The sequence below is a fragment of the Oryzias latipes genome, chromosome 1 (assembly GCF_053564925.1).
Source record: "Oryzias latipes strain Hd-rR chromosome 1, Olatipes_Hd-rR_3.1".
Taxonomy (NCBI): Eukaryota; Metazoa; Chordata; class Actinopteri; order Beloniformes; family Adrianichthyidae; genus Oryzias; species Oryzias latipes.
In genome coordinates, this window is record NC_136237.1 from 27,766,181 (window position 1) to 27,834,434 (window position 68,254).

General features: G+C 39.3%; 4 protein-coding genes across 6 annotated transcripts; all 4 read left to right on the forward strand.

The window, feature by feature from the left end:
- Positions 1–521: 521 nt before the first annotated feature.
- Positions 522–13,537, forward strand: LOC101169768 (uncharacterized). Of its 3 annotated transcripts, XM_020703439.3 has the most exons (7): positions 522–617; positions 781–955; positions 3,112–3,156; positions 5,563–5,601; positions 6,442–6,589; positions 6,953–7,114; positions 8,432–13,537. In XM_020703439.3, exons 2-7 carry the CDS (start codon positions 905–907, stop codon positions 9,517–9,519), a joined length of 1,533 nt encoding a protein of 510 aa, XP_020559098.1. In that variant the 5' UTR covers positions 522–617; positions 781–904; the 3' UTR covers positions 9,520–13,537. The 3 variants fall into 3 exon arrangements, with proteins under 3 accessions (XP_020559098.1, XP_078808552.1, XP_004065957.2); XM_078952426.1 differs by lacking the exon at positions 3,112–3,156; XM_004065909.4 differs by lacking the exon at positions 522–617 and having other exon boundaries at positions 769–955.
- A 2,019-nt stretch (positions 13,538–15,556) lies between these two features.
- Positions 15,557–30,168, forward strand: pdcd4a (programmed cell death 4a). Its single transcript, XM_023957232.2, has 11 exons — positions 15,557–15,924; positions 22,568–22,852; positions 23,065–23,162; positions 24,531–24,644; positions 24,726–24,947; positions 25,795–25,892; positions 26,001–26,115; positions 27,562–27,669; positions 28,549–28,659; positions 28,753–28,892; positions 29,131–30,168. Exons 1-11 carry the CDS (start codon positions 15,879–15,881, stop codon positions 29,180–29,182), a joined length of 1,389 nt encoding a protein of 462 aa, XP_023813000.1. The 5' UTR covers positions 15,557–15,878; the 3' UTR covers positions 29,183–30,168.
- An 862-nt stretch (positions 30,169–31,030) lies between these two features.
- Positions 31,031–37,202, forward strand: LOC101164458 (mannosyl-oligosaccharide glucosidase). The gene is made up of 5 exons (XM_004065889.5): positions 31,031–31,168; positions 32,705–33,062; positions 33,651–33,874; positions 34,103–34,296; positions 34,929–37,202. The coding sequence occupies exons 2-5, from the start codon at positions 32,714–32,716 to the stop codon at positions 36,697–36,699; spliced, it is 2,538 nt and encodes an 845-aa protein (XP_004065937.1). The 5' UTR covers positions 31,031–31,168; positions 32,705–32,713; the 3' UTR covers positions 36,700–37,202.
- Positions 37,203–48,289: 11,087 nt separating this feature from the next.
- Positions 48,290–51,624, forward strand: LOC144994498 (uncharacterized). The gene is made up of 2 exons (XM_078952466.1): positions 48,290–48,657; positions 48,894–51,624. Exons 1-2 carry the CDS (start codon positions 48,504–48,506, stop codon positions 50,219–50,221), a joined length of 1,482 nt encoding a protein of 493 aa, XP_078808592.1. The 5' UTR covers positions 48,290–48,503; the 3' UTR covers positions 50,222–51,624.
- Positions 51,625–68,254: the final 16,630 nt, after the last annotated feature.

Here is a 68,254-nt window from a genome sequence, read left to right on the forward strand (position 1 = left end):
TTTAAAGACTGTAAATCAGTCACCATACTATTTTATGGTCTGTGTATACAGTATATATATTTACACATAAAGAATTTAGATCTATTATAACTACAAAAGTTTGTAGTTAGTAAATTTTTTGTTATGGTCTATTTTTAAACTGCAAGGTTTTCTTTGTAAAGGGTAAAATAAAGTTTAAAATGATCACTTTTAACATTATGTTTACACTTTATGTTATAATTATGAACTGTGCCCTATAGACTACCTTTAATATCAATCCTGTCTTTTTAGGGACTTTTACCAGGTTTCCCACAAAGGCTGTTAGTGCCCCTGAACCCAAGGAAAAAACAAAAAACAGAAACAAAAATAGATTGACAATTTTTTCAGAGATCAAGCCAAGTTTTACAAGTATATTAAACATGAAATGTTGTTTTTTTTCACAGACAAGTACTTTTCTAAGAAGAATAAAAAATTGTTGATAATTTCTGTGGATTTTAAACATACGTTTGCATGCTTGTGTTTGCATAGATATTTTACTAATAGAGCGGATGCGTCCTCCGTGTGGCTGTTGCTGGGAGCTGCAGCCAATCAAAGCAGCAGCCCTCCAATCCAATGCATGCACTTTGGTGGCTGAAGAGGTATGACATCATGCTCAACTGCAACATCTTCTACAATTAATTTATACTAAATGAACGCTATTTTTTTAAATAAAATAAATAAATGAAAGAATTAAACCGAGCGCACTGCATTGTTGTTCCGCCGCGCGCGCATCTACCTCTCTGTCTCTGTTATTATGGGCAGAGCTGCGCGTCTCCGTCCAGAGGAGGGGGAAGAGATACTCAGTCTGTGTGAAAAACAGCTGTGACTGGGCTCCGACCATGTAATATCCCGCCTGTGCGTTCTAGTATTGTGCTCATCCGCCGCCATGGATCCAGAGAAAACCCTGACTTTCTGCCTCGGGCTGCAGGCAGAGGAGGTAATGTAATGCAGTCTTTCTTTGACACACTGCTGTCAACAGCGTTGCTTTGGTGACTCTGCAGAGCAGCATGCTTCCCTTGGCCCACTGATCTATTGACAAACATGTCCATCAACCTTTATTCCTCCATCATAGGAAATCTTTCAAAATTATTTGAACTTCTTCACCAATATTAAGGAAAGAACTGTGCATTGTCCAACAAAGGATACTGCTTTTGTTTTTATTTGGATGAGATTCAATAAAATGTGTTTATAGTACAGGGGACATGTGATTGAACTCTTTATGGATGAGATCATTGGGGTCTCCAACCAACCACAACCAGCATTTCAGGTGAAGGACTGTAAGAGCTTGAACTCAGTACTGTTTATTGGTTAAATGATCATAAGTTATAATTCCTTATTCTATTTGATTCCATTTCTGTGTTGTTGACATGACAATTCAATTTAAATATTAGGATTCTCTCTGAAACGTGAGGTCCCATTTCCAAGACATGTGAAGGCAACATAGAACATCAGAAGAAGGGAAGTATGAATAACATAAATCCACAATATTTTTTAAACATATTTTTAACTAATTTCTAAATTCCTTTATCGAGCATTTGTTGAGCTCCAGTCAAATATTTTCCTTTATAGACCCACTCCAATGAAAATCGTTTTTTTTTTTGATGACGATGGACAAAATATAAAGCAAAATTAAGATCAAAATTGCCTTTCTAAGTATTTCTTTATTTAAATTGTTGTGAATTAGGGGCAGACAAAAAATGCGTATGTAACAAAAAAACTTGTAGATGTGACAGAAGCTACTTCAGCAGGCAACAAGTTCCCTGATGGATGATGGGAAGTGGGGGTAGGCTTACTTCGTACCTACAGTCCCTACCACAACTTCTAATGAACTACTGCTGCTCTGCAGAAATAATGTCACAGAACACGACAGGTTTTCTAGGACAAAAGGCATATGCATAATTCAAAGAGCACTGGTTTTACAATAGATCAAAAGATGTTTGGAGTGGGACTTCAATAATTGTGTCCTGAGCACATAAGACAAGTTTCTACATTATTAGTGTAGTCATATATAAATGCATTGCCAACACTAGTACCTGTAATCTTGACATAGATTGGAAAAAGTGTGGGTTCTTAGACTAAGGCCTTGTGGCATACCTGAACTCATGTTTAGAACAGTAAACAAGGCATTTTATTGCTTACAATATGAAACCTAACTTTAAAAAGACAATAGTTTGATTTCAAGAGACAGAGTTGTCAAATATTTGAGTTGATACAAGATTTGTTCATCCCGTATGTCACAGTATCATATTTAGCTAAACTGGAATGAGATTTAATGTATTACAAGTACAGCTATTGTTGGCCGTGGGGTTTCCAAATAAGGTTTTAGTTAAAATGTAATGTTTTCCTTTTGATGCGACAATTTGTGTTGTCAAACTATAGTTACTTGCACTTTCGGTACAGTTTGTAATCTGAATTTTCTAGTCGGGGTACTAATACCTAAATTTGACTTTTGTCTCTTGAGTTTTGTCTGTAACTTGGTAGACTGTGGGGGAAGCTTGGGTGGAAATCATTAGTGGTTAATCTGTGGTCTCTGTGGGAGGATAAGTAAATCCACTCGACACTCACTTGCTCCTTTGGTGTTTTTTGGTAGAGCTGCTGCAGGAACTCACCGTGACAGTATTTATGACAGCTGATTTCCCCTCTTGGCTCTGGCTTTTATAGCAGCTCGCACTTCAACTTCCTGAATTTATGCTTCATGGCAACATGCAGCAGCAAATTCTAAATTAGCGTGTCTTCTAATAGAATATATTCTTTTGAAAAAATAAAATCTTTACATAAAGCATTGAAAGTCTGTCTTTTTTATTTTTCCATTTCTTGTTTGATACTATTCTTTTACCAGCTTTCTGTGTCTATTTTTGTTTTTTATTATAAGTATTTTATAGTTTTAGAGATTTAGAGAACAGCCTAAACATTTTGAGTTCTTAAACAGAGATTGTGTTTATGTCATCTGTTAATCCATGTTTTAAAAGGGAAAACTTATAAACATTTCTGAAAGAAGCCTCTCATAAAAATGTTATCTGTGTTTGACAATTTTGGTTCTGGTTTTTAACAAGATACATAACGGCACTGTTGCACTCCTCTGCTTCTTATCAGATGACAATGTCCTTGCAGGGGCTGGTTGCACCTGAAGATGCTACAGTAAGAAAACCAACCTTTTACACAGCAAAACTTCCTAAACAATAAATACAAATTTTGCTGGGTGTACCGTTAAAGAAATACATTACATTATGTACGTAAGTAAGCATTTAAGTACAAGCGTGCCAACTTTAATGTGCAAAGTATTTTTTTTCTGAAGTGAATGTTAATCAATTTCATTAGAATTTACTGAGGATAATATTCATAAAAAATGTTTGTCATTAAGTTAACTCAAAACAGCTCCGCTGCTGAACACTGGTGCCAACCTTCCACCAGAGGCAAGGCGGGGTTCAGTGGCTTGCCCAAGGACACTTTGACAAATGGGTGGGCAAGGCGGGAATCGAACCTGCAATTTTTCGATCAGAGGTCGACTGCACCACGGCCGCCCGTCATGTTTCAATAATCACCTAGGAGATGTTTTCAAATTTCACCCAAATACAAACTGAAAGCATTTTTCTGAAAGGAACACATATATACATAATAATAATGATAATAAATGTTATGTAAAAGGCGCCTTTCTGAGCCCTCAAGGTCACCGTACAACATATATACATTATATTAAACCAATAAACAGTTAAAACAACAATTTTAATACATAGACATTTAAATAAAATATATATAAAAGAGGTAAGAGAGATACGGAGGTGCAAGGTTGTGAAAGACTTTGAATATGTAGAGCAAGACTTTGTATTGAATGTGGTATGGGATGGGGAGCCAGGGAAGCTGTTGACAGATAGATGTGATGTGGTTGATGGAGGGAGTACATGTGATGATACGAGCAGCTGAATTTGGAACCGGCTGAAGTTTATGGAGAGTTTTCTATGGAAGACTAAACAGAAGAGAGTTACAGTAGTCCAGGAGGGAAGTAACTAAGCTGTGTACGAGGACAGCAGTGGACTGAGGAGTGAGGGAGGGCCGGAGAGGTTGTATGTTGTGTAGATGGGACTTTGGCTGAGCGGGTGATGTTAATGTGGAAAGTGAAAGAGAGACTACTGTCAAGGATGACACCCAAACTCTTTACCTGAGGGGAGAGTCAGATGGTGGATCCATCGATGGTAAGAGAGAGGTGATTGATCTTGCTCAAGGTGGATTTGGTGCCTGTCAGAAGAAGTTCAATTTTATTGCTATTGAGTTTTAAAAGATTTGAGGTGGACCAAGATTTGACTTCATTGATGCATTCAACCTGTGTTAATGGAGGTCGTGTGGGGTTGGGTTGGCTAGAGAGGTAGAGCTGGGTGTCATCCGCATAGCAATAGAAATGGATGTAATATTTCTGGAAAATATGACCTAGCGTGAGAAAGTAGATGATGAAGAGGAGGGGACCGAGGACAGAACCCAGAGGAACACCAGTTGTGATAGGTATATAATGAGAAGTGCAAGATTTCAGTTGAATAAACTAAGTACGGTCAGACAGGTAGGAATGAAACCAGGAGAGGTCAGTGCCAGAGATGCCACTGGAAGAGAGTCTGTTCAGGAGGATGGAAGGAGAAATGGTTTCAAAAGCTGAACTAAGATCAAGCAAAAGGAGGATGGATAATAAACCACAGTCAGCATAGAGGAGAAGGCCATTAGTGCTTTTTAGAAGAGTGGTTTCAGTACTAGGAAGTGGACGGAAACCAGTTCGGAAAAGTTCATATGAGATTATTATCTGAACCCGTTTTTTTTAAGGATGGGAGTGACAGCAGCAGTTTTCAGAGCAGAGGGAACAATTCCAGAGGTGAGGGAAGCATGGATTATGTTGGTGATGAGAGGACAAAGAGAGGGAGCTGTGGCTTTAACAAGGATAGTGGGCAGTGGGTCAAGATGGCAGGTGGAAGGTTTGGATTTTTTAATTAATGTGAAGATTTAACTAACTATCTATGATCTACACAAATAAATTTTAATCTTGCTGTATGTAGACAAATGTCTACACAGTAATGCACCAGAAGACAATGCAGCGAGTAGACCCATACTCTCTGGTTAAATCAAAATTCGCTTGAGCAATTTTAATTAAAAACTGCAGATATATTGGGAAATTTTGTGTTATCACTTTTTTAAAAACTTTTGCTATTTGGAAATATTGAAAGACCTTCAGGTTAATAAACCTTATGTCAATTTTGTTGCATTTTTAAAATCAGCACATTCAGGATTTAATACCAGCCCATATCGGCAGAAAAACTATCCTGAATTTAAATCCATTAAAGCAAAGCCTTCCTATGAGAACTGTGCTGTTAAATGTGTGTAAAAATAGGCCATACTTCTATCTTATCATCAGTAACAATGTTACAGCATAAACAAGGTTAACAGCAGATTTGCACATAGATTTTGCTTCCAAAAAATCTTTTTTTGACTTCTACCAAACTTTCCGAACAAAAAAATGTTTACATTTGTGTTAAAAAAAAACCTTAACTTGTTTTTCTCTTATTGAAGGTGCCAGCAAAGGAAATGGAAACGAGCACAATTAAGAAGGTATGTTTGTTTGTGTTGTATTTATCAATGAAAAACTTTGTTATGAGCATTTTATAATAGCAAAAACAAAGCACTGATTGCATTTTTTTTGTATGATTGTGGAGAAAGCTCCTTATCCTTATTTCAGACGATTTAAAGGATTATACATTAAAAAGATTTTTTTAAACTCAATGATCACTGCGAGCAAAATTAAATCTAATGGCTAAAATCTAATGGCTAAAACTTAATTAAAATAATTACAAGTAAAGATGGTCCAAACCATAGAGTACAGGTCAGCTGTTCTGTCAACTTTAATTTCAAGGTTTTTCAATCGGTAAAAAAAAATAAAACTGAATATAATCTACTGCAGTATTAGTTTTTCAGTTATAATTTTAGCAATCAGTTGGGTTATCAGGTGATAAAATAAAATAAAATAAACACAGTCACTGATTAAGAACATATTAAAAATCTGTTTTTTAATTCAGTTAAAAAACAATAAGCTAAAGTGTGAAAACCAAATGACCTCACAGGATTTTTTGTCATTAACCAGTTACCCTTGCTTTAAGTTTTATTACTGTAGCTGTTGACCTTTTATTTCTTCACTTTTGCCCGAGTTATTTAGCAATGTCTTACCAGTAATACTGTAAAATCCACTTATTAGGATGGGAACCACTTTTTTCCCCATGTGCAGCCATCTGAAGATTTTCCATTTACTCATTAGGGTCTGTAACAGAGGTTATCTTTTACAGAAATTTTCACTTAAATAAGTGATTCCAAAATGAGTTAATTTCCAAGATTGGGTGTAAAGTTTATATCGTTCCCTTCGACTTTGTGATTGTGGTGTTCTGTTTTGTCCACTAGGTGGTGAAGCATCATGGGAATGTAGACAGCAAGCCTGCAGTCAGTCCCAAATACTGTCCTGGGGTAAACAACAAGCCCGGTTACCTGTGTGAAACAGGACACTGCTGTGGAGAGACGGGCTGCTGTACCTACTATTACGAAGTCTGGTGTGAGTTGGCTAATGACCTTTCTGCCACCGACCTTCAAAAATTCAATATGTTGAGTTTTTCTAACCCAGGAGAGCTTAAAAAAATTTTCTTTCAAAAAGATATTCAATAGAAGCAATGTTTTAACCTCTTTTAGTACATGAAAATGTCATATTGCTATATTTATACTGAATTACCTTCATATTTGATGAAATTCTGGATTGATCACATTCTATATACGCAGAACTTTTGACTAAAAACAATCAATGGTAATCTGGGATTACAGCCATAGAAATTCAGTGAAAAAAATACTTATCTACTCCTCTTAATGTGTTAATCTGTTGTTGTTTGTTTTGTATTTTCATAAAGATTTCTGATTTCTCCAGGGTTCTGGCTGTTGTGGACAGTACTGATCCTCTTCAGTTGTTTCTGTGCTTACCGCCACCGCCGGGCCAAACTGAGAATACAGCAGCAGCAGAGACAGAGAGAGATAAATCTAATTGCATATAATGGGGCATCCAACTACCCTTCCTCAATGCTGGACCTCAGTATGTCTGTTTTACCTTATTTTAGTTTTTAAATAATTCACAACTCGACCTTTTCTTAAACAGACACCTGGCATGATTTTGGTGTAACCTCCAAAGCCAGGCTGATTATTGGAGGTTTTTGAGACTTAGTGCCTTAGTTTTCAGGCTATTTCTGTCTTACTCACTGTTGATAATACGGGCAAAGTGTGTTAGGTCATCATGGACTGTATTTGGGAACTGGACTGAGTGACCCCCCTCCCTTCTTGCGTTCCAATTAGGGAGCACCTGCTGGCTCTCAAAAGTCAAAATCTCACAGGCTTCTACAGATAAGTAAACAGCCATTATTCAGACACTATACTTGTCAGAATAACCATTCTTGCTCTGATACCTTTTTGTTAACATGTTTCTACTAAGCCAATCAGATGTCTCAATAAAGGAATGTGGTCTCTTGTCGAAGGTTTGTAATTTTTAATTGACATATTCTCCCGACCCCAGCTTCAAGCGGTAGGGGTGTAGACTCGCATCATGCTCACTCCTGATTGGAGACAGTGGTTGCCAAATAAATGATGACTCAGACCGACTGCTCGTTGCTTACTGACGTTGTCTTGATCCAACGTGGCGGCGTCTGTATCGTAAAAAAGTGATGACTGAATTGACTTAATTTCGTCAGAACTGGAATTTTTCTACAAGTACTCACTCATACTCACTCTGTCCAGTTCTCTTATACAGTCAATGTGAGTCATTCAAAATGTGGAAGACACCATTTTAGACAAGGGCAGATCAGACCAGATAAAGTGAGTTGGTATGTTCCATCTTTTGGCTGACAGAACACACTTGATTCCGGTTTATACAAGTAAGTAATGCTTGAAACAGTGTAGACAATGCTGAAAAATAAGCAGGGCAGCAGCTTGAGCATCCCTGACCTTAAGAGCATGTTGCTGTGTGTTTTTACATGCTTACTAGCAACTCAGATCTGTACATTTGCTCTTATTATGCAAGGTTGCTATACAGTTATTACCAGAATTCAAAGCTACTTCCACCTAATCCCATCTGGCACCATGTTAAAATACAAAAGTCCACTTGCTGATAGTTTAAATATACAAACAATTGCAGTTTTCTATCATTGGCTTTAAACTCTTGGTTTATATGCAGGCAAAATTACTGCAGACCCTGTTTCCCCACAATTTGACATGAAAAAATGAAATGCCAGTGAGTGTAATATTTCTGTTTCATTTCATAACGTCAGTGGGATCATCTGTCTGCTTGCTTTTTCCCCTCATACATGACACTCTCATTGGTGATCTGCACTGCGCGTTTCAGTTGACACCTCTGTTGCAGGTTTTCTGACCTCCCTCAAGCTGCCCACCTATGAGGAGGTGGCTGCACAGCCCAGCACCCCTCCTCCACCTTACAGCTCCGTCTTTGCTCTCCAGGGTGATGTAATGGGGGGTCCCAGCTTTTCTTACCCTCACTCTCATCATCACCACCCCTGCAACCCCTGCCCCCCCTACTTGGGCCCCGGCCCGAGCGTCTTGACCTCCTCGCAGAGCTCTGACAACTACACCAGCTGCTCCTGTGAGTCTTGCTCCGTCACCTCCCCCTCCAGCACTTCCTTTTCGGTCCAAGTGACTGATGAGACATACGACAGCAGCCACATCTCAACGCCCAGTGAGGCAGGGGGTAACCTTCCCGACATGGCAAGAGCCAGATCTTCTTGCCCGTCCACACCCTCGCCACCTCCTCAGTCGCAGCCTCCTCCTGATCTTATTCCTTCAACTACTCCTGATGTCATTCCAGTTTGGAGACGTTCCTCTAATGGCTGTGAAGAGTTATCCTTCAGCGCACCTCTGTCACTCCCCTTGCACTCGCATCCAACCCATCCTTCCCATTTCCCGCTCTCCCCCCTCGTTTTGATATCATCTGCTCCTCCCGGTCAGGTCTACCCGCCTTTACCTCAAGACCCGCCATCGGTTCCAAAATCAGGAGATGAGACCTCGCCTTACGATCTGCCCTTAAGCCTCACCCCCTCTCCTCTCACACACCCCCTCCACCTGACAAAGGTGGCTGTCTCTATGCACGGCAAAAACAAGGATGTTCAAAACCAAGAAAAGGAAGAAGAGGAGGAGGAGGAAGACGAAGAGGAGGAGGAGGACCATTTCCAACATAGGCGCCTCACTGGAGACTCGGGCATCGAGGTGTGTCGCTGTCATGTGAAGAGAGAGGAGCAGAAACTGCAGGATGAGTGCTTGGAAGACGGCAACAAAGACATCTTAAGAGAAAGGGAAAGAGCAGACAGGAAGAGGGCAGAGGACAGTTCCCAAAAGATGAGGCCTGCTTTACAGTCACCTCTGGACGGCCAGCTACCCTCACCCTCCTGCAACCCCCACAGTCACGGCGAGGTCCCCCTCTCCGCCCAGACCTCATAAATTGATGGCTAAGGGGGTGTAGGCTGGAAAGGTGAGAGGCTTTAATAGCACTCTATAGATCAAGACAAGTAAGTGAAAACGTTGTATCACTGAAGAAAAGTCTTGTAGGTTCTGGAGCCGCTGTGAAAGAAGAGCCAGAGGGACATGATAGTTTCCGCGGTTCAAGGTCGGAAAAGACCCACAGGATTTTCTAATAGATATGAGACTTGGACTTGGGCTCGAGTCCCACTTAAGACTTATGAACATTTTTCATCAGTTTAATCTTTTTATTATTTTTTATTTTTTAGCTCTAAGACATCACTATCATGTCTAAAATCAAAGCTTCTCTTTACAAAGTTTTTGCAATGCAGAAACACCAACTTTCCGTTATTGTGTCCCTACTTGTTAAAGTAGTTCATTTGCTACAATAAAATGTTCTTTTTGATTATTTTTTAAGACTGGCGACAACTTAAAATGACATTTAAAGATTTGAGACTAGACTTGAACTTAAATGCAAAAGTTTCAGAGTTGATTCATAAAAAAGTTTATCTTTTCCTAATTGTTCAAATAATTCATGATGTTCGAGGGTGAGAGAACTGTCGTTTTTAAACAAAATAGTAAAAATTCCCAATAAATATTTCCCCCTTTTAATGTCCCTTTCTGCCTAAGCCTCCACATCAATAGTACGAGTCTTGCAGGTTCTTGGCACATATCGCATGGAACCCAAACCCAGTGGAAGAAATGCTCGACTTTCTATCCCTATTCTCTATATGATTCAGCATTATAATAATAAAACACTCACTTTAGCTTTATTGGAACAGATCTATTATTTCAGTATCAGGTTTTTACCTGTTATGACTGAATTACACGAGAAAAAAGTCTTTTAGGTGCAAACAAATTAATAAAACTACGTTTCCTCTTGTTTTAGTGCAAAACAGCAATGAAACAAATCTGTTTTTATTTAAAACAGTTACATGAAATTAATGAGAGGATTCTGTATTTTCTGCATTTCCACAGAATGATCCAGATCATGTCACATCCTCTCTATTTAGGTAATTCTTCAAAAATATTGAGTCTTGTTATCCTAAAAATCAGTGTTTTCTTGGACTTCTCTGCCTTTTGCTCATGACTACAAAAGTGGGAAACTACTACTTTTACTGATTTGTTGTTTGAGAGAATCATTTATTCCTTTTTCTGTTTGTTTTCTATTGAAATGTGTGTAAACAGGTGGTTTACAGAGTTTTGGAGTGGTATTAGAGCAGCTCTGATGTCCTTGTTTTATACTCCTACATACCCGGTTATCACATTACCGCTTAACCAAGGACTGAATGTGTTTTAACAGGCGCCTGGCTGTTTGTTTTAGTCACGAAGAAGAAGGCGGGTCGTTTTCCTCCATAGATGAGCTATGGTTTCTGCCAGGTAGTCACTTTAAGCTCGTTATAAAAGATGAGTACCAGTATATAATGAATGTTATGTGTAGCAAAAAACAATTATAGACTTGTACTGTTTATTGAGATTTTTCTCCTCTGCTTGACGTTGGGCCAAAGAAACCTCCTCAGCTTAAAGACCCACTCCGATAAAAAAATTGTGTTTTTGCCTTTCTGAGTATTTCTTTATTCAAATCACAGGAGCAGACAAAAAGATGCTGTTGAAAAAAGCTTGTAAGTGTGACGCAGAACTTGCAACGGTGAGCCACAAGCTCCCTGCTTTACTCCGTTCTGATGAATCCACTTGTAGACAGATAGATCCACGCACGTCTTTATTTTCCTCGTCTGACCTGGGAACTGGCTTAATACTGTACGCCTGGATAGCTCCAATATTGCTTGCCATTGTTGTTGCACTGTTAACGTTTTGTTGGGGTGTGAGGGCCTGTAAGCTAGCAGAAGAGCATGTATACAGATAGATGATGGGAAGTAGGGGTAGACTTACTCGGCACCAACAGTCCCGCCCACAACTCAGAGGCAAATTTCTCATGAATTGCTGGGACTCTGTAGAAACTATATCCTAGAAAACGAAACAGGTTTACTGATTTTGGCTAAGAATGGCATTGTCGTAAGAACGCTTTGAAAATAAATCAAAAGATAATCTGAGTGGGACTTTAATGTGAGTCTGGGGCGAGACAGGTATGTTGGATGCTGCTGGGGGCTTGGAAGGAAAGTGTTTGGTCTTTGTACTGTGAGGAATGCTAAGTAACGATAAGATTTATAGTTTTATTGGTTCTGATCATTTGAATTAAATGTGTCTCTGGAGATTGACTGTTGTCTTCTTGATCCAGACCTGGTTTTGAGGCACATGCAGAATGCACTGCATCTTCTCTGTAGAGAAAACTCTTTGATTGTGGATTAGTATCTTGTACAGTTGAAAATGTCTCAAAGCCCTTTTTGTAGAACATTGTCAACCACATTCATTGTTTAGAGATCTTCAATGAAAATTCGACGTAATTACCTACTTGAAGCTCTTGACAGAAAACTTGGCCATGCTTTGCCGTGTGCCATTCGTTTTCCATTTGGCTTCATAAGTCGAAGGTTTATTCTTTGGTTTTGTGAAGGTCATACTCTAAGGTCATGCTCTAAGTTTTGTGCAATGGCTTACAATTACTGTGGATATTTCATCCACATTTGAACATAATTTGCCTCTGGCAACTATGTGTAATTAGCTCTAAATGTGTTTTCGTTGGTTCCCACTTGTCTGTGATGTTTTTCAAGGTGCCTAGATAAATGCAGACACTCTGTGAGGCATTCTGAAATATGTTTGCCAACATTCTTTGAGTGTACATGTAAGCGGTTCTATATGTTTTAATTCAAACAGTGCTTATCAGTAAAGAAAGCATACATGAGGGTTTAAACTGTTGTCTTTAGCAATAGTACTTTTTCCTTGTTTTCATTAACGCTGGTTTAATGAAAAAAGAAACTGTTGTGCAATAAACATTTACCTCTTTCTAACTCATCCATTAGCTGTGGTGGGTGGAGGCTCCTGATTGTACAAACACAGCACTGTAAATATGTTTGTCTTATGTCTTCTCTCAAGTCCACACTTAGACGATCTGGTTTAGCCTCAGCTCCAGTTTGAACCATGCGTTTTTCAAAAAGCCAAACTTCACTATTTCTGAAGATTTTGTCCCGATGGACAAAAAAAACAAGAGGCCTTTGGGACTTTGACTGTGTCGTCCAAATAAATAGAAGATTATGGAAAAGAAAAGCACTCGTCCTTACATAAGTCTGCATGAGCATAATAAAGTAGTAAAAGCACAAACTGGAGCCAGGTCTATCCAAACGCTGCTCTAAATTTCAAGCCAGTGTTTTTTTTTGTGGAGAAAGAAAATGTAAAATTGTTTTTCTGCAGCTACTGTGTACAGATGAAACGCCTAATCTGAAGACCAAGGCCTGAAGACTGTTACCTTGCTGGAGTTTTGACGTAGGACTGTTTATTTCTTCCTGTAAAGAAATTGTTCACTTTAGATTTTTACTGTTTTATATTGTAATGCAAATAGTTTAAAAAGGTCCTGTATAGACTGTTGGGTGTTTCACTGTATCTCCGAACCCCAGAGCCTTTCAGTCATTTGAGTTTTATTTCAATGTAAAAAAATAAAAGAAAAAATTAGTAATATACGTACATCTTAGACTTAGACCAACTAAAAAGTGTTTCTTATGGTTTGATTTGAAGTGATAAACCTTTCTTCAAGCTGCTACAAGGCAACAGGACAGAATATTTAAATGAGATCATATGTAAGGTCAATATTTGTGCAACATGTTGTGCTTTTTAAAGAGTATCTTTGTGCAATGCTCCCTGCAGCTCCTCAGTGTCGTCTGCATGTGTGAAAGATACTGTCAGCTTTGTTGGTAAAGTCATTGTTGCTTATAGTGAAGCCAAAGTTGAATGTTGACATACTGATCGTAGTTAATATTCAAACACGTCATTGAATTTTTTATTTTTTTTATTATTTTTCCCTCGCTGTAATTCTGTTGGAAAAATGTATGCTTCCTAACTTTAAAAAAGCAAAAGCTTTGAAATTTGTTACACAATAAATGTGCATTCAAGTAAATGTCTTTGTTTGGTCAACATGATGTATAATTGCAGTTTTGGTAAATGTAAACTGTTTCTTCCTTCGAAATGTGGAAAGAAGTTAAACTATTTAATATCATGACATTTACATCTGACCTTCAAGCCTATGTCACTTAAAATGGAATATATGTATACAAAAAAACACCCCTCTCACACTTCCGCGGGTGGTTTCTCACACAAGCTCGGGTCCTCTACCAGAGGCCTGGGAGCTTGAGGCTCCTGCACAGTGTCTTAGCTGTTCTTAGCACTGCGCCACTGGTGTGGATTGTTGATCTTTTACCAAAACTGTAAAATATGTAAAAAAAAAAAAAAAAACAAAGTAAAAATGCATAATCATCTTGTCCACATATTAAACTGTTTAAATAAAGAACGTAACAACTGAACAGGTTCATAACCTTCTGAGCTTCAGGGCTGTTGAATCAAATGGAAAAATTGTAAACATGACTTTCACATTAGTTGAGGACTGAAATTTGTGTGCAAATAATTTTTCATTAGATGTCACTTTATATTGGATTCACTTTTGCTTTGCTTTTTGAATAAATTATTAGCTTGTCTACATTTAACCCTTATTTGTTTTTTTTTATTAAACAACTTTTCGTTTTATGCTTTAGAGATTAATTTAATTTGCAAATGTTCTTTGCTACTTTTAAGAATAAACAAGATTGTTTGTCAATGCCAATTGTTAATTTACCTATAACACATTTTTTTAAATCCCAATTTACTCCTGACAAAAACAGAAACTGGAGAAATTTGAGCAACGCCAGAACTTTTTACTAATAAATTGCTATAACTTTCAGGTTCAGATTCTTAAGTATTTCATTATCAGAGTGAGAATTCTCACAAAACAAATATTTATCACTACTGCACCACAAAATAAAAAATTAGGCATATAAGGTAAATATAAAATAAAAATGTATTTTTTTATTAATTATTAATCCCTAATATCTTTTTATATGTTTTCAAGATTTATTTTTTACGTGTAAATGATATTTTTGACTAATTTACACTTAAAACATTTCCACATCTCTGCAAGTTGTCTATGTTGTGGGAAATTATGTTTTTTTGTCTGATAAACATAAAACATTTAGTTTGACAACATTTCTGGGTTTTAAAGTTTTGAGGCATCGATGCATTCCTTATTTAATTCTATTATTTCAGTATGTATTTAGTAAGTTGAAAAAGTTATTTTAGAATGAAGATCAATTGTTGTTTAAGCCTCAATGCTCATGTAGTTTATGCAGAACTGTATTTTAAAAAATGAAAATGTACCACTCCAACTAACTTCCTAGTAAATTAACTTTGAAACACAATAATACACTCTGCTGTTGAATATAAAATATAAAAGCATTTATGTCATCTCAGTGGTGGTGGATTCCTTAAAACCCTTGTGCTGTCTTAGATGACCCCACCCTTACATTGACGTGTTCTCCCTACCATGACAAAGGTGGATAAAGGTGGAAAGATTTCATGTAATCCATGGACACCAGTGAGGTTCACAAATCATTAAAGAAAAAAGGTTCAGCGCACTGTCTAGTGGGTCTAGATGACTCCCAATGTTAAAGTGCCTAGGATAGCACAAGGGGTTACAGGCAGTTTGCAGTAAAGTGTGTACAGAACTTGCGCCTTTAGCCCCACCAACTGGTTAAAATTGGAATGACATAAACATTTTTTTAAACATTGCGTGAATCTGATCTTCTTCAATGGTTCTTGAAATTAATATTGTGAAAAAAATTTACCTTACAATAATTCACAACCAAAAAACACTACACCCGTTTTTTTGTTTTTTTAAGTACATTTTTAACTGGGCTGTGACAAGCAACCCCTGAACGTTCCTCTGATAAAAGAAATGTACCATTTTATTTATTTTATATTTTCAATGTGATTTCATTCATTCTATTGTTAATCTGAGATAATTTACAGAACTAACGGCATTTTCAGTGTGACATGGACGTGCCACGCTTCTGATTGGTTCCTGCTGACCACTCCCCTCCCACATTTCTGACCACGTGACTCCTCTGCGAACGCTCTGGCAAAGTTAAAAACAGACTTTGTTTATCTTGCAAGCCCTTTGCTGAAATCCAATTCGACCAGCAAAATCGTCGAATTCGTAATTTGTAATCTCCCCAGCTCCTGGGATTGAGGAAAGTTCTGACAATATCTTCTATGCTCTTAAGGAATTAAAAGGATTATACGGGTCTATATATATTTTTTAAAAACCCACACCTTTTTAACAGTTTTCGAAGGGAACCTACTGCAACTGACAGCAGCCTGACGTGAGGAGGGGTTTATTCAATTGAACTGAGCACTTGAAGAGAGCCATGGCTAACGAAGTTGACGTGTGGTCAACGGCTGCTCCGGCGGACGGTGAGTTTGTGGTTGCAGCCATGCGTTGTGCGGCTTTATCGGGGCCCGCAGACGTGCACCGAGATGGCTATTGTGTGTGCAGGGGATGGTCTGCAGCGCCAGCCACGCTCCACCATGTGGCCCGTGGAAAGCCCACACAAACACTGAGCACACAATACAAACGCCGTGTTTTGACGCACATTTGCATTGCTAATAAGTGTGCGCGTTGTGCGAATTCAGGCTGAGTTGTTGTGTTTTGTTTTGTTTTTTCCTCTCACGGAGTAACCATTTTGACACGAGTGTGGTTTAGCTTGTCCACATTTAACCCTTTCGTGCTTTTGATTGGTGGAGGCCACACTTCCGCTTTAACGAGGCGGTCGTGTGCTGCTCCGACTGCAGATTTTTGTTTTTCTGTCGGTCTTGGACGTTAAACATTTAAAGGGATCCGTTTTTTCTTGAAGTCCGTCGTTTACGCATGCATTAATCGATCACAACGTATTTATTTTCACGCCCCCCTGCAGCAATTTTGAATTTATTGGCAAAAATGTCACCTCTTTAGCTGTCTACAACTGTATTTTCACTTTACCTGCAAACGCATTTGACCTCAAACTTTATCTCATACGTGTAACCGTGTAGAAATACTGGTTTTAATGTGTACACTCATGCAAGATCCATGTATGCGTTACGTGCTCTGCTTTTAGGCTGCTGGTGACGTCAGCACGTAAAGCCCTAAACCAGAAGCTAGCAAGAATATTTTTGCATTACACGTACCATTAAAATAGCCATTATCTTAAAGGTTTTCAGTATTTTCTTGCTATAAACTCAATATTTTCCCCCACATACATGTGTTGGTTTGTTACCGTACTTGAACAATGTATCTTGAGTTTGTGTTGAAGGAATTCCGTGTTTTTAGCACACCACGTGGTGTGTTGTGCTATGCATAATAATAATAATTATTAAAGCACTTTATTTTAATGTTACTGTAAAATTAATCAAAACCTTTTCACTTGTTTCCCTGTCATTTTGGCCCACTTTTGTCTGATTGCTAGACGTGGGTCATTTCAAACTTCGAGCTCATAATGCTTCAGTTTTTTTTTTAACCTCTAAACATTTTTGATTCGGTGTATGCTGGGTAATACAGAAGGTCACAATCTTGTGCATTTGGGGGGGCTTATTAATTATGACAGAATTGCTGTCTTCTTGGTGGGTTTAGGGTCTTTAGTTCTGACCAATGCAGTGTTTGCATCCAGTGCATGCAAACACTTATCTGACCAAACTGCAGCGCTTATGCATTTTTGCACCAAACTGCAATTTATAAATGAAATTGCTCACAAATTCATGTAAAACTGGCATCTAAAGGAGAAAAATCACACTTTACAAACCCTTTTTCAACCGTTTAGGATAATTTAGAGTTATAGATATATAAGTGTTTGCTAACATTGACATTTTGTAAGTTCCAACACCCAAAGTTGGTCAAAAACCTCAAATTGGCATCATGTTCTTGATTGTAAAAATTCAGTGTGACCTAATTTTTGCCACCTTCTAATAGCATCACAATTATATTTAATTGCACATATATCTGCACTACAGCAGTCAAGGCTGGAATAGCCTAGCAGCAGCAGTAGTAGTAGTAACTGCATGCATTTGTAGCTCTCTTGTGCATGTGCCTGGTCTGTTTTTAAGAGGCTGTGTCAGCAGTTTTGCAGTTCTCCACACATTTATTATCTTAAGGCCTGCAAATGCATCAAAACAAAATCTTTTCCCTGTGAAAAACTTTTTTTTCACATATCAGAAAACTGTAATATTCTAATATTTCATCTTTATGTGAATGAACTGATGATTTGCTATGACTGGAGTTGACATAAGCAGGGGTTTATTTAATTTTTCTTACAAGTAGAATTTTATTGTGATTTTCAACTGAAATTGGTAGAAAATATTCTGAATAAGCATTGCTCATTTACATCCTCTTTCCTAATTTGGGTTTTTTATGTCTAATGTTTAAGGAGCTTGCAGGAATGATGTATTTTTTGAGCTGATGATCAACTGCTAAGTGGTTCTGATGTCTTAGCGCACACGATTTAGTTTTCGTGCAAGCTTTAACCACAAACGTTCCATAGGTTCTGCATGTTTTCAAAGCAAAGCAGAGCAGGTCTTGAGCACGTTGATCCACATGCTTTTACAATGCTGTACCGGTGCACACGTTACACTATCATTAGGCTGCACGCAGTTATGGATTCAAACCCACCATCCATGCAAAGCGGTTCTTAGTGCTGCAGTATTGGATGTTAGCTGTTGATAAACATGTCATCCACTAAACTGCTTATCTGTGGGGGTTTTTTGTCCTGAACTTTGCCAGTGCTTCTGCTGAGTGTAGTTCTAGAAACTCTGGCAAGCCCATGAAGCTTTTATCTGTGTCACACGTGTGGTCCACAAATTCTACTGTTGTGTATTCAGAGAAGAAGAAAAAAGCAATCCACCACTTATCCCAAAGTTATGGCTGTTTATCTGCAACATGCATTTAAGCAGAATTCTTTTAAGAGTCTCCTTTCATTTAGCATAGTGACATTTCAGATCCCCCAAAAACCTCAACTCCCATTGCAGATGACCATGAAAGGGACCAAACATGGAGACTCTTGCTCTATACAAGGCCTATTTTCAGCCTTTGCTCTGAGGTGAAGTTAAGGAAGGATGATTTTTTTTAGGTGATGTTTGTGAACTTGATCAACTTTCTACAATGCTGGCTAAAGGAAAAAACAAGTTTTACAAATACAAAGCTAATATAAAATAAATGAAAGTACAACAAAGTGAAATTATTGCACCCCCCTCACATAGACCACCAATTGGTCCATGTGATCTTTAGAAGGATCTGCAAATATGTCAGTTTTTTTATTTCCTTGGCAACTGAGGTTTGTTTGTTAACTACACCCCCATATATTATTATATTATTTTGTTCAGCCTGAGCCAAGGATTGATGTATTACATTAAGACAATGTTCCAAAAAAAAAAAGGTGCAAGCAACAGGAGAACGCCACCTTTGCAAGCTCTCCTCGGCAAATCTCCATACTTAACCTCGTGGCATGCAGGTACAATTTTGTGAACATCACTCAGACATACGTTTTTATTCTCATACTTTGGGACAATGTCGAAATTTCACACTGTCATAAAATTGTCACCAAGCCGTAGGTCATATGGCCATACCATAATACCGTAATAATAATAAACTTCTTTCGGAAATCCCCCCGACATGTGATTTAGTTTCATTAATTTATCTATTTTTTTGAACCCCATTAGAAATCTTGGCCATATTCATTTGTTTTCATGGTTTCGCCTTTTGTGATGTCATCAGGTTTTATGTGTGTGTGTGTGTGTGTGTGGGGGGGGGGGGGGGGGGGGGGCTTCATTTTTACCAAGTACTAGTTGAATACAAATTTTAATGAGTTTTTGAGTAGGTGGCAGGGATGACAGTTTTGCTGGAGGAGGAACAATTTCGAAATAATTTTGATCTTTGCAGTTCAGGACTGCTGTAGGACATCATGAAAAGTGTGCACAATAACTGTTTTTAAAGCAATTGAATGTACAGTTTTTAGGTTTTTATGTAGCATTTATTTGTGCATGCAAAGTAAACACAATTTACTGACTTCAAACACCCTATTAAGCTGTTAAATAATGTTTTCTTGGGTGGATACATTCTACCTTATTTACTTTACTCAATAGTCTAAATGCTTTATAGACCTTATAAAGTGTGTCCGCCTGACATTGATTAGGCCAGATATGTAAGGTCATTTATGTTCGCCGTAAAGGTGTCTAGAGGCACGACCGTCTTCATTTGGTAAGAGCGGACTTTAAAGATGGTCCGGATACTACAGGTTTAAATTTAGAAGTTTGAAACCTGTCTCTGCCCCCCATGTGAACCATGAGAAGCCTGGCCCACTGACCTGCTTCCTCACATATATGGATACCCAAAGTAAAGCCTTAATGCACCATCTTTTACTTTCAGCTTGCACATGCAACACTGGCAGAGTTAAACTTGTTAACTTTTGGCAACTTAGGATTTGTGTTTTGTTATTAGCGCAGTGGCACACCTCTACCGTTTCTTGCACAATCGGCCTCCACAGTCACAAAGCTCACACTATCTTTATTTGTGGATTTACTGCTTTTTGTTCAGCTTGTTTTACTAGTTTTGTCTTTGGGATAGAGCTTTTCCTTTTCTGCCCTGCGTCCCTCCTTATGTTATTCTGCTTTTGCCGTGCTGCCATTGGTTAGCTCCTTATTTTATGACCTTGGCAGGCTTACATTGAGGAAGGAGGGGGAGTTGAAGGAGAACATGACACACGGTCAGCTGTTTACAGATTTTTGAAAGCCACGGGTGTGGCACAGCCTTTTCTGTATTAAGTCAAGCCAGTAAGTTTACTTTTATTCTCCTTAGTTTTTTTCTTTTCTTTACAGAAGTTTTGTATTTTTGAGCAACATTTTAAAAGCTCTTGTATCAAACCACATTTATGCTTCATTTGTTAGTTATTTTGATTTTTACTTTTTTGGTTTTTCCAGCAGGCTCTTTGAGAGTCCTGTAAGCCAAAACGGACAAAAGTCGCATCCAAATCCTTTACTACTTCTTACTTAGTGCACTATATAGTTTGTTTGAGCTATTTGAATCAAATGTTCCAAAATCAAGTGGCCTAGAAATTTCCTAGAAGTCACTGCGAAAAAGCAGTGTGCGTCCATGCTCACAAGATGGGAAAATACAGACCACAATGCACTGCGTCTGAGCAATTTTTTAATTTATTTTTTATAAACCATCTACGATCTAATAACATAGTGGATTCATAAATAGTCTTTGTCAAATCGCCATATTTATCAATTTTTACTTCAAGAATTTAATGATGTCATATTTGCCGTTTAAAAAAAATAAAAGTAGTGAGCATTGTGTCTGAATTGTTGAAAATCCAGAACACTAAATAGTCCCACACTATATATATATATATATATATATATATATATATATATATATATATATATATATATATATATATATATATATATATATATATATATATATATATATATATATATAATTTTTTTCTTAAAGGAGGGCTTTTCTGTTTTCCCCCTCTATCATAGGTCCAGCCACATTCCATAAAAAAAATCCACTCAGCATGTTTTCCAGCATGTGCCCCCCTCTCCTCTTTCCCTTATGGCAGCTCCTGCATTCCACTTCCCTCCCATTGGTTGTGTTGTTGTCTTTTTATGCACACTTTTAACCTGGTTGCCCAAAATAGTCTGTTTTACCCTCATAGGAAGGTAAAATATTAAGTTCAACGTTTTATATTGGTTACTAGAATGAAGCACTAGACATGGAGTGAAAGTTTTATTTCAGTCAAAACCCGAATTTCTCTAAGTTTTGTCCATTCCTGCTAACACTGCATTAGTTGGTTAAATAATAGGATTTAAAAAACATATATGATTATATTAAAATTTCTGAAAGTTAAGACAAACTGTCATCCTGTTAATGGGACATACTCAAATATCTGTAATATGGAACAGCTGGGCTGAGAGTGGAATTTTTACTTTTTACTCAACTAACAACCTTTTTATGTTCAAGTTCGACGCTCCTTTAAAAATAAGATACTGTAGCTTGATGCTGTTCCTTATGCAACCACTAGAGGTTGGTACCAGAAAGACTTGGCTCAAATAAGCCTGGTTTCATGAACTGTGCAAGAAGACGATTGTTAACCTCTTCTGACTTCCAGACGGCGTCTGCTCACACGCTGATGATCTGGCTCTAATAGGAGATGCACTCTTTTTGTCGGGATCAAAGGCCTCATAAATACTTAAGTTTTAGCCTTTAAATAGGAAACATGCAGTTTGTTCTGAACACATAAGCACGTGTTTTATTCTAACTCTGCAGCCTGTCTTGTATAGACTCTTGCTGGTTGCAGATCTGTTGTGGATCGTATGCCAGGCATCCATTTTTTAGCGCTAAAATTTGTTTATAATTACTTGCATGGGTAGGGTTTGATTGACAGCCAGATGGACCTAAAGGTAAACTCAACAAATCCTAAAAATATACTTTGACCTGACCTTTTGCACTCTCCAGTCAATGTGCCCATCTATTTCAGGCTACCTTTGCACCAAGAAGAGTCCACCCCAAAGGGATGTCAGTGATTATTAGTTCAGTAAATTTATGTTTCATGCTGAGTTACTTAAAATTTTCCACGTAACCCTTGTGCTATCCTAGGCACTTTAACATTGGATAGTTCGGTCATCTAGACCCACTAAACGGTGCACTGAACCTTTTTCCTTCAATGATTTGTGATCTTCACTGGTGTCCATGGATTACATGAAATCTTTCCACCTTTATCCACCTTTGTCATGGTAGGGAGAACATGTCAATGTAAGGGTGGGGTCATCTAAGATAGCACAAGGGTTAATAGGGATTCTTAGCCCTACAGCAGCTGTACTTTACATATTTTTTTTAACTAATTGTTCAGTTTGTTTCTATTTGTTGGCATATTTTTAGAAAGGCCAGTGTTTGGTGGTGTCATATCCTGTTAGAAATATCATTGATATTGTTGGATGGTATTTGGAGCAGCTTTTTCCCAGAGCAATGAATCATAGCAGCACATTGACTGGTCTATTATACAAATGCAAAACTGCTCTCTTTTAGGAGGAAACCTAGGAGATGTCAACGGCCCTTATAGTGATGATGAAGATGGTCTGGATGAGGCAGAGGTCAATGGTAACTGGACGCCCCAGGAGAAAGCCCTCCACGAGGCTCGTCTCAAAGCCAAAGCCAAACGCCGCCTGCGCAGGTCCTCGTCGCGCAACTCCGCCAGCGAGTCCTCCGAGTCTAAAGACTTGGCGGGGGCAGACCCACACAGTCCGAAGGGCAAGGTCGTCACCAACGACCGCAAATCCAGAATGGGCAAAGGCAGAGGCCTCCCGAAAAAAGGTCCAGTTTACTCTAACAACACATAACAAACCAGCTGACACTACATATGTCAGCAACGTACAGTTAGTTGTTGTGTAATGTATATGATCATATTTTGTGCTAAAAATTCTTTTTTAAAATTTAAGATCCATGCATACAAAAAGTCTTTAAGAGAAATAGTGATGGTTATTAATTGTTTGTGTATTTCTACAAATGTTTTTGATCATCTTTAGGTGGGGCTGGTGGAAAGGGAGTTTGGGGGGCTGCTGGAATGGTGTATGAAGATGAAGAACCAGATGTGAAGGACCCCAACTACGATGAGTCTGCTCAGGTGACTGTGTGTCTTCACATAAGACAGATAAATGTGATGTTTTAAGACTAAAAAGTGAAACATTTCCTATTTGATGGGAACCAGACGTTTGGAGGTTCGTTTCCTTAAAAACACGTTTTACTGAGCAGATGGCTTTATCCCATCACAATCAACACAATTTTACAATCTTTAACCCTGTTATCATCTAAGTGCTCCTGGTGATGCTGAAGACCAGGCCTACTTGTGCTTGGTTGTCGTCACATGACCGGGTGGGAACGGAGCTTATGTCTATAAAAGGCAGATAACGGTTTAGAAACTGCTCAGAAGAAAGTGTCATTCGGCCTCGACGCGCAAAATCGGTGCAAATATGTCAGGCATTGAGAGGAAAGTGGGTCAGAGTGCCACAGAAGAAGAGGTGGGACATGTGCAGACGGTGACCTTTGAATCACTCAGTAGATCAAGGACCTCTGAACTGTACAGGTCATCCCGTGCTTGGGAAAATGTCAGTTTGAGAACATTTAAAATAAAGATGACTCATGGTAACACATGCTTTTCTCTTGGTATTTTATGTTGAGATGGATTTAATTTTAAAAGCTTTTAAGTTGAAAGCAAATTCTTCTTGCAGGAGTTCTCGCAAAAATGCTAAATACACACAAGTTACTTTGCCTAAATTTGGCATTCATTTTTTAAAGACCCACTCTGATAAAAATCCTGTTTTGGGTATTTTTAAAATGTTCTCGTAGCTCTTTTCTGATGATGGAGGACATTTATAAAGCAAATAGAGCCTAAAATTGCATTTCTGAGTATTTCTTCTTACAAATTGTTGTGAGCGTGTAGACAGATGGATGACGGGGAGTAGGGGGGGGCCTACTTCGCCCCCACGACTCAGGTGAATTTCTAATGAGTTACTGCCGATCTGCAGAAATCATGTCTTAAAAAGAGGACTTTTTTATTTTTGCTAAAAACCATATAATAACTTAAAAACCACTGAGATTGTTTTTAAATAGATTAAAAGATGATCAGACATGGTCTTTAATGTTTTCTAAAATAAAAAAAATAAAAAAAGACTCAAATCTTACCGATTAGTGGTTCGATATTCTTTTAAAAATATGCATAATTTTTCATTTTTGACTTGCAAATTTCCCAAAGGATTGTTTTAAAATTGTATTTGTAAGGAAGTTTGGTAGCCTCAACTTTATTGGCAGTGAAAGGGAAAACATAGCAAAAGCTTCTGGTGGCAGGATGCTAGCCTCTTCTGCAGGACACTAATGCATAGGAACCAAAGAGTTTGATACATATTTAGTGCTAGAATGTTATTTTTCGTTAGTTCATGCACATTTGTGGATGTCAATAAACCACTTTTCTTATAATGGGTGCGTCTTTTTCCAGGGTGACACTGTTTATGAGACAGTCATGCCAGAAGTGGAAGAGCGGGAAATGGAGAAAATGGTCAACCCAATTGTACAGGAGTACTTTGAACATGGAGACACCAAAGAGGTCCAGGTAAATGACTTTAAAACAACAACAAAAACTTTTTTTTAGGGCTAATGAACTCACTCAAAAAGAACTTTTCCCACTTGTCAGATGTTACTGAAGGAGCTCAACCTGGGCCCCCATAAATATGAGGTGTCCTCCTTGGCTGTGTCCTTGTCCCTGGAAGGAAAAGCCAGTCACAGAGAGCTGACCTCGCTCCTGCTGTCGGATCTGTCGGGCAAAATGTTGTCACAGGGCGACATGTCTCGCGCTTTCGACAAGATGCTAAAAGATCTTCCAGATCTCATCCTGGACACGCCGGAGGCTCCTCAGGTAGATCTCACTCATGCACAGGCGTAGACGAGTGTTTAAGAGGGTGGAGAAGCACTGCAGGACTCGACAGATTTAAAAGATTAAGTATGAGCTTATTTTAGGCTGTATTTATTTGTTTTTCCATGCCTCCATTTCTGAAGCAGATTACATGTTGATTCTACTTTGCGTTTTGGAGAGTTTTCCATCATCAGTGCCTGGTGTTCCCTAGAAAAGACCCCTTTAACCTAACTTTAGCATAAAACAAACTTTTTTTTTTGTCAAGTAGTTCATTATATATTCATACAAATTTAGATATTTATATATGCATGGATATATTTTACTGTTGTGGCTGAAGGATTTTCAAACGATGTTAGTTCTTTGGGTCCTTTTAACAACAAAACACAAATAGTTAATGCAGATACATTTTTGGTTTTAAATTAGAATGGTAACCCATGCATTATGATATGAGATGAAAGAATGATAAATAGTAATGCAGCAAGTGTATCGTAGGTCTGGATTTAGCTCCATTGTCGTTTTCCAGATGTAACAGCAGATTTGACCAAATATATATCACATGTCCTATTTTGATGGAAAACAGTTTGTTGGCTCTATCGTCATTTATATTTTAAGATAGGGTTGTTGGTTCTTCAGCTTTACTCTGTGAAGCGGTACTTTTGTTTCAAGTTGTAACAGCCTGTTTCAAAGTGTTTTTCTATTGTCTGAATGTATCCAAATGATCCAAATGTTAGAGCAGGCGGTTGGCTTTTGATATAGAGTTTGGTTTGATGCCTCTTGTAAAATCGTCAAGTGTTCCTATGTGTTACGGATATTAACTGTGTTATTAAATATCGCTGCTTTTGTGTCTCAGATGTTGGGCCAGTTTATAGCCAGAGCCATAGCGGACCACGTCCTCCCAATGGACTTCCTGGACTGTCATAAAGGCAAAGTGGACTGCGAGCACGCCAGGTGACCCAGAACCAGCAGATTCTCAGTCGCAGACCCGTGCCTTCGTTTGCCTATCATTCAAAAAGTTTGCAGAGTCGGTCGTTTAACCGCCTTTGTTGTTCTTTCCAGAGTGGCTTTGGACCGTGCTGCAGTGCTGCTGTCCATGAAGAGGGAGATGGTTCGTCTGGATAATGTGTGGGGTGTCGGTGGAGGCCTGAGACCCGTCAAACATCTTGTCAAAGAGGTCAGCTCAGGCCTTTTTCTTAAGCCTTAAAAATGTTTTGCTTTTTTTTTGTTTAATTGATTTAAATGCTGGGTTAGATCGTTTTTAAGTAGTTTAAGTCAGGAGGTTTGTATTGACGAGCTCTGCAGGGTTTTTTCCCCTCCTTTATAAATCATTATGTAACATCAACAGAAGGCACAGAAGGCAAAAATGCATTCTGGACTGCTGCACTGCTGTGTCAGCAGGAAATGAACAGCACACATAGCCAACGTTTTTTTTTCTTCCAACAATTACTGCTTTAAAATCATTTTTGTTCAAAAATATCTTGGTTTAATTTAGTAAAAATGTGTTGTTGTTCATGCATCAATGCCAGTGGTCACGCTCCAGAATGAGAATAGTTCCACTGTATACTTCAGATTAACCAGTCAGACCTTCTGGACTCTCCTCTGATTGACTGGCTGGTGCAGCCTGAGGGAAACCTTGAGTCGGGGTTTGTTACAGGATTTTAAGATTTGATTTAGGAACTTGTTGCATTTTTGGTCGGTGCAGAAGTTCGGAATCGGCCCAGCTTAACTTGAATTGTGAGGATGGATCAGATTTTCACTCTATCTCTGGAATCAGTATCTGAGCAACGTGTTCAACATGTTCCTTTTTTGTTTAGATCTTCTCTCTAATCACATCATGTAGGAGTAGTTGCTTCCTCTTGTACTATAAATCATGAAATATGAGTCGACTCCAACGTTGTGTCTTTTAAGTCATCAGTACCATCAGAAAGTCTGTTACAAGCATCATCCCCCGAGCTCAGCATCATCTACACATCTTCTCTCATGTGTTAAGGATGTTGGCCCTCCTTCCTTATTGTGCTGCATATTCTCCAGTTCTGTCTATCCTCTAACAAGCACGCATTCTTGTATCCCCTCGACTTGTACCCAGAGGCAGAGCACCAGCTCAAATGATTTGGAGCACATTGCTTGAAAGAGCCAGTTAGTTCTTAGTTTTCAAAAGGAGCATCAGATGTTTGCATGAAGTAAAGAAGCTGCTGTTTTGGTGGTCAGCAGTGAGGGAAAACATCACCAAGGTTTTAAAAAAAATGAAGCTAAAAAATAATAGAAATGGAAAAAAATGTATTGGTTAGATTTAAAGTGTGCCAGTGTGAATAAATTAGAGGTTTAATATTTTTTTATTTCTTTTTGCAGTCGAGCTATTTTACCTAACAGCATAATTCACAGTGTGAAGCCCTGTGTTGTGATAAGTAAAATTGAATTACTACAGTATTGTTATATTACGATGTAACAGACATCATCCATGCATTTATCTGTTTAACATACAATAGAAGTAATGTCAAATATCAGCCTGTGTGCTTTTACGTACTGTGAATATGAGAGATGTTTATTTGATAGTCTGCTACCAACAATCTTTTTTACATATTCATCTAAAATTCCTTTTGTTGCACTTTGTTTTCCACAGATGAACCTTCTGCTCAAAGAGTACCTGATATCAGGAGATGTGGCCGAGGCCGAGCACTGCCTGCGAGACCTGGAAGTCCCCCACTTCCACCACGAGCTGGTCTATGAGGTGTTCTGCAGTGCATTCTGGGAGATCTAAAGTGTTTTCCCTATGAAGCAATTTTCTGCTACCACATTGCGAACAAAAGTCGGAGTTCTGAGATCCAAATTTTCTAAATTGCAAACAAAATGTTCAGTTTTCTAAACAAAACTTTCAAAGTTTTAAATAGAAATATTCAATGTTTGCTTTCAAAATCTTTTTCTTTGCTTCAAAATCCCTTTTTTTTGTGTTTGCAACACAAAGGTTTTCAGATGCGCTCTCTCTCATCTTGCTTTTGCTTTAATAACAAACAGATCTTAAAGAAAATCAATCTTTTTACCAATATTTTGCTCCAGGGGAATTAAAGATCACACAGGCCTGTTTAGTGTAATGCCAGCAGATAAACTTTACACAATTTATTATAGTTAGATAGATAGATAGATAGATAGATAGATAGATAGATAGATAGATAGATAGATAGATAGATAGATAGATAGATAGATAGATAGATAGATAGATTGAAAGCAAAGAAAAACATTTCAAAAGCAAGAATTTAACATTTTTCTTTGAAAGTTTTGTTTTAAAAAATGAACATTTTGTTTGCAATTAAGTAAAATTTGATCCCAAAACTGTGACTTTTGTTCGCAATGTGGTGGCAGAAATATCACTTCATATTTTTCACATACGTATGACTGCAAGAGAAAAATACGAGTTAAACATCAAGTCCTCCCCTTTGTCCCACTGTAGTAGAATGTGTATGTTTTCCATTATATTTGATGTTCCTGTGCTTCTATAAACATTAGAATAGAATTTAACTTTATTGATCCCATAAAGTTGGACTAAACTAAAACGACATATTCTTCTAGTTATTACTGATTCCACTTTGCTGGTGTGTTTTTATTTTTGTAGGCTGTAGTGATGGTGCTGGAGTCAAACGGAGACACTGCCGGTCACATGATGATGAAGCTCCTTCAGTCCCTCTGGAAAACCGGTCTCATCACTGTGGATCAGATGAACAGGGTTCGTTCTTTTCATTAGTTCACAACCCTCCTATTCTCCAGACAGCGGCGAGAAAACGTTGTGCAGCTTTTGATATTTCACCTTTCTCCACAGGGTTTCGAGCGCGTCTACAACGAACTTCCTGAAATATGTCTGGATGTTCCACACGCCCACTCCATTATGGAAAACTTTGTGGATCTCTGCTACCAGGAGTCTGTAATTACCAAACAGCTGAGGGACACCTGTCCTTCCAGGTGAGGGCTGTATAGCTGTGCAGGGTCACTGTCAGCAACAAAGCTTTTTGTCACAAAGTAATTTTTCTGCTATGCTTTAACTTTTTTAGTATCATAAATGAACATTTCTGTAGCTAATATTCAACACAATTATTTTGGCATTCATTTTGTTCATTTCACATAAACCAGTGCTGAATAGCAATTATTGGAAGAAAAATTAAATGGTTCTGATTATTTCTTTCCCCATTTTTACCACTAGAGGGCGGAAGCGTTTCGTAAGTGAAGGAGATGGTGGGATGATCAAGAACTAATTTCCAAGAGGACAAGCAACAAGCGAGGGATAATGAGGAAGGGGGTGATCACCGTTTCTTGCACCCCGTGTTATGCCTCCCGATGCTTCCCCAAACCGGGGGATGTTCCTGTCTTGAGAATATCAAAACACAAACCAGCATTTCCGTTCAGAGTTACCTGAAGAGTGGCCTGGGCGTTCATCTAGTTAATCGGTTTTGACCATTTTTTTTTTTTTTGAAGAATATTCGTCGGGGTTGACGTGACCTTTTTGCCTCAGTCCTCATACTTGTTAAGAATAATTTAAGTTAGAACGGTTTGGGGACAGGTGAACAGGCTGGCTTTGTGTTTTCTTTTTCTTGTTTTTTTTTTTTTTTGGTCACTCTCTTTGTTCTGGCCTTTTGCCATTTTGCTTTTTCATACTGTGCGCTTTGAATGGGGGGGGGGGAACACTTACAGAACAGGGCATACTGTACCGCCAGCAAGCACTTGGCAATTTAGTGGAACAGCAAAGATCTGAACCCTTTATAGCTTTCTACCACAAAAGATTTGAAGTCACTTCAGACATCTCTGTATGTAAATTCTTATTCGAGCGGCTGACTTTATGACGGAGCATTTTATTGTCTTTTTCTTTGCATCCCGGTCATAAACGTTTTCTTTGTAAAACAGTTGTGATTCAGAGGCAGTTTCTCAAAAGAACAAATTGTGATGAATAATTGTGTGATAATTGACTTTGCTGGTAGTTGAACTAGTGTAGCTAAACCCCAAGGTAAGTGAATTCTGAGCAGGTTATTGAAATAAAAGCAGACATGGAGAGCAAAGTTGCCTTCATATTTCAGTTGTGATTGATTTTCATGTCTGATCAATCTCATTTAAAGTTTCATACCTTGGAAAACAGTTTGTTAATAAGACATTTCTACCCCTGTCAAACTGTTTTACATGTTGTCCAAAGGTTGTACTAAAAATTTTTTCTCATTGTCTTTCATTCAATAAAAAGGCAACAAACTGAGTGAGTAGTGTTTTTTTTTTTTTTTTTGTAAATGTTTTTTTTGCACCAGTTGCTTTGTGGCTACAAAATGGCGTGCAATATTGGAGCCATCCAGTCGTACAGTTTTAAGCCAGATCCCAGCTTAGACGAGGAAAACAAAGACATGCATGGATCTGTTTGTCTGCAAGGATGCATCAGAATGGAGCAGAACAGGAAGCCTCTACGTCATACCTAAAAGCTCTTTCTAATGGCATTTTTTGCGTCTGCTCTTGAATCACGACTTCTTAAATAAAGAAAGACTTTATTAAAGCTTAACGTTTTGCTTTAAATATGTCCTCCATCAAGAGAAAAATGTCACACTAGCACATTAAAACATTATTTTCATTAGTGGGTCTTAAAACTGTGACAAAGAGGATTCAGAGCCCAGCATTAAAAAGTAGCTTTAAAAGCAGGAATAATAATAAAAACAAAAGTGTATTCCTTATGGAAAATACATGAAGTATTATTTTATGGTAATAATCAGTTTATTACCAGATTGTAAATGATGGAAAAATAAAGCAAATGTTTTTATTTTAAATCTTATGTTAAAATGTATCTACATCATACTTTAGGTTTCTGTATTTTATATACGACCTTTGGCCCTGGGCATCCGTTGACATGTTTTAAGACTTATTATTTTTTTAACCCTTTAGCACACTAACAGGGCATTGAAAATCCAATTTTAATCAACTCTAATGTGAGAAAACAGTGCAATGTGACCATGTGTCAACGTTTACGACAATAATTTGGAAAAAAACAAACAAACAATAACGCTGTTCCTACTTAGGGCTGATTTATTTAATTATTTATTTTCACATCAGCATTTTTAAAGCGTTTTGGGACCACGGAGGCAGTGACGTAATCACGCGACGCCACGCAGCGAGGTACACGTCAGATGAAATCAGAAGGAACCCGGAAGTGGCTAGCGAGCGTAGCTAGCTAAGAGCAGACCATGAACAGCTGAGGCTGGTTCTTTGGACAGGTCAGTGACTATTTGCTCAATGAACACGAAGCGGGAAACGTAAAGCGGACCCGCTCCTCACGAACTGCCGAACTATCCAGAAGCAAATGTCGCCAACGGCGCTGGCGCGTGTCTGAGCTACCATTAGCATAGCAGCCTGACAGGACAGGTGGATCATTGGCGAGGCGTTCAGCCACTCACCAACTGAAAGTGTAACCTGGCTCTCAGTGCTTGATCTGCAAACATCTGGCATTAAAAAAAAAGATTAATGCGGAGGCAGTGTTTATTCATTTTGCGCAACCAGAGACTGCAGAAGTTTAATGTTGCCTTCTTTCTTAGCTTAGGACGTGAAATCATAACAAACTCATTGCTGTTTCAGGTGGCTCCATTGTATTTTTTTACTTTATTCCCCAGAACATGTATACAAAATGGCATCAATGCAACCTTTAGCAGCCTTTTTGTTTTTCTACATAAGCATTTTTATTAAAATTAGTATTGTATTGTATTCATAGAGGAAGTGATAACAGTAGCCTACATTAGACTTGAATTGCAGCTTTGTAAAAATGTGATCAAGGAAGCAAATGGAAAGATGTAGCCTGTCAGTATTTTCAGAATAAAAGTCAACACCAGTGATTTAAAAAAAAAATTCAGAATGTCCTTATTGTTGAAATAATATTTTTTCAATTAAGCTTTAACCGTTTGGCACATTAAAAATGATGTAATAGCTACATTAGATATAGAGACATGCAATACAGGAGTAACATTAAAACATCAGCAAGACAGTGGAGAAAAGAAAATTATTTTTTTAGAATTAGCGGCTTTAAAACACTTTAAAGAGACAATAGAACTCCCAAGACATTTGTGAAAAAGCAAATAAACAAGATAATTCAAAGTTTACTATCACATTGTGCCATCTGTATTTAACGTCCTATTATTTGTGTGTTATTTGGAATGTTTGTCTTCTAATAAATGAAAGAGGACCATCCATAAGCTGTGTAATCAAATGGATAAGAATCTGGGATCTAAAATGAAATGAAAATACAGTATTATACTATAACATGTCAGTGGATGTGTGGCGTGTCTTTAAACGAGATTAGTGAATATTTAATGGATTTTTAAAATTACAGAAAGATATTTAAAAAAGGCTCTTAATTAGAACATTAATTTTTGTTTGAATATTTAGCTAAATAGAGAAAAAAATGCATTAATCAGCTGCATTTCATAAAATGTGTAGTTTTATTTCACAAGAAACATTTTCATAATATTATAAAGTGCTTTTCTTACTAAAAGGAAGGAAATTAAGGAAAAGTTGATTCTATTGAAAAACATTTTTTTTCAATCACCTAATTTTTGAAAAAAATGTAATTACCAAGAAAAGAGTTGAAAGGCTGACAAACGGTGCTACATCACTAATTTCTTTTATTTAATTTCAATATTCAGATTTGCTTGTCTAATTCCAAATGGCAATTGAGTAATTATGTTTATGTTTGTGGCACAATATTCTGTCAGTGCCCTTGATGCTACATTGAGCTGATTATTTCCCCCCCAATTTTACAGAAGGGCAGGATGGGCAGGCAGAGGAAGAGGGTCGTGACCGGTGAAGCTCCTCCCCCTCCAAGGAAAGATGACAAACCCGCTGTGTTTCACCGCAAAGAGAAGAAAAAGAAAGTCGACATCGGAAAAGTCTTTATCAACATCTCCATCGGCCTCTGCATATTCAGCCTCATCTGGTTCTTCTACACCATCCACATGCGATCCAGTCTGGCCAAGCGAGTGGTGACTCTGCATCCAGCACCTCGGGTCCTGAACGCCAGCAGCACCAGCGCCAAGGCTTCTCCAGAGAGGTTCTGGGGCTCATACAGGCCCCAGGTCTACTTTGGGATGAAAACAAGGAGCCCCAAGTCGATTGTTACAGGTAGGCAATAAGCATCTAAGAGCTGGTTAAAGCAAACTGTACTTTGAGATTTCATTTTTACAGAGAAGATGAGTGATTTGAATAAATACCATTTCCTTCTAACTAAATCATTTTCAAAAACTTAAAATTTTATGAGAAGAATTACAATTCTTTGTCATCAAAAACTTATAAGCAGTTCTCTATAGGGTAAGATAACTGTCAATAAAAAAGTATGCATAAACACAAAATTATGCACAATTTAAAATAAGAAATATGAATACAACATTTAGTTTTACGTTTGAAATGTGTGTTTTGAATTGTTTTGATTTATATAAATAACCAAAGTATTATACCGGGCAGATCTCCTCCTTTAACATGCTGTGATTTGAAAGAAATTTGTATTTTGGGCAGCAGATATTTTTTATATCTAAGGACTTTTTACATGTATAAACTGTTGCTAAAATACCATCATGGCCAAAAAGTCCTCTTGCAGTTGCACCACTAGAAGTGCTGGAAACTCTTCTTGCAGCTTTGAAGCCAGAATAGTTAAAAAATCAAATGATCTTTTAGTTTATGCTTCTCTTTAAGTCTGTGCTTGTGTTTCTGCAGGCATGATGTGGATGCGACAGTTCTCTGACCTCGACGTGAATCTAAGACACACTTGTGAGCAGGGGGACCATTTGCAAGGATACGGCTGGCTGATGCATGACGGACTCACTTTTGGCGTCCAAGAAATTCGAGATGGCGATTTCACGCTAACCACAGAGTTTGTAAAGAGGGCCGGAGGACATCATGGAGGAGACTGGACCTGGAGGATCACAGCCAAACAACATGTTCGTTTTTAACCGTCTTCAGTCAGCTTTAGTTGCAGATCCAAAAATATCAGTTAGAGTAATTTTCGGACTATAAGTCACAGCAGCCAAAAATGCATAATAAAGAAGAAAGGAATCATCCCCTGTTGAAACTATGGAAATAACCATGACTTATTGTCTGGAAAATACAGTGTTGAAGTTTAATATGGGTCAAAACTGTACATTTTTCCATTTGATTTGATCCCCCAGAGTTCTGCTCCCCAAGCTCCAGTCATATCGCTGATGTTTTACGCTGCGGCAGACACACAGGGCTCACTGCGGGGACACATGGAGGAGAGAAATCGCCTCGGGTCCATCACCGGCGTCTCAGAGGAGCTTGGGAACTTTAAGATCACTTTCAGGAAGCCTGTCACTGGGGAGTTATCCAGCACTAAATATGCCAGGTAGTGGAAAAGACATTTAAAATTACAAACTGTTACATGTAGTCTATTCAGTCGAGCTCAACCTTGGTATAGTTCCACAATTGCTAAGGTTGACCTTGAGTAGACAAAAAAATGTTCAAATAAAAGAAAAATTATATGAGTTTTTCACCTCTAGAATCTGGTGATCTGTAAAGATGAACTTGCAGCCCTGAAGCTGAGAATCGCTCACAATAAGTTAGGTTAGCATACAGCGATTACTGCGGTTTGAGAGAAAATGATGTAGATGGGAGTTTTAATTGTTTATGCATGTTATTGAACAGTTAATTATATGAGGACTTCAACTTTTTCAAACCTAAAGAAAGAGCCGTTCATAAGGACCTCATAAGACATCACAGATGCTGTTTAATCAAGTTTCTGTTTATATTCAGAATAACACTTTTAAAATTAAGTTTGGCATTAACGTGCCAGTCTCCCAAGAGAAACTTTTCATTCTTCTTATTTTTTTAGGCTTTTGTGTGATATAGATAAAATTGAAGGATTTATCTTTCTTCATCATTAGCTTGATTTCTGAGGTTACAGATTAGCATTGCTTTCAAAACACACACAGATTGTAAATGGCACAAGGCGCTAATCACTGGGCTCTTGTTTTCCAGCTACAACCACCTTCAGACGGTCTCTCCTGGCCTGGAGAAGCTGACCGACATTGTAAAGCTCAGTCTGAACCGCAGGTTTGTCTACAGCCCCCCCTCTGGTGAGAAAAGGCATTACTTTGGGGTAGACACCTACAAGCCTCCCCATCATCCAAACCAGCAGAAGCCGGTAGACTCAAGGACAGAGAGCGACTTTGTGGTTCACCAGGTGACCGTCCAGCTACCTTTCCAAATTGAAGTTCTGTTTGAGTCCGGAAGCTTCTTCGATCGTCCCAACCAGCTGGTCGGTTCTGTCATGACGCAGGAGCTAGAGAGGAGGAAAGCTGAGTTCAATGCTAAGCTTGAGAGCATATTTGGGCTTGAAAGCAAAGGTTTCAGTCAGGCGCATATAAAGTTTGCCAAAACGGCTCTCAGCAACATGTTGGGTGGATTGGGTTACTTTCACGGCCAGTCGGTGGTACAGTCGGCCTTCAACGAGTACCCACTTCTGTACCCTGAAGGTGCTCTATTCACCGCCGTCCCTTCGCGCTCCTTCTTTCCCAGGGGGTTCCTGTGGGACGAGGGCTTTCACCAGCTGCTCTTGAGCAAGTGGGATCCTGAGGTAACGAGGGAGGCTATCGCCCACTGGATTGACCTAATGAACATAGAAGGCTGGATCCCCCGGGAGCAGATTCTTGGGGATGAGGCTCGCAGCAAAGTGCCGGCAGAATTTGTTGTTCAGCAAAATGAAAATGCAAACCCGCCCACTCTCTTCCTAGTTTTTCAGGATCTCATTGAGCAGCTCGCTTCTCACCCAGATGACGCAGCGCTACAACCGACGCTGCCTTTCTTCCGTCAGCTCTTCCCGAGGCTGAAAACCTGGTTTGAATGGTACAACACCACCCAGAAGGGGCCTCGACCTAATTCTTACCGTTGGCGCGGGCGTGATAAGGACACCAATCTTTTCCTTAACCCCAAAACCTTGACCTCTGGCTTAGATGACTACCCACGGGCGTCACACCCCTCAGTGGATGAACGGCACGTGGATTTACATTGCTGGATGGCGTTGTCCTCAGGCGTCATGGCTAGCATAGCTCAGCTTCTAGGCGAGGACTACCAAGACTACAAACTCACACACGATGTGCTGAGCGATAACAACCTGCTCGATGAGCTGCACTGGTCTGAACAGCTCAAAGCTTTCAGTGACTATGGCAACCACACACAAGCCGTGTCTCTGCAGCCAGAAAAGGTGTACGTACCTCCAGGACAACCGCGTCATCAGTTCCCGGTGACTCGCCTCGTTCGCTCCGTTCGCAGAGTCCCCAAGCTGCAGTTCGTAAACGCCTTGGGCTACATCAGCTTATTTCCCTTCCTTCTGCAAATCCTGCAGCCGGACTCGCCCAAACTGGAGCACATTTTCCGAGACATGAGAGACCCCGGTAAGCTGTGGACGCCCTACGGCCTGCGCTCTCTGTCTAAAGCTGACCCTTTGTATATGAAGCGAAATACGGAACATGACGCCCCCTACTGGAGGGGGCCCGTGTGGATCAACATCAACTACTTGGCAGTCAGAGCCCTGCACCACTACAGCAACGTAGAAGGGCCATACCAAGAGAAGGCAGCTGCTCTTTATGAGGAACTCAGGACTAACATTATAAATAATGTTTTTAGACAGTATGCTGAAACAGGGTACATCTGGGAGCAGTACAACGACAGCACGGGTAAGGGCCAAGGAAGCCACCCCTTCACTGGCTGGTCTTCCCTGACCGTCCTAATGATGGCTGAGCAGTACTGACTTCTACAGAAATCCTTGTCATCTCAGATAATGGCCTTTATTTATATGGACAAAGTTAATGGCTACAATATGGTCCAACAGACTATGCTAAAAAATGTTCACCATCTTTTCGTTAGTCCCCTCTTCTCTTTTATACAACAGATTCCATTGGGGGTTTGTGGAGGGTAGATTTAACAAGAGTGAAATGCAAAAGCTGTCAACGGTATTACAAGAACTGGTTCTTAGTTTGTTTTGGTTTGTTTGTTTTGGGAAGTAAGTCAAGTCCTACTTCTGTTTGACAAATAACGGTCATTATCTGTAGTTGTGCCATTTTTCCACTCTATTCTGTAATATCTCTTCCCGTCTTGAACATCGGCCATTGTATTGTTTATTGACAAATTAAATGGCAACATATTTTATGTCACAACCTGTGCTTTGACTGGGAGGGGGATATGCTTGTTTCTGTGACATTGGGTTTGTTTTGTCAAAAGAAAATAAAAAAAATTTAAAAAAAATCGTAAAAACCTTCCCACTGGTCTTTTAATTTGATTGTCTTTTTAGTCTAAAAAACCGTGTTGTTTTCTAGGACATAGTTTTTGCAGAGCGGCAGTGTTTCATTAGAAATCTGCCTCTGAGTTGTGGGCTCCTTCCCTTCCCCACATCCATCTGTTTACACGACCTCCCGCTAGCTTACAGCCCTCACAACACCAACCTACAACACCAAGCAGTATTGGAGCTATGCAGCCGTAAAGTTTTGAGCCAGATGCCAACTTAGACGAGGAAAACGAAGAGATTTATGGATCTACTTGTTTGCAAGTGGATTCAATCAGAATGGAGCGGAGCAGAAAGCTTGTGCCCTGCTCTAGCAGCTTCGACATCACACTTGCAAGCTTTTTCCAACTGCATTTTTTTGTCTGCTCCTGATTCAGAATTATTTGGATAAAGAAATACTCAGAAATGCAATTTTAAGCTGATTTTTTTAATGTATGTCCCAGTCGTGAAGAAAAAACCACAAGAACATGATAAAAACATGATTTTCTTTGGAGTGAGTCTTAATATAATTTTGTGTGACATGTATCTGAAGAAGAAGATTTGAATAAATGAAGAAATTCAGCGTGAATTACCTTGTGACTGTCTTTGAAGTTAAGTTAGGCTGTTGACTCTTTCAGGCTGGCAATTACTTTTCTTTAGCAATTAAGCTGTTTTATTGATTAGATGTTACTGAAATATCTCAAAAACTCCATTTCGTAACTTTTACTTAAAGGGAATTTGTTTACTGTATCAACCTTAAAACGGATATAGTTCTTCCCCTGATTCAAGTCCCTCACATTCTGCTCAAAGTAATGTGAGCAGAATGTAGTAGTATGTAGTATGAATGGGTGTGTGATCGTGACCCTGCGTCAGACTGGCGACCTGTCCAGGATATCTCTTGCCTTGTCCGAAAGTGGCTGGGATAGGCTCCGGCAGCCCCGTCACCCCGAAAGAGAAAAAATGGATGAGAATATAAATGAGCTGTGGAATCTTTAAACTGGCAAACCCACAGGGTCCAATTTGGCTGCTCTTTTAATAAAAACAAATTTAAAAAAAAAATCAATTTTTTTATTTTGTTATTTTTATTGCAGCTACCTAAAACAGGAAAAACAACTTAACTGTAAAACCCCAGAAGAAAATACTTGGGTTTTATGGTTTAAATACGCGACCCGTTACATGTGTTTTGGTTAGTATTAGGAACCCACACAGAAAATTCCACGGCCCTTATTTGTTTTCATTGTTTTAATGAATGACATTTTTAAAGAAGCACCTATTCCATTTCAATAAAGTCAAACCAGGATCTCTTCTAAAATGTTCTAACAATTCAGTGTACACTGGTAAATATCTTTTATCAGCCCAGCATAGTGCAGCGATGAACCTGGAGCATCACTGAACATTAACAACCCTAAAGAGCCTTATTTTCTGTTTGCAGCTCTCTTGTTCTCCAGGTGATAAAAAAGTATTGAAGTAGCTTTTAGTCAGCCCTGTCATGTGCAATAGAGACGTCGCCTTTTCTGTCACTCAAAGCAGACGGGAGCTGCAGCACTGTGACCTTAAGTACAACAGCCGTATCATTTTTCCTTTTTCAAATGGCACATTTGAAGGCCTCTAGCTGACGTCAATTTTTTTTCCTTTTTTTTTTTTTTTCTTCACGGTTTCCATGGAGCGCAGTTGTTGTGTGAGAGCCTGGTGCTTAATTACCCCACATCAAAAGGCATGAAGTACATTGATGGCAAATTCTTTTCACTCCTTGACATATGCTGGCATACAATCTCACTCTGGGGCATACAGTAGCAGCGTTCCTGTTAATAATTTTTCCAGAGAACACAAAAAGCTGGTACTGAGATCACTGATGCGGGCACTCGGCATGTGTACATGACCGCTGGATTCCAGCCTGTAGACTTTTCAGAAATCCTTTGAATGGGTTAGATGCGCAGTTGTATAGTTGAAGGGAAAGGCATGGTGCTGTAAGGTTGTGTGGCTAAAAATAGGGACTCTGTTAGCAGAACAGCAGATAGGCTGTGAAGCTGGTGGTTTTACCAGATGCCTTGCAATCTACAGTTGGAGATTTTTCCATGTCCAACAAATGTGGACATTATGATCAACAAGGCCTCTGTAAAGATTGTTAAAAAAAAACGAAATGTGTCTGCAAAAAGCTGCAAAAACATTTGTTTTGCGGAAATAATATATGCAATCAGTATTGACCCCCCCTCCCAAAGCAAGTTTTTGCCATAACAAAATGAAATCTGTGCTTTTGGCACACCTGTAGGAGACTCAAAATCATTGTTTGACCTCTGTGACCTGCTAACGCAGAGCAAAGGATCCAGGGATTTGGGGCACAGATGAGCCATATCCTCTGCCTTGTGTTGCTCCTCTCAGAGGAAATAGATTCCACATCCCCTCAATACAACCGCAGTCAAAAAAGAAAAAGAAAAAATGCATTTATTTCTTTGAAGAGTGAGGACGATCTGTGTGACTAAAGCACTCACTGCGCAATCCATCCCCCTCACCCAAGACCCTTTTTTCACAGGGAGATGGGATAATAGCTAAACACCAGAGCTAACTAATGCGACTGAATAATAAACAGATGAGTCAGTGGTCATTTGCATATCATGTTATCCCATCCTAAACATGATCTCCTATAAGTCTGCTGGGTGACAGGTGAGCGCTCTGGACAGGAATCTCAAACAATGTCCACGTTTTTCCTCTTTACACTTTGAAATGATGATAAATGTGCGGAGTAATTATAAAGTTGTCTCGGTGTGGCCCCCAGCTCCCAGTGCTGACTGCTGTATTGAATGTAATTACCGGGCAGGTATGCTAGAGGGAGCTAATTAATAAGGCATTTGTGAGTGGAAAAGTGGCTTTTTCAATACAACTTAGCTATCATTTTACTTTCAATGGAGAGCTACTTGGAATTAAAGTAGTATAAGAGGATAATTATGCTAATGGCTCAATTTGGATTTAAGATATGTTGGCAGGCTGTATTTCTCTGTGATGGCTGTTCGTGCATTACACCGTTCCTGCGGCTCTCACACGGTCTCTATATTTTATATTGTCTCAGCACAGATGTCAGGGGCCACATCAGGTCAATGTGTGTCCATGTGAAGAATCAGCACAGCCAGACTGACCAGCCGTAATGTTCATTTTGTCACTTGTTTTGTGTGTGCGTTTTCCTCAAGCTGAGTTATTTAATCCTCTTTAAGGAACTCTGTCTTTGACACTATAGTGGCATCAGGACACCAAGACTGACTCCCTGTTTGGAAGCGGTGAGCATCATGATCCACACTGATGGTTGTTTCTACCTAATGTGTTGCTGTGAAATTTTGCTCCAGGATGTAAACACTCTCCACACAGCCTGCTGTTACCCTCCTCGAAGCAAAGCGTTTAGTGCCAAACTTGCCTCAGCCAACATAGGTCTATGTATGTTATGTAAGGCCCACTATAAATAGGTTCACCCGGGATCTTTTGTCTTTACCTGATTCGCTCTTAGCCCAACAGTTTTTGTTTCTGGAGAGAGCTGTGGAAGCTAGTGCAATGTAGAGCTGGCCGTTTCCATAGTTACTTTTGTTAGCTGCAAGCTCTTAACATTCTTCATCTGTTTCCTCACATGTCTACTCTTATGGCTATTTGTTTGGATCTGTTTGCATGGCTTTTTAGTGTAACAGCGGCATCAGCTGCAGCGGTGATGAAAACAATGCTCACTAATTAATAACACATCTTTTCATAAACATTGTCATTCGGTTATGAGAAAGAGCAGCAAATAGAAATTAGTGTGGGTGCAGATGAGTCAGAGACCAGAATATGCAGACCTGTTAACTTCTGCTGGTCAAAAGTGTGTGCAATTAGTCCCATGCTGTTTGTGATAGTGGATGTTTATTGAGCTTTAGAGTAAATGTTGATGTATGTTTGACTCTGCTGCAATCCAGCGTTAATAACTGGGGTGTTTTTTCCTTCTTCTTTTTTTCCATTTGAATGTCTCAAAACAGTCATCAGATCATTAAAAAAAAGAAGAAATATTATGCATCTTCGAAAAATGGCCAAGCAGTTAGGTAACACCAGGTGCAGCAGTTGGAGCAGATCCAAAAAAAATGGACCGGGAGAGCGCTGCGAGCATGGATCGAGCAGAGAAGAGAAGAGGGCAAGGTAGGAGCCGTGCGGAGTGCACTGTGTGTGGAGGAGTCTGGGGGCATGGTTACAAAAACACCGGGGCATTCCGCAATCACGATCAGAGAGCTGAGTATGATTCTCACCCATCCCTGTTGTAGAAGCAAAGAGTACAGGCGGCTGGGGACCAAAGTGGGCGAGCGTGAAAGTATTTTTGGATCGCACGGGAAACCTGCCACACCAGCAGCAGCATCAGCAGCAGCGGTAGCAGCATCGGGGCCTGGTACTGGGCTTCCCTAACCCACTCCCACTCTCAGAGGGAGTGGGTTAGGAAGAGAGGAGCCGGTGAGAGATGCTCCTCCAATGGAAGCACCACGCTTCCGCCTCTTTTATTTTTCTTATTTTTTCCCCTCCCTTTCTATTGCCCAGCGTTTGAATGGTGATGCAGTATATATAACCATGCAGAGCCCAACATGACAGAAAGGGAGAGTCAGGCAGAGAGAAAATAACGAACTTGGCAGCCGAGGCGAGTATCTCATATTTATAGAAAGTCGTGTTTCCGGCAGAGGTTTCTGAGGTTTTAGCTCTTCGAATCCATTTTTGCGGTTTCTTCTGGGCCTCATTGTGTTCAGGTTTAGATTGAAGATGTTCCCTCATCTAACGCCTTCAGGGGGAGATTTGGCTGTGAGACATGTCAGAATGTGATTTGGGGGAGGCACACAGATTTCTCAGGCTCTGTTCAGGCCTGGCTTTACTAGTATTGATCCAAAAAAATGTTCTTCGCGAGACATTAATCAAAAGTGCAGCACAGCACCAGAGGCTAAATGTAAATGAGTCTGCTGTAGGCCTGTGATTTACATTCATTTAATTACTTCCAGGATGCTGGCAAAAGCATGCTTTCCTTTAAATGATTTTCTTTGGAGGTCTGGTAGTGCATTTGGTTTATAACTTCTCAAATTTGCCTGTTTTTTGTTTTTTTTTTAGTGAGCAGCCTCTGCATCTCAGTGGAATTCCAGGTTCTTTATTATTTACCCTAAAACAGTGTGGGCTGCATGGTTGGTTGACAGAGTGCCAAACGTTGAGACATTCAGGAGCAATACTTTAGATATCAAACACATTTTTGAGTAATAATGGGTGAAATTCTTTAGCTCAGTCTTGCAGTCCAGACTTCACACTGGTTCTATACAAAGAAGGAGAGGAAGTTCTCTGCTCGCTGAATTGAATTTTCCTTTTAAATCCATGCATGAGATGAAGCTTCTCATTGGTTGGCAACAAGAAACATTTCAGAAGTCCTAAAGTCAAATTTATCCATCTTAAATGGGCGTGTTATGATTCATTTTAACAACAATTTGTTGATGACGTGGTTCATTTTGAACAATAAGATTCGATCCGATTCACTGACCTGAAATCGATCCAGGACATCTTTAGCCAAAAACTCCACCAGTGTGACTGTTACGGCTGTGGCTGTCATATTGTTTTTTTGGTGAACTTTTTGGAATGTTTTTCCGTCTCTGTTTTCTTCCATTCAGTTCAATTCTATTCAATTTTATTTATATAGCTCAAATTCACAACAACAGTCGTCTCAGTGGGCTTCGTACTGGTAATTGTAAGGTAAACATACAATCAAAAAGGATCATAAATGCATAGAATTCAATAGAATAATACTAAAACTTTAACTAAACAGACTAAACTAAACTGGCATCCCTGCCCTTAGACCCCCTTCCCGGTTTTCTTTTGTTTTCTGCTGCAGTGGGAGGTTCTATCTTTCTTTGTCTTCCCCTTCTAGATTGTGTGCAGATTGGAGCCCAAATTGTTCGGAACGCCTGAGTGGCTGAGGACGTCCAGCTCAGGGTTTAAATACTGCCACATCATCTGTTGGACCCCCGTTTTGTTGTTCTGTGTAGTTTTGAGTTTTTCTGTGAACACATTCCCAGTTTATTTTTCAGCCTGGGTTTGTATGTGAGAGTTTTTGAGTCGTTTAGGTATTTCATTTGTTCCTTTTAACCTTTATGTTACATCCTTTTACAAGCAAATAGACAGGGGTGTAACAAGTGATTTAGAGATAAATACCTGGGTACTAAACAGTAGGTACATTTTCCCCCATTCCTTGTATATCTTGCAAGATAATCAATTGTAAATTAAATATATGTTCAAACAAACAAGTAAACAAGAATTAGTGGCAAATCCATTCACATTTTAGTTTCTTAAAGTTGAGCCCACTGGGGTTTTTCCTTTTTTTTTTTTTTTTTTTTTACTGGGGTTTTTCCACCTAAAAAAATAATCCAAAGGGAACATTATTAGAACATTCTACCAAACTGCATGGTCATATGTCAAGTATTTCCACACATTGGACTGGAATGATAGATTGATTATCTTTTGCTGCCAACATATGTTGTGTATTGTGATGGTACTTGCTACTGTGATTGATCTGGTAAGATCATAGGAATATAAATCGATTCATCGTTTAAGTCATTTAATCGTTACACCCCTAATCCTAAAGCACTGATCAAATATAATGTGGTCCCCTAATAACACGATAAAAAAATAGTTTTGTTACGTAACATCAGTCTAAAGCATGCTTCAGTTCATTTCCTTTAAAAAAAACAAAAAAACAACAGTGTTTTTAAATGTTTAGTTTTTTTTAGTTTAAATTTATCGTTACTTAAATGATTTTTGGTTTATTTTTTTAGTTTTTTTGCTGGACTCTCAGTAAAGCAGAAAAATGTAGATTTTTAATTAAAAGTATTAAGAGCTAAAATGTAAGAAGACATTCATGTTTTCCAATGCTTTACAGCCTCACAGACTGTCACTCATTGCTGCTCCTTCCCCTTCCACCTGCAAAAAAACCCTCTACCTCCCACTCCCTGTCCAGAACTGAACCTGAAAATACCAAGGTCAGTGGGCTACAGTGACACAGACACAGGCTACTTTTCTTTGTGGCACAAGGACTTCTCCACTATAAAAATGCATTTTTACAACAGTTTAACCTTCAAATATGTTTTTCTTTCCTAATAAAAATGAGGTTTGACAAGTCACAAAAATATTTTACAGATTGGTAGAACCTGCTTTTTGTGCTAATTTTAATAGACATTAAGTATGTTTACCGCTTCATCTCACTAAGGTATGCTTTAACCAATAAGAACGGAGACCAATTTTTCCTTCAAAATAAAATTATGTGAATTAATACCACAAAACAAGTGGAACACATATGTTTTTTTGTTACAATGATGTCACCTTGGGTTCCTTTGGAATAATTAAAACAATATTTAATGCCTTACACTGTAAACTTCTGCCAAAGTCAATTTTCTTATTTAATGTAGACTTGGCTTTCTTGGCATTATCTCAGAATTCCCTCAGAAATACCATCATTTTGTCTCCTTAAATATTCAGAAATTAAACAAAAGCCGTTTTTCTGTTAAAAGAAAAAAAAAACTTGTACAACACCGGCCTGGCACTGAAATGTCAGTAAGTGCTAACATTACGTAAATCCATTACTTAGTCAATGACATTTTATGGAGGGGAGGTTAGCCACACTGCAGTTATCATAACAGCATCCCATGATCTGAACTCTGTGTGATCAGATTGGTGTTAATAGATTCTGGATTACTTGAAGGCAGTTCCTCAAAGCTAAACATCTTTGGGGCTGGAATTAGAGTGCACGGCAGAGGTGAAAACGATTTGTTCCGGAGAATGTCACAGCTGCAGCAAAAGACCTCATATGCTATTATCATACCTTGCCTTAAAAAGATGACAGCGTAGCAACTTAGAGATCCTTTGATACATTTTCTGAGGCTCATTATTGATGGAAATAACATAGTATTTGTGTAGACTGGTATGAGCAAGCTGTTTATAATGTTTATCTGCAATAGTGCGGGACTAGACACAGCCTTTTCTTCTCCACTTAGAGTCAAAAGTTGTTTTAATCTGTTAGAACCAGTCAATGATTCTACACCAAAAATCTTTGTATGTAGTTTTTATAAAGGTTTTATGTGAACACAATAAAAATTCTGGTTTATAAAATTCAGCTTTGCCGAGTTGTATTGGACTATATTCACCCCTATTGTAAGAATCCTGGGCAGCTTTAGTGTTGTCATAAAAGGCATATCTAATTTTAACCATTTTTATTATCAGAAAGACAAAACTGTAGAGAGTATTTGGAATTTTACAAGCTTCTAATTAAGAGTTAAACCTTTCTAAAACATGGATGTAATCTCTGGTTTTTTTTTTTTTTTGAGTGTGGGCTTGCACTCTTAAAACATTTACTCCTTCTGGGTTATTCATGTTGGGATATGTCTTTGGGTTACTTTTTGGAGCAATACTAATTTTTTGAGTTATAGTGGCTTCATTTTAACCAAATTTATGTTTTTTTCCTGAGTTTTTTTGTCTTCCATAGTTAAAATAACCCATAAATAATTTAGTCCCTTTTTAACCTTGTAGTGGGGTTAAAAACAACCCAATTGGGTTATTTATAACCATTAGATTTTTAGTGTGTTTGTTTTGTAATGCATCAAACGAATGGTTTCTATACATTTTCCAATCCAAAGAAGTCTTTTATTTTTTAAAACGTTTCAGAGAATAAATATAAACAGCCACCCTGATAAACTGTTTATTGTGTGTTGTCTCCTCCCCAGTATAAAGCTAATCCTCCCCTATTAGTAAGCGTTTACTTTCATATTACTTATAGAGTGAGGATTATTTGTGACAAATATTTCCATGAATTTGATGTTTTGAAAGAATACCCGCCAACCAGCACATGTCAGAGCCTGAAACATAAGCGTGCACAAACTTAAAAGCGCATATTTTCATTTTCATGTCAGATCAAGAGAGAAAGGTTAACATAGAAAAATAAACAGAAAAAAACAACCACATCAGTGTCAGACCATTATATCATGATTATATACGTACAGCAGCATTTATGGATGGAACCGGGTCATCTGTGCCATACATCAGTCATTAAAATGTCTGCTGAATTTCTGTCAGACCTGGTGAAGGAAAGCAAAGGCTGAAATTAGTCAAAAAGCTGTCTTGAAACTAATGGTTGGTCACAGAAGAGGTAGTTTCACTTATGGAAGAACTTTTCTATTTACATTGAAGTTAAAAATTTAAGAGTTGATCAAATGCTGTATAAATTGTATTCTTTCAAAAGATTGTCTGCTATAGTATGTAATTATAAATAAAAATTGATTAAAAAAAACAGGATTTTTGTGTTCCGTTGTGTTCATTTTAGGAGGATTTTCTGCACACCTATGTGTGGTTTCGTTGTTGGATTTAATAAGACTGTTCAGCAGAGAACAGATCTACAGGAAGCATTCAGGATGAAGTCAAAAAGGAAAGGCTTTTGTGCGTCCTCCTGGTTCATGTGTGTTTACACGCTGAATGCGGCGCCGGCGCTGTCCATGGTCCTGAACCTCCAGCCAGAGCCAGAGGTCTGCTGCAGACAGCAACGTCCTATGAAAGAGTATCGACTTTTTGTAATAGGAAGTGTGACCACAGTGTGCACCCAGCAACAGATGCGAAATAGAAAAGGAGGGAAAAAATGCTTTGGGGGTTGAAATGTCATGTGAACAGTTGGGTTCAACCACTGAACACCTCAGGGGTGTTATCGACTCCCTTCCATGCTTTTAAAGGCCAGGAGTTCGTTCAGACTGGGCTTTGCAGTTGCTCGCCTCGAGCGTAAAAGCCACCATCATCTCCAGCTGCAACCTCGAGGGTAAATGAATTTGAGACAGTAAATTTAAACTGTGAGCTGACTGGAAGAGTGCTGGAAAGAAAGGAAACAAAACAGATCCAGACCTTGCAGTCTGGAGAACAGAAAAAGACAGGATGAGTGGAGTTGAAAGAAATGCAATGCAGATGGTTCTCAAATGTATCTTTGACAAAAAGAAAATGTTGATATTTATAGATTGTATTCCGAAGGAGACACTACACATGTTGTCTTGCTTCATTTTTCTGCTAAACTGTAAGACATTCAGACCAAGATTAAGTCAGCTATGGCTACATGCACTGTGGGGTGCATGTGAACCATTAGTCTGGGTGTGCTGAGAGTATGGGCTGTCATAGCCCCTAAAATGCATACCATCATCAAATCACTTAATCTATCCATATATCTAAGTCGTATACGTTTTATGTTGAATGCTTTTCCTGACATATACCCTCTACATTTACCGGGCTTGGGACAGGCACAGGCAGGACACTGCTAAAGCTACATTTTTCCTTTTATGCATGTTTGTTTATCTGTCTGACTGTCCATCCTTACGTTATATTTATTTTTGTTTTTTCTGTGTTTTTTTTTTTTGTCATTTTTAATTTCTTAGTTAATCATGGATTTTTGAGGCCATCAGATCTTTTTTTTAGGTGGTGGTGGTGGGGGGCTGGATATTGGCATTCCCCATGCCTGTATCCAGCCTTGCAGATATTTATAAAACATATTTGCATCAAAATTTGATTTTTCATGTATTTGACGTTTAAACCTTACATTCTCCAATCTTTTAAAAAAAAAACATCTGCTAAATGTTTTATTTAATTGTATTTGCTTTTCAAATAAGGTTAAAAGAAGCTAAAAACAAATACTTGTTAGGTGTCCTTTTTTTCCACAATATCTCGTTTTTCCCCAAACATTTGTTCCTGCTTCATTTTAAACGCACAGAAAATGTTAGTTTTGCCACTAAAAAAAGCTGTGGCATCCACTTAAACCAGTATTTTGTGTGGAAAACGAGCGTTTAATGTGGACAGGAGCGGCGCTCTGCATTGATCGCCACTTGTTGCAACGTCAGTCTCCATCTCTCCAGTCTGGGAGGAGGGGAAGGATTTTTGGAGAGGACGGGACTCCGTCACATCCTCTGTCCATATATGGGCATGAAGTTTACACGCAGCGGGGAATCCTCTCACTGGAGCTGATGAATGGGGAGGAGGGCTGAGGGAGCTGCCAAAGTGTATATAAGGAGAGAAAGGGGAAGTCGCTGCTGTGAAATCCACAGCAAGCAAATACCAACCGAGGAGCAGGGACGAAAAGGATTATCCTTATTTTTTATTTTTTTAAACAAACACAAACAAAAAAGTCATTTCGGATCATCTGGATCATTTATTAAAAGCCATCAGCAGAGAGGGGTGATAAAGAAAACCGGTGCTGTTTGATATTTCCCTTTTACCTTTTTCCCTGGGACGCACGGACTTCTAAGTGCATCATTATGTTGAACAATATGGATTTGAATTCGAAAGATTCTTTCCACCCCCAATTCGAGAACTGCAGCAGTTCCTCGTTGATGGAAAACACTGCGCGGAAGGATAACCAGGAGGTGTACGTCGATGGAGAACGGGGAGTACCTGCCCAGTTCGGCCACGGTGAGTTTCAGCACCATGGATCTTCATGCATGAAAATGATAAAATGTTAAACAACATTGCATGGGAGATTTAACACTTGAGTGCCACTATCAGCTTTGTTCAGTGTCACCTGTGCGTCAAAATACGCACAAATGTTTATGTAACGCATTCCATTTGACTTCACATTGTGAACAGGCGCACTGACAAAGTTTTAACCCCCCCCCCCCCCCCCCCCTCTCTCATTTCTGATTTAACAGAAGGAGCCCCCGCTGCCCTCAAAACCGAGGCTTCAAACTCGGAATTTGCCTTCAACCCATGCGAGTGCCCAAAAGACACCTACACCCCTTCCTCGCTTGCCTACTCCGGCAGTTTTTATGTCGAGGCATCTCAGGGAGCGCCGTGCAGCACGGAAACACTCCTCAATATGATCACGGAGATCGTGGGCATCTCTACGCTTCCACTTTCAGAAGTGCACCAGAGCGGCAACAGTCGGGGAACTTATCCGTCGCCTGCGCCCTTGGAAAGCGGGGACGACAGTTTTGGGGACTCGGGCGTGAAGAGGCAGCCTTACACCTGCTCCGGACCTAACCCCCCAGTTTACTCCCCGGACCAGAATTGCAGGAGATACACGGATGATCAGCCCAGCAGCCAAGTTCCAGATCCGTCCACTTCCCTGCTCAGCTTCGGGTCTCCACGTGCTCCAAACCCGAAGAAGACTGAGCCAAAATCGGAAGCTGCCACGTTCCCAGTGGTGGTCAAGAATGAGTTTGAGAGCAGCTGCTATGAGTGGGGAGCTTTCAGCAAGTCTGAGTGTTTGGAGTCAACTTTCCAAGGGGAGACATTCCCAATGTCCAGTGACTTCCCCCCTGACCAGCAGGTGGATGTTAAGGACCTTTTAGACACGTTTCACCCAATCTGTGCCAACCCAGAAATGGAGTTTAAAGTAGAAGGGGGGATCAAACAGGAGCCCTGTTTCTCCGACACCTGTTCTCAGAGCTACTCCAGTCCCCTCTACAACAATTACCTCCCCCCACCCCCAGTGGGACTCTCCAACATGAAACCCTTCCCCGAGCCCCCTCAGCCATCCAACCAATGCGACTCTTTGTACATCTCACCAGCCATCCCGAGCACAATAGACTCGCTCCTGTACTCTTCCCTGATGCCAGATTCCTTTGCACAAAGTTACAACAACCGTCCGACGAAGCCCCCCCGGGCCAGGAAGAGCCCCGCCGCCTCCCACGGCCCCGCCAAAGAGAAACCCTTCACCTGTCCGATGGAGAGCTGCGACCGGCGCTTTTCCCGCTCAGACGAGCTCAACCGGCACATCCGCATTCACACGGGCCACAAACCCTTCCAGTGCCGCATCTGTTTGCGCAGCTTCAGTCGGAGCGACCACCTCACCACCCACACCAGGACTCACACCGGCGAGAAGCCGTTCTCATGCGACGTGTGCGGCAAACGCTTCGCGCGCAGTGACGAGAGGAAGCGGCACGGACGCGTGCACCTGAAGCAAAAGGAGAAAATGGAAATTAAGCCGCAGGTGAACGGCGGCGCGTGGCCATTTTCTTTACCGGAGGGGATATGAGAACGGGAGCTGTGTCCATTTACGCACGCACACACACACGCACATTTATGGGCCTTCTGGGTCTGTCCGTCTTGGAAGACAAGCCAGGTGACCACCAGTCAACCTCTGAGCAGCTTTTGTCTGGAAATACAACTCACGATGTGTAGAGTTTTTATAGGAGCAGAGAGGAGAAAGGAGCACAGTTCCTGCCTTTCTTGCCGCAGCCGCGCACAAGTTGTCAAAGTGGGGGAACCGCTACACAGAGACTTGTTGCTTTTCAGTGGAGCCAAACCTTAGCTCTGCATTGCATGACTGCAGTTTCAGCACCTCTTCAGCTGGACAGCTCCTCCATCCATCCGCCTTTGAACATGGATGGATTGCACTTACAGAACCATGTTATTATTAACTCCATTTAGGATTCTTATTTTCTGCATTTAGCATTCTTAGAGCAATGGGTTTAGACTATATTTCTTAAGATGCATGTTTATGTTAGTTTTTTAAATTATTATTATTATTTGACTGGAATATAACCTTCTGTTAAGCTTACTCCTTTGCTTCACAGTAAAGGTGTTTGACCATAAAGCTGTCCACCTTTGAACAACAAAACGTTTGTTTTTTCCTCTCCTTCTTTTGGCCGTCAGTGTTTCCTGTCATTAGTCTTTGTGTTGTGTTCCAATCGTTTGGATTATTACAGTTGTGAAAGATTTATCATAAATGGAAAAATAAATAGATTTGTATCACTGTACTGCTTTGTATTTTTTTAGGAGACTGTATATTTTGAAACTGGTATATTCCTAGTGTCCTTTTCTTAAAGTGAAATGTGAAATCAATCATGAATGAGGTCTTTTGGTTTTTATGGAGGGCTACTGTTTCGTAACAATATTTTAAATGTGAAACTTTGATATTTCGAGACATTTTCTTTGCACGTCCTCCCATTTTTGGTGTGATGAGAGTTTTTTTTTAATTGTTGAATTACTGATTTTAAAGGGAACACACTCCAGTTGTGGTACAGCTTTTCAACTGAATGTACAGACTTCTATTTGCTGGAAAAGGCTTGCAAATCACACAAACATTGCTTTTAAGTAATCAGGTAGCACACATTGCTGCGAGTTTTTGTGGACTTTATGTCGGAAAAGGAAAGGGTTTGACCTCGTAATGTCTTTTTGATGGGAATATTGTACACAAAATGTTTTACTTTAGTAAAAAAACAAGTAAAAATATATTAATGTTGGTGAAATTTTTACCAACAGGCCATTGCAAAAAAAGAAAAGAAAAGAAAAAGACGTTATTTGATGCGCCTTAAGTTATATTAACTGTTCAATTCAAGATTTTGTACATAGACACTTTCTACAGTACTTTAAATTATTATTGATGTTGGTATTTTTATGAAAACTTTATGAATAAAATAAACATTTTCTGAAATCGGTGTGTTTTCTGTCTGGTTTACGATGTTTAAAAGTGTCCTTTATTTCTACTCAGTCTGTTTCTGAGTGCTGGAATCTTAAAAACACTAAGTTGGTTGTGTCACTTCCCAAAATACATCTCATAACAGGCCACCTGTAGAAGCTGGCAGCAGCCCTAACGGCATTGTTCTCCCTGTGACTCATCAGGCTCAGGCACATTAAAGGGTTTCCTTTTGGACATTTTGCTCAAGGCACACATGTAGAGGTAGACACCCTGAGTGCCATGGTGATCTTGTTAAAAGGGCCAATTTCTTGTCATGTCAGTGAAGCAATCTCTTCTTCCTTCACTTGTGTGTACCTCTTTTTTTACTCCAAATTTTCTAGATATGGGGATGTAGGTGATTTAATCAAACAAAAGAACATTTTGAAAATAATGAATAGTTAATTTGAAAATGTATTATATCTTTATGCTACTTCAGCGGAGACTGTTAACACCAAGAATGAACTCAAAATCGGCCTCTGTGCGGCTGCCTGCTTCATAGTTGGGCGTCAAGATCTTTCAATCTGTCTTTGGAAGGCTTTACTAGAGGGTCTCCACGGCAGTATGCAGGACATGCATGTGCCCGTGACGCAGTCGCCTGGCAGAACACTACTATGCTTGCCCACGTCAGTGCGTAAGTGCCTGCGTTGCCTGTAGCTGACAAACATACTGTACCAGCGTGAAAATGCAAGCTGCCACATGGAACACTGTGAATAGTATGTACCCATCTTCTCCTGTCTATCACTCATCATCTCATACAGTAATGCAGACCCAAATCGGCATCGGCACACATTCCCTTCTCTATCTGTTTTTTTTATTTTTGGGTGTTTTAGTGCCAAATGGTGTCCAGTGAGGAATGGATGAGACTGAATTGCAGCGATGTTCAGTCACAGTGACCATTATCCACATACTTGAAGACTGAAGAGGTATTGAACTCTGGCTACTGATGGAATTTCTGCAATTGTGGATCTGCAATCTCAAATTCACATTTGCATACTGTAAAATGGTCCTTGATGTTTCTGCAACAGCGGTACATTTTTCACCGGTCTTTATTGAAGATGTTTACCATACGGCAAAACCTTTTAACTGAAGCTATAATAAAGGCAAAAGATGTGCAATAGTTTGTTGTTTTTTTTCTTCTTCCCTGACTGACATTTATGGTTTTTGTTTCTCCTGTGGATATGCAAAACAGCCAAAGCCATTAAGTGATTGTGCAGGGCGGGTACCAAGAACTATGCTTTCTAAGAACGTTGATCACTGTGAATGGTGGCATAGCAAGTCCATTAAATCCTTCCTAGGCCATTACAAATGCAAATATGTTAACATCAATGCTCTGGCATTTGGTTATTTATCCAAGTGAGTCTGTCTGTATGGTCTATAGAGAAAACCATAAACTACGTCACTTCACCTTCATATCTTATCAATTCAAAATGTGGATGGTTTTTGATGACTAATTTAAATTTAAGAACAAAATAAACACAAATTTGACATCAGAGTGGAAAGGAAAATGTCTTAAATCTGTATTAACACACTCTATTTTTCTATTTAAGCACATTAATAATACATTTTTTTCTCCTGTTCCTTTCCGTCAACTGTGGAGGAAAAAAATTCTGACCTCCACAGGTTTTATATGATGCAGGGTAATAAGTGAAGCATATCGCAATCCTCAGTGGCAAGCCTATTTCCAACTGCGCTGTCGTTAAACGTCCACAGCCTGCGAGAGACAAGTTGTCTGTGAAGAGCTCAGTATTTTTTTTTCATGCATCCTTGAACTCTAAACAATTCTTCCTCTACGACAATAATCCAATAATGACTTTCAGAAGGTATGAAAATGAATTTATTTGCTTATATGAATGATCACAGGCAGTCTTAATGGTTCAAGCTTCAGATAGCAGGTCACCTCAAGTGCCTATTAATAATCACAGTTCTACTTGAGACAGTCTATATGGCCACACAGTCTCCTTCGCATGTGAATTGATCTATTGTGGGGTAATCACCACGTAATTTTATGCGCAACTTTGAAATGTTCACCCGGGCACATCATGGTCCTTGGGGTGGGCTCGGTAATCAAGGTGCATAATCGCATGGCGGTAATGGCAATCAGGCTTAGCAGATTAATTCCTCGGATCATGCAGCAGCCCGTCGGTCCTGTATCTGATCATGAACAAGGGTGTAGGTGGTCTGGAGAGGGCAGGTGATTAAAAAGAAGAGAACCACTGCAGCAAGAAGGTGCTCGTTATGCAAACATTTCAAGGACCTAATTTTTTGTACTTTGTGCTCTTGCTCCCAAATTCTTCATTTGTATTGCTGATCAGCACGAGGCTCGGCAAAAACTTTCTCCTTCCTTCTTCATAAATTACAAGTCAACTCTTTGGTCAAGGAGTCCTGTCTGCCACTTTCGTCTTGTGCATAAAAAGAACTTCATCAAATTTAGTGGGAATGCTGTGTCTGACAAGGACAAAAGTGATGAGGTTACAGGGGAAACAGATGAACAAGTGAAATGCAGTTCAATTATTGAGATATTCCTGGGTTGATGCTGGAAAATGGTGTTGTAGAAATGCAACAATTCTGTTTACAACTCATGAACGGTTGTGCACTAATAATTTGTAAGAGTCTGAAACCATTCAATAAAGGGCACATTGATTGGAGTTGGTTCCATCCACTCCAACAGCATGCCGAAAATGGGTGATTGGGCTGGACAAAATGAGAGCTTTAACATGGGAGACGCATGGAAGTTGTGGTTATTTGAAGCTAACCTCCAGTGGTCTTTTAAAAACTGCATCATTTGTACTTTCAGGTTTGTGTCCAGTTTGGGAACAGGAGGTCGTGGCTTGGTCAGTGACATAATTGTTTTAGTTGTAGTGTAACCCTTTAACACCAGAGCTTCAGCTCCATTGGTTACAGTCTTTGGACTACTGTAGCTCGTTAACCGTTTACACAATAAGCTATTGGAGCTATCCAGCTGGAAAGTTTTGGGCCAGATGCCAACAAGTGACAACAAGTGGATGCCATGGAATAGAGCGGAGAAGGAAGCTTGTGGTGTATTTTCTACATCACAAATTCACTATTTGGAAACAGCACTTCTTCGTCAGCTTTTGATTCATCACAATTTGAATAAAGAAATACTTAGAAATGCCCCTTTGAGCTTAATATTCTTTATATATGTCCTCCATCACCAGCAAAATCCCACAAGGACAGGTTAAAATCACGAAGAACAAAATTTTCATCCCAGTGGGTCTTTAATGGGTTAACAGCAAATCCCATCAACAAACCAAAATGGGTCCTTTTATATTAAGATATTTTTTTTTTTACAATAGAGCCACAATCATGATTGACTTTTAAGTTACCTCATCTCCTGAGGTTTAGACATGGATTCTCCTCTAATCAGAAAACCTGCTTCTCTACAGCCCCCTAAAGTCCTGAAAGCTTCAGAATCTGATACAACTGTGACATCAAAAACATTTACTTTGCATATATTAGTAAATACACAACATTGAAATTTGTTTGTTCAAGACATCACACTGATGCTAAATGAGTCTGAATTCATGAACGTTTTGTTGTGCTTCATTACTGAATCTGTTTGCTTTGAAGCACAGCACATCTTTCTGTAGGGGCTTCAGCCATCGGGGAATGTTGCTCAGGATCAGGAAGTGCATGATCTTGACAGTTACGGATGTTGTGTGTCATGTCACATCTGCATGGAGAGTTAGCCTGAGGGTTGCCCAGCACAACATTGCCCTGAGCATCTCAACGCAAGCCACTACATTACCTTCTACCCATAGTGCATCTTGGTGCCTGCTGCTCTTCAGGTAAGTGATGCATCCGCCCATCAATTTGAAGTAAAGCAAAACTGAATTCAGAATCTTTTTTTTTTCTTTCCTCCATGTCAGTTCTGTTGTTTTTGTTTGGACATCTTGCTCTTTTTGTTTGGACATTGGAAAAACTGTGTTTGTTCTGACATGTTTCTGTCATACCCACCATCAACTGCAAGAGAGTATGTGTTGAATCAGACCACACACGCAAGTCCACACTTCACAGACCGGTTTATCACAGACTTGTTTTATTTCATTTTTTTAAATGTTGAACTTTGCAGACAAGAAATGACAAGATTGAATCTTGTTTCAAAACAACATTTTTTACAGCCTGGCTCAGTTCATTAAAGTTCCACTATGATCATTTATTCATCTATTTCAAATGCGTTCCCAGTGGTCTTTGATGGTTATGCCGTTTTTATCCAAAATTAAAAAAAACCTGTGGTGCTCTTCTAGGATATAGTTTCTGCAGAGCTGCAGTCGTTCATTAGAAATTCCCCTCTAAGTTGTGGGCGGGACTGCTGGCGTGGTCGACAAAGATGTACATGAATCAATTTCTTTGCCAGTGGATCAGAGGATGCATCAGAATGGAGTGGAGCAGGGAGCTTGTGGTCTGCCGATTGTAGCTTCTACATGACAAATTAGATCTTTATCAAAAGGCTCTTTTGTGTCTGCTTCTTATTCACAATTTAAATAAAGAAATACCCAGAGCTTAATTTTCTTTATATATGTCCTCCATCATCAGAAAAATGCCACAAGAGCATGTTAAAAACACCAAAAAGTTGGTCTTTAAGTGATCCCTCAGGGCTTGGAAGGACAGCAAAGAGTTTACTATATAAAACATTGGTACTTCCAAGTTATTTTAATTATTTTAATTATTTTTCTTTCACCAGCGCAACAATTATAATAAATATTATATATAATAATAAATATAATATGTATTATTTCTGAGGTCAATGTTAGATACCAGCTGGAAATGATCTTTTAAAGACTCAATATTTGAACATTTATTTGTTTATCTAAATCAATGAGCCTGTTCTATATTGGTCAAGCAATGAAGAAATTTAAAATATATTTTTTAATCAACCAATTAGTTCCCTTTTTGTTCCCTTTTACTGTATAACAAACTAAATGTTTGTAACAAAGATGATTTGAAGCTGCACAATGTTATTTCCTTCACTGTAAGATCTAATTTCTTTTACTTTATAGCCTTAGTAGATTCACCAAGACAACAATATATGTCAATGATTGTGTATGTCATGGCATTTGACTAAATCTAAAAACTGTAAACATACCTGGATTATTGGTGTTTTTAAAAGAAAAAGCATAGATTTTCAATATTTTAGGAAACTAACCATTTTTGATGTTTATAATAGTACAATCAGAAGCAAAACTATTGAGATATGACATAAATCTAAGGAAGACTGTTTATTAGCATGAGTGAAAATGTCTGCGAGCGTCAAAAAGATGATGAGTTGAACATCGAGCACTCCACTCAAGCAGGTGTTCATCCAGAAATCATTGGCCTTTTTTTTTTGATTGAAACTTAATTTCAACATCAACACTTTTTGAGTAAAACACAAAAAAAAGAGAAAAAACAAACCTGTATATAAGTAATTTTAAATACTAGCAAGATTTTTGCACACGGACTTCTGTCCAGTCCGTTGTACCACAGCATGCAATGACAACAGGATGAAATGTAATCAGCTGGCAGCAAAGCAATATATGAGTATATGTATAAGACAGAGACAAGCTTGCATGCTGTTACTTGTTGCAAATACCCGTAAATTTGCTGTCACATTAACATGCAGCCATCTAGTAAAGTGTCTCAAACAAATACGTGTAAAGTGTATACTTATTCATATTATAGCAATTTTATATAGCCTACTTGCAACTGTTAACCCCTCTTACCACTGAATAAATTACTACTGCATATGACCATGCATCCTGTAGAGCTGTGAGTGATTACTTTAGTGCTTTGACATTTGCAGCAGCTGTAATGAGGCATGTCTCTGACAGCCGTGTCACCACCGGCAGCCGATGTATCGGCTGCTCGGTTCAACTCTGGGAAGAAGGCACACTGTGGCCAAACACTGGCACTCTTTCTAGATAATGATGGTTCACCCATAGAGAGGCAGAGGGAACGTGTCGAAGTTTCAGAAAACTGTGCGTGTGTGTTTTAGAGGGAAGTGAATGAGGAAGGCCAGCTGAGAGCCTATGTGAAGTGAATTGGCGACTGTTTGTGTGTGTGTGTGTCTGTGTGTACATGTCGGCTGTTGCCAAGATGGAACCACTGACAGGGATGGGGGGCGTAGTTTGGGATATAAAGACTATCAGCGTTGAAATAACTGGACCGAACGTGCTCATACAGCTCCTGTCAAGTTAAGCAGACGGTGATTTGCATGTGCACACCAGCCCCAGAACCAGCAAACTGTGTGTGTATTGTGCATCTAAATTAAGCAGAGAAATCAAGGTGGCTCTTTGGAGGCTCCATGAAATGTATGCAAAATGTAGCTACTTCAGCCACAGCTCCCTGGCTTTCTTCTGCTGTTTTAATAAAAAGCTGAATTCTGATAGATGTGGATTGGAGCCATTAGTAAAAAGGCACTGGGAACAGAGGGGCTCGTTGGTCAACTCTGCATGAGAGGCTGTGTTTAGGTCAGATGATCTTTTCTTTATCAAAGGGGGAGCTTTTTGTGCTCTTCTTTTTAATTACATTATAGATAAAATATGAGTTTCCATTTTAATTGATTTTGGAAAAACCTCCCCTCTGGAGTGACATATAGCTTTTTTTTTTTGTTTTTTTTTTTGGTCTTTGCTGTTTTTTTTTTTTTTTAGCTGTAGCTGCTTGTGTTGTATTTTTACAACAAAAAAAGGACTGAGTCCATCAATTATGTAATTTGTCTTTCATTTCCTGCAGGTAAAACTCTATTAATTATCATAGTTATAGGAAACACTTATGGAATCAACACTTACTGAAATACCAAGCATTTGATTTTTTATTTTTACCTATTTGCCCAATTAAGCGACGAGCAATTAAGACTGTAATAACCGTTTTCGGTTCACAGTCCCCACATGTTTCTATCCCTATGGGTAGTTGAAAAGCCGGGCTTCTTCATATTAGAGCACTGTTTTCCCTTTTGTATCTCCCCCCAACTCCAGCAGTGCACAACAACAGTTTTGCCACCTCCCCAACAAGGTGGCTTTACTGCTGATTGACTGCTGCTTTCACCCTGGCTGGAGGAAAGTGGCGGAGGTGGGGAGGGCACGCCAGACTGTTACGCTCTTCCTCGTTTTGAGTGTTTGGAGCCACACTGAGGTCACATTGGGCTTTATGTTTCCCGAGCCTGGAAGACGCGCCTGTGCAACAGACATCAGCCGTCTCTGATCTCAAACCTGGGGAGGCTCACTGGAAACCTAAAGAGGCATGTTTTATCACTCTCCATGGGGTTTTCAGCACTTCAAATGCTGCCTTTTATATGGATGAGTCAGATCTGCAAATCACTTTCCCTTTGCTGTCAGTCCCCAAATTACCTGCTCTCCCGTTGTGCACAATCACCATGTGATTTGCAAAATGTGATTTAGTAGTTTTCGGAGCACCATTTGTCGTTGACTTGGCTGAGAAGTGAACAGCTGAAGAAACTGAGACTTTGTGTTGAATGACTGCTGTGATGATCACTGTATATTTTTCAATCCTCTGAATTTCCCTTTTCATAGAGAACTCCTTCTGCAATAAAGCATCTTTCTTTTACTGCAAAGGATTAATGGAGTGAATAATTACCATTCCTGCTCGGAAGAATCAGCTGCACAAATGTCTCAACTAGAAAAGAGTCGAAGGGAAAGAAATGAGTGAGGGCTGCTGTTGTTGGCCATCTGTGATCCTGTCACTCAGTGCTATTGCGGCATAGGGTCTGCTTCCTGTTAACAAGCTATGTTTACAGCATCAGCACCGGGCTCCCGCCGTCTGTATATTTGTGAGTTAATACTCCTTGTCACTCCTCAAGATTGATGCGTCCAAATGTCTGTTACCCATTAACTGGTCAGGATCTGCCATCTTCAGGGAGACAGTGACAGAGTCCACGGCGGCTCGGCAGCACTCCAGCACTGAGGCGGGCCTTGCTTTTACAGGGAAGTGGCAGGATGAGGTGTCTACATTCCTGACACTGAGGTTTACTACTGAAATTCCAGCACAACAGTCGGGGGAAATTTTAACCCCTTCTCAGCCGGGGCTCTTCTTCTCAGGTTCAGTTAGAAATCAAAGAGATGCTGATCTTTTACTCACCATCGGCTTCTCCTTCCTCCCACTCTTTTACTCGCTGTGTTTGTTTCTCTTCTGGCACTACTGACAGGGACGTCTTGTAGAAGATGAAGAGAGGGATATTATGAGAGGTAATGCACTGCTTCCTGCTTTAAGATGAGAGAAGGAGAATATGTACACTCATCAGTCTCAAGATCAAAACAAGACAAACACAAATCTTATTATTGAGAAAAAAATCTTCCTCAAATGATCATTATAGCCAAGTGAAGAGTATTTGACAATAAATTTAGCAGTTAGCTCAGGTGTGATCAAAGGCTTTATTAAAGACACATTACGACCAGCTTTTGATCCACTTCGAAAGCATTCCCAGTGGTCTTTTAATTATGATTTAGCTGTCAAAATGAAAAACCTTTGCTATTTCTTTGAACATAGTTTCTACAGAGCGGCAGGAGTTCATTAGAAATTACACTCTAAGTTGTGGGCAAGACCATTGGCATGCCCCTCCCCTTCCTGTCATCCATCTGTTTAGAAGCTCTCCCAAGCTTACAGCCCCTCACAACCCCAACCTTACATTACTGGTGCAATAAAATGATGAGCAATATTGGAGCTTTCCAGCTGTACCGTTTTAAGTCAGATGCCAGCTCAGACGAGGAAATCAAAGACGTACACGGACCTATCTGTCTGCAAGCGGACGCATCGGAGTGGAGCAGAGCAGGGAGCTTGTGGCTTGCCGTTGTAGGTCCTACGTCTTTCCCATATTTTTTTTCTAGCTGTATTTTTTTCGTCTGCTCCTGATTTACAATGATTTGAATAAAGAAAAACTCAGAAATGCAAAATATATACATATACATACTACACAACTACATAATAACTACTTAAATGCCAAAAGATCATGTTAAAAATAACAATAACACACTTTTGATCAGAGTGGATCTTTAATGTAACACATGGAAAGTCCTCAAACACTTTTTTTAATATATCATTGATAAAATTCCACTTTTATCTAACTGGTTATTAAGTTATAGTTAGCCAATTAGGAAACAACCACTTATTTTAACCTTTACCCATTGCCTTGAACACTTTAAGGAGGTCACTGGTGAAATAAGTATCCTGAGTGGAAGAAGAACAATAGTTTAATGCTTGTAATAGGAAATGAATGTTGAAAAGGCCTTCCATACACCTCCTCATTGTGTTTTTGTTTAGCTAATTTACCTATATGGTTTTTGTTGTGACCTGGTTTACTGGGGGTCATCTTAAATCTAATTACTGCTAAGGTTTACTACTCTTCTATATATTGTTCCTATAATTTGAATGGGAATCACTAATGTGGTCTCATCTTAAATATTACATATCTTACACATTTAACTGCTGTAACTGACAAGTAGTAGTTGTGGTAATATTCATTTGATGTAGAGCTTTTAAAGTAAACAACTTGAAAATTCACATTCCACTTTTTTTTCTAACCAGTATTTTTAATAAATAAATATGATAAAATACATTATTTTACTGGTTGAGGTAAATGCAGATTGCCATCAGTAATGATGAAGAGTAGCCTCAAAGGGCTTCTCTGCTAGATTTATTTCATGATCTCTTCCAAACTGTGACAGTTATCCCAGTTTACAGCTTTGTTCGGCACCTTCAATGGTTGTCAGTAGTGTTTAACATCTCCAAAATAGATTTCCTCCTTTTCCAAGCTGTTAAACGAATGGCAGATTTAACTGTTGCCACTGCCATTAAATCCAGTACCCCTTCATAGAGTCAGCACACCTCCGCTGTGTCTCAGCCTCGAACCATTATGACCGCTCATGGTCCAAATGGACTGAGGGGCTTTCATGTGTCCTGAACAGTCTATTCCTCTCATTACTGCTCATACTGGTCTCACATCAAACAGTCTCATTATTTCCAACGAAAGGGGAAGCGCAAGTGTGCAACGAGTTGCAGCTACAAAGTGACTTCCAAGTTCAAATAAAATCTGCACTTTGTGCGTGTAATATGCAAGCAAGATGCTGCGGAGATTAAAGGTCTGTGTGTCTCCGGTCTGTTGATGCTGTGCCTCCAGTCTTCACTCACTCTCTTATTTACAAAGCATTCGGCTGAAAATTCTCTGAAAGTTGAACTTTTAATGCCTAAATGGGACATTTCAGCTGTTTAATGAACAAAACTGAAGTGATATTCTTTATGCACGCTGAGCCATACTGTGATAATGTTGAATAGGATTAATATTCCACCTCAGCACTTTCGAATATCATGCATCGTAAATGGCTTTTCACAATCTGACCGCTAAAGTGCAGCAACAATGTTTTGATATTACACAGACCGGCATATTGGCTCTCGCTGAATTATGCCTATTTATAGATTTGAAGCATTTTACATGATTTACATAAAAAGTCCCCATTACTAACATAATTTAATATAAGCTGACAACAATTTGACAAGGCAAGATCAAAGGTTAAGCTAACACACAATGGCTGTTAACTCTATTAACATGGAAATGAATGCAACAACTCCTAATAGCCTGTTGTCATACCTACAGTGAACAGCCTAAATAAGTTGCAGTGAAAAATCACAAGGGCTGTACTTGATAAGACATACTCGTGTTACTATGGCAACATCCATGGCTCAAGCTAAGAATGCAGAGATCTGGATAGTCATTGTCGCTGTGATGCACTGATTTATTTCCAGGGGATCAGTGCGTTTCCGTGTTCGGACCTTAGCGTGACTTTTCATTCAGAAATTCAGAACAATTAGAGGCCACACAGGGTTGAAAGTGCAACACAAAAGTGTCATCTAGTCACTGTGGTTTCATTCTCAGGGTTAACACAAATCTGATTTCCATGAAGGCCAACTCATTCCTGTGATTCTTCTTACTGGTTCAAACGCCAGCGTTCTGGCAGTTTCCCCTCACAGCAGATTGTTTTTCTGTACATCTTTTCTAAAAGACATTCACGATCCCAGCTTTGACTTACTTTCATCTTCCGCTGTGTTGTCGGCTCTTTTTTTTTTTATCTCGTAAGTGCAAGGCTGAATGCTTTTTAGTTTGGTTATTTTTCTTGGTATTTTAATTTGACAAATAGATTCAGGCATGAGTCTTTTTTATTTTTGTGAAAATGAAAGCAGCCATTCAAAGAACGGCTTAATGACCTTGACAACAAAAGACAGGAGAAAAACATACTACAAATTCTAATAATTGACTAAATTAACATTTCTTTGCTCATGGGGAAAAAATAAAAAGCTAGGGTGAGGTGACTTAAATACAAGTTGCTGATGAAATTTGTTGTACTTGCCTTAGACTGTTCATTTTGACAGCTGGACTGCTCGGGAAGAAAGGAAACACTCACACTGGACTTTCATTGTTGTGTGCTGTATGTGATAACAACTTTCAAGCTGTTAGCCTGCAGATTTCACATTTTATCCCTTTAATGAACATAACTGGCACTTGAGGTGATATATTGGTACTGGCCACACTCCCACAGGCGTCTCTGTTATTCCACTGTGTTACTCTGAGTGTTAACAGACAGAGAAAAGCCCATTTGACCCACTGATGGAGCAGATATTTCTCCTGCTTTGAGAGGGCAGCCTGTCATTTTGCACAGCGTGAGCTTTTTGAGTCAAGCAACTGTATTGATTTGTCAAAACATCTGCTCAATATTTACATCTTTACAGCTGTCAGAGTGTGCATTAGTGAAATAATACATTTTATATTTAAATAATTATGAATCCATTTTATTTCATGTTGCTGTTTCACATGATTCTAACGCTCTTTTAGCAATTCAGATACTTATGGCCTTTCATCCGTCTGTCCTTACATGCCACTGGCACCCTCTGCTGTTCATGGATGAAAATGAACTCGGTGAGACTTGCAGTCAATTTAAACAGTTGAGCAAAAGGAAGCTGGTAATATTAGCCTTTTTGAAAGTATGTTAACTCTTTCTCAGTAGGATTATATATATATATATATATATATATATATATACATAATATAAATATAGGTGTAATAAAACACATTGACAGTGTGGATTGGTAGCCAGAAATGCCTGCTAATTAAAATCTGATTAGGGAGAAAGCTAATCAGGCAGCGTTGACAGGCTATGATGGAACAAATGAACAGGGAATCAAAAGGTAACATGAGAGTTTGACAGAAAAATGCTAGACTACATGACAGAAAAACTGACATTTAAGTGCAGTGTGATCAGGTAAGTACATGCAGGTTTTCTTTTTTTGAATTTAGGAGCATAAAGTAGGTGAGTTGAGAGGTGAGATGGAAATCCAGGGACTGAAGACCTCCGGTGGATGAAAAGAGGCCAGACAGAAAGAAAGCTGTTTTAAAGATAAAATGAGACAGTCAACGATTGGAACCACTTCAGACTGATGAATCTTCCATTAAAGGAATCAAGAATGCAGGCATTTGCTTTGAATAAACTGTATTCGAATCGATGGGGAGCAGATAAACGCTCAATCAGTTTTCCTTATGTTTATATTTTTCTCAGCATTCTCACAGCCAAAATAAAATAACTCCAGGAAAAACCATTTTTATCTTGCAAAAAATGTCAGACTTGTGCTGTGGTTGCTAAGCGAACAGTAACTAATAATATCTACATGGAAGAGGTTTGCATTAGTGCAGCAAGCCAAAGCACAGCACGTCTCAGTCTCCACCAATCTAAAAACAATGAAGGTTCACCACACTGTAATTACCCAACAATGAGTTTGTCAGTCACTTCTCATACATATGAATAAGGGGGGATGGATAAAGGTGTTCAGTCTAAATTTGCCAGGATTTTTGACGTGAGAACGAGAACTCGGCCCAGCTTCATATTCATCCGATCAAAATCTCCGGAGGGAGAGAATTTTTAAGCTTTTGTGTGTCAGTCTTTTCTTGTCATGACTGGATGAGCGAGGCATGTAGAGGGCGTAAAGAGGGTAAGAGATTGATGTAACAGGTTTAGAGTTGAACTTTTTTTTCCCCCTCTTAAATAATGACAAGAAATATGAAGCTTGATGGTGTCAGCCACTGCTGTGAATCACAGTAAAGCGACAGCATGGCCTGATGACAGCACATACATTAGAGCTTTGGCTGTGAAAGACCTTACAAGCACTACATTTTCCTACATTTACCATGAAAAAAGGCATAATTGTAACAAATTTTTGCCACATATCAAACTTCAATCAAAGAGTTTTGTTAAAAGAAGCATTCGTTGGTCCCACTGATGCTTTTTCAGCTTTAAAACTTTGTTTTTTATAATGTTCTCCTTCAATAAACAAACATCGTCTAGTTCTGTACTTCTCTGTCATTTGGCAAAGTTTTTTAGTCATTTTCTCCATTTTCACTTAATTTGTCAGTCATTTACTCTGTAGCAGGAGGCTGTTCTTCAGGACAAATGGTCTTTCAAAGGTTGATCTGGAGGACGTTTTGCTGTTCGTGCTCCTTCAGTTCTAGCTGCTGCTTCAGAGGTGTGGCAAAAAGTTAAATAACTATGTCATGCAAGCATGTGTTATAGAAAACTATCCACGGGTTATCAGAATGGCTGGCTAATGTCCTCTCACTTGATGTGGTTCAGTGGTGGTGGCGGTCATTAGTGGTTTATTGTTCATGTGTGGGAATGGGCCAGAGGTTGTTGTGGAAAAAATACCAAAACAGGATTGTGCAGGAGAAACTGGAAATATCTCAAACCCCACTCCAGGTGAGAGGAACGCTCTCCATTTTAACATACACTCACTTTCTTAGGTAGACCTCGCTAGTAACGGGTTTGACCCCCTTTTTCCTTCAGAACTGCCTTAATCCTCGGTGGCATAGATTCAACAAGGTACTGGAAACATTCTTCGGAGAGTTCGGTCCATATTGACATAATAGTCTCATGCAAGAAAATATCCCCCACACCATTACACCACCACCTCCAGCCTGAACCGTACAGGCAGGATGGATCCATACTTTCATGTTGCTGACGTGTCGGAGCAGAAATGGAGACTCATCAGACCAGACAACGTTTTTCCAATCTTCTATTGTCCAGTTTTGGTGGGTCTGTGTGAATTGTAGCCTCAGTTTCCTGTTCTTAATGGCCCCCGATGTGGTCTTCTGGTAGCCTATCTGCCTCGAGGTTGGACGTGTTGTGCGTTCAGAGACGCTCTTCTGCAGACCTCGGTTGTAACCAGTGCATATTTGAGTTACCGTTTCCTTTCTATCATCTGGAATCAGTCTAGTCATTCTCCTCTGACCTCTGGCATCAACAAGGCATTTCTTCTCACAGAACTACCCCTCAATTGATATTTTCTCTTTTTTGGACAATTCTCTGTTAACCCTAGAGATGGTTGTGGGTGAAAATCCGAGTAGATCAGGAGTTTCCCAAATACTCAGACCAACTTGTCTGGCACCAACAACCATGCCACATTCAAAGTCACTTCAATCAACTTTCTTCTCTATTCTGATGTTCGGTTTGAACTGCAGCAAGTCGTCTTGACCATGTCTACATATAAATGCATTAAGATGCTGTCATGTGATTGGCTGATAAGAAATTTGAGTAAACGAGCACTTGGACAGGTGTGCCTAATAAAGTGGCCAATGTCTTTTGTTTGTCAACTTTAGTATTTTTTTGTTTTGATCGCTTGAAATAAATAAATTCCAGTGTACAGAGCCATCCAAGAACAGTAAACAATTGTCTTTGGGGTTTATACCTAATGTATGTGTCCATTGCATTGATGTGGTAAGGGATTTCTGGGTCATCTAGGAACTTGAACCACTGTGTGGGTGCAGTTCAGTTCCAGGGAAGGATGACAGGATTTTGTTTCTTCTTCCTCACTCATACAGTTTCACCACTGGGGACACTGCTTGGGTTGGGTTTTTGCCTGTAAAGTTTTCCTTGAAACTGGTAATAATTGATGTTCAGACGAATGTCCACATAACAGATGTGTTTTGGTTTTGGCTTGATTTTTTTCAGGCTGAGTTGATCTTGTTCTTGTCTTCTCCTCACCGGTTTTGTGGATTTTGTGGTGGTAATACAGGTAAAAAGGAAGGTAACATTGAAATAAATCATTGTGCCATCTGTCACCCAGCAACAGACTGAGACAAAAACTGGTCCACCCCAAGGACAAAACACAGAGAGATGCAGAGAAATGTGTTTCATGCCATTCCGTGTAGCCAGGGATGCTCTGATCCGCACTTTGGGGAAACTAAACATTGCTTCAAAATGATGGAAAAGCACAGGAAGGTCGCATCAGCCTCCCACCTGAGGGATTGCCTCTGCTTACATCTACAACACTTTGGCACGCGTCTGAAGCAATCAGCACAGAAATAACCTGAATTCTACATCAGCATTTAGAACTAAAGAAGCAACTCAGATGAGCAGCAAAACATTCTCTGAGTCCCACATTGAAATAAAGTTAATCTGCCTTTTTCTGAAGAAAAGAATCCAACAAAAGCATGATAGATGACTAAGTACAGACCTTCACAGACCCTTTGTGCATCATCTTTGCTTTTTACTGTAAACTTTGCTGCATCTGCAGTATTGATGAACGACACTATTCTTTCAATGCCTTTACTGTTTTCAGTAAACCTACGACAAAGATAACTTCAGAGAAAGGAGTTTAAAAGCAATTCTGTGTATGCATGTTTTCCACTTGTCTTAATGGGTCACCTCTGCATGTTTCAGGTTCATTCATCTGCAAAACCTGGATAATTAGGTTAGATGGTCAGTTTAGGAGTTGATCATGAGCCTGATCACTTTTTATTTGAGCATACCTGTGATAGAGAGGGAATCTGTCACAGGTGTACCCTTCTTACTTCATGTTTAGGGACAAGGCTACACTAAATTTACAATAAATCCCCTTAAATGTTGCTTTTTATTTGCTATATACATGATTAAATGATACAAAAGTATTCCCTTCTATATACAGTAGGAGAACAGTTCCAGTTGCACCTCTTTTCTTCCACCAGGAAGTGGTGCTTAAGCTCCTACATGCAAGTCCACTGATATTTTCATCTCTCTCAGCTTTCTGTGTTGTTTGTGCAGCAATATTCGCCACCCTATACTGACTCCAAGTCATCAGACAGCCTGATGTTGTCTTTAAACACATTTCATTTACCATCTCACCCAACTTTCTTTGGCCTCATTTAGCCAATAACATTGTGTTCACTGCAAAAACTGGATCTAAAGGCACTAAAAAAATACCATTATTTTAAGAAAACTTGTCTTGCAAGAAAAACTTTCTTATCAAGAAAGTTTTTTAATACCTAAATAATTTTACTTTGAGAAAACATTGCTTTGTGACTAGAATTGTTTTCTTAAAACATAAGAATTCCTTTTTTCTTACACCATTGGCAGATCTTGCTTATTTTTTTAATTTATTTTTTTAATCTGCCAATGTGGTAAGATTCTTTTCAAAAAAGTACCCCCACACACACAGTTAGAAAAAAGGAAAACATGATGTAGGAGATTATTGTCATGCCAAGCTGAGTTTTTGACATGATCATATCAAGGGACACAGAAGATTTACTTTCTTTTCACAGGCTTTTATTTATTTTGGGAAGTAAGCATCTGATAATATTTCTTA

What these genes read in the sequence shown, in the direction of transcription:
- LOC101164458 (XM_004065889.5), top strand. Translation starts at nt 32,714, where the DNA reads ATGGGCAGGCAGAGGAAGAGGGTCGTGACCGGTGAAGCTCCTCCCCCT. An exon ending in CCCCAAGTCGATTGTTACAG is followed by an intron (nt 33,063 to 33,650) that starts GTAGGCAATAAG and finishes GTGTTTCTGCAG; the next exon opens with GCATGATGTGGATGCGACAG. An exon ending in GGATCACAGCCAAACAACAT is followed by an intron (nt 33,875 to 34,102) that starts GTTCGTTTTTAA and finishes TTGATCCCCCAG; the next exon opens with AGTTCTGCTCCCCAAGCTCC.
- pdcd4a (XM_023957232.2), top strand. Translation starts at nt 15,879, where the DNA reads ATGGCTAACGAAGTTGACGTGTGGTCAACGGCTGCTCCGGCGGACG. An exon ending in ACACGCCGGAGGCTCCTCAG is followed by an intron (nt 24,948 to 25,794) that starts GTAGATCTCACT and finishes TTTGTGTCTCAG; the next exon opens with ATGTTGGGCCAGTTTATAGC. An exon ending in TCAAACATCTTGTCAAAGAG is followed by an intron (nt 26,116 to 27,561) that starts GTCAGCTCAGGC and finishes TGTTTTCCACAG; the next exon opens with ATGAACCTTCTGCTCAAAGA.
- LOC144994498 (XM_078952466.1), top strand. Translation starts at nt 48,504, where the DNA reads ATGTTGAACAATATGGATTTGAATTCGAAAGATTCTTTCCACCCCCAA. An exon ending in ACCTGCCCAGTTCGGCCACG is followed by an intron (nt 48,658 to 48,893) that starts GTGAGTTTCAGC and finishes CTGATTTAACAG; the next exon opens with AAGGAGCCCCCGCTGCCCTC.
- LOC101169768 (XM_020703439.3), top strand. Translation starts at nt 905, where the DNA reads ATGGATCCAGAGAAAACCCTGACTTTCTGCCTCGGGCTGCAGGCAGAG. An exon ending in TCGGGCTGCAGGCAGAGGAG is followed by an intron (nt 956 to 3,111) that starts GTAATGTAATGC and finishes GCTTCTTATCAG; the next exon opens with ATGACAATGTCCTTGCAGGG. An exon ending in AAACGAGCACAATTAAGAAG is followed by an intron (nt 5,602 to 6,441) that starts GTATGTTTGTTT and finishes TTTGTCCACTAG; the next exon opens with GTGGTGAAGCATCATGGGAA.